The sequence below is a fragment of the Narcine bancroftii genome, chromosome 13 (assembly GCF_036971445.1).
Source record: "Narcine bancroftii isolate sNarBan1 chromosome 13, sNarBan1.hap1, whole genome shotgun sequence".
Taxonomy (NCBI): Eukaryota; Metazoa; Chordata; class Chondrichthyes; order Torpediniformes; family Narcinidae; genus Narcine; species Narcine bancroftii.
This window is the reverse complement of record NC_091481.1, coordinates 92427475-92497345: the sequence shown is the minus strand read 5'-3', so window position 1 is coordinate 92497345 and position 69871 is coordinate 92427475.

Here is a 69871-nt window from a genome sequence, read left to right as displayed (position 1 = left end):
GGGGAAAGAGGCGGGCAAAACATAGTGGTTGGAACTTGTGTGTTTAAAATGAGGTACACAAAACAGATCAAACAGTGTTGTTGAAATTGAGGGAGGGAAAGACAGGCACTGAAAGAGTGGAGGGGAAAGAGTGGAGGCGAAAGAGAGGCGTAGAGAGAGGTGGGGAATCAGAGACGCGGAATCAGAGGCGGGGAATCAGAGGCGGACAATCAGTGGCAGGCAATCAGAGGCGGGGAATCAGAGGTGGGGAATAAGAGGCCTGGAATCAGATGCGGGGAATCAGAGGCAGGGAATCTAAGGCAGGGAATCTGAGCCAGAGAATCAGAGCCAGGGAATCTGAGGCGGGGAATCAGAGGTGGGGAATCAGAGGCAGGGAATCAGAGGCAGGGAATTGATGAAGGGCATCAGATGAAGGGAATCTGAGGCAGGGAATCTGAGGCAGGGAATCTGAGGCAGGGAATCTGAGGCAGGGAATCTGAGGCGGGGAATCTGAGGCGGTAAATCTGAGTCGGGGAATCTGATGCAGGGAATCTGAGGCAGTGAATCAGAGGCATGGAATCAGAGGCGGGTTATCAGAGGGGGCAAATGAGAAGTGGGAAACTAGATGCAGTGAAAGAGGCACGGAAATAGAGGCAGGCAAAGAGAGGCAGGGTATCAGAGGCAGGGACTCAGAGGCGGGGAATCAGAGGCAGGGAATCAGAGGCAGGGAATCAGAGGCAGGGAATCAGAGGCAGGGAATCAGAGGCAGGGAATCAGAGGCAGGCAATCAGAGGCAGGGAATCTGAGGCAGGGAATCTGAGGCAGGGAATCTGAGGCAGGGAATCAGAGGCATGGAATCTGAGGCAGGGAATCTGAGGCAGGGAATCTGAGGCGGGGAATCAGAGGCGGGGAATCAGAGGCGGGGAATCAGAGGCAGGGAATCAGAGGCAGGGAATCAGATGAAGGGAATCAGATGAAGGGAATCTGAGGCAGGGAATCTGAGACAGGGAATATGAGGCAGGGAATCTGAGGCGGGGAATCTGAGGCGGGGAATCTGAGGCGGGGAATCTGAGGCGGGGAATCTGAGGCGGGGAATCTGAGACGGGGAATCTGAGGCGGGGAATCTGAGGCGGGGAATCTGAGGCGGGGAATCTGAGGCGGGGAATCTGAGGCGGGGAATCTGAGGCGGGGAATCTGACGCGGGGAATCTGAGGCGGGGAATCTGAGGCGGGGTATCTGAGGCGTGGAATCTGAGGAGGGGAATCTGAGGCGGGAAATCTGAGGTGGGGAATCTGAGGCAGGGAATCTGAGGCGGGGAATCTTAGGCAGGGAATCTGAGGCAGGGAATCAGAGCCGGGGAATCTGAGGCGGGGAATCAGAGGCGGGGAATCAGAGGTGGGGAAACAGAGGCAGGGAATCAGAGGCGGGGAATCAGAGGCGGGGAATCAGAGGTGGGGAATAAGAGGCGGGGAATCAGAGTCGGGGAATCTGAGGCAGGGAATCTGAGGCGGGGAATCTGAGGTGGTAAATCTGAGTCGGGGAATCTGATGCAGGGAATCTGAGGCAGTGAATCAGAGGCATGGAATCAGAGGCCGGTTATCAGAGGGGGCAAATGAGATGTGGGAAACTAGATGCAGTGAAAGAGGCACGGAAATAGAGGCAGGCAAAGAGAGGCAGGGTATTAGAGGCAGGGACTCAGAGGCGGGGAATCAGAGACAAGGAAAGAGAGGCGTGGAATCAGAGGCACGGAATCAGAGTCAGGGAATCAGAGGCAGGGAATCAGAGGCAGGGAATCAGAGGCAGGGAATCAGAGGTAGGGAATCAGAGGCAGGGAAACAGAGGCAGGCAATCAGAGGCAGGGAATCTGAGGCAGGAAATCTGAGGCAGGGAATCTGAGGCAGGGAATCAGAGGCAGGGAATCTGAGGCAGGGAATCTGAGGCAGGGAATCTGAGGCGGGGAATCAGAGGCGGGGAATCAGAGGCAGGGAATCAGAGGCAGGGAATCAGAGGCAGTGAATCAGAGGCAGGGAATCTGAGGCGGGGAATCTGAGGCAGGGAATCTGAGGCGGGGAATCTGAGGCGGGGAATCTCAGGCGGGGAATCTGAGGCGAGGAATCTCAGGCGGGGAATCTGAGGCAGGGAATCTGAGGCGGGGAATCTGAGGCGGGGAATCAGAGGCGGGGAATCAGAGGCGGGGAAACAGAGGCAGGGAATCAGAGGCGGGGAATCAGAGGCTGGGAATCAGAGGTGGGGAATAAGAGGCGGGGAATCAAAGGCAGTGAATCAGAGGCAGGGAATCTGAGGCAGGGAATCTGAGGCAGGGAATCTGAGGCAGGAATCAGAGGTGGGGAATCAGAGACAGGGAATCAGAGGCGGGGAATCAGAGGCACGGAATCTGAGGCAGGGAATCTAATGCTGGGAATCAGAGCCGGGGAATCTGAGGGAGGGAATCAGACGCGGGGAATCAGAGGCGGGGAATCAGAGACGGGGAATAAGAGGCGGGGAATTAGAGGCAGGGAATCTGAGGCAGGGAATCTGAGGCAGGGAATCTGAGGCAGGGAATCAGAGGCGGGGAATCAGAGGCAGGGAATCAGAGGCGGGGAATCAGAGGCGGGGAATCAGAGGCATGGAATCAGAGGCAGGTTATCAGAGGGGGCAAATGACATGTGGGAAACTAGATGCAGAGAAAGAGGCAAGGAAATAGAGGCAGGCAAATAGAGGCAGGGTATCAGAGGCAGGGAATTAGAGGCGGTGAATCAGAGATACGGAAAGAGAGGCGTGGAATCAGAGGCGCGGAATCAGAGGCAGGGAATCAGAGGCAGGGAATCAGAGGCGGGGAATCTGAGGCGGGGAATCTGAGGCGGGGAATCTGAGGTGGGGAATCTGAGGCGGGGAATCTGAGACAGGGAATCTGAGGCGGGGAATCTGAGGCGGGGAATCTGAGGCGGGGCATCTGAGGCGGGGAATCTGCGGCGGGGAATCTGAGGCTGGGAATCTGAGGCGGAAAATCTGAGGCAGGGAATCTGAGGCAGGGAATCTGAGGCGGGGTATCTGAGGCAGGGAATCTGAGGCAGGGAATCTGAGGCAGGGAATCGGAGCTGGGGAATCTGAGGCGGGTAATCAGAGGCGGGGAATCAGAGGCGGGGAAACAGAGGAAGGGAATCAAATAAAGGGAATCAGAGGCGTGGAATCAGAGGCGGGGAATAAGAGGCGGGGAATCATAGGCAGGGAATCAGAGGCAGGGAATCTGAGGCAGGGAATCTGAGGCAGGGAATCTGAGGCAGGGAATCAGAGGCGGGGAATCAGAGGCGGGGTATCAGAGGCGGGGAATCAGCGGGAGGTAAAGAGATGTGGGGAAAGAGAGGCAGAGAAAGATGCACGGAAATAGAGGCAGGGAAAGAGAGGCGGGGAATGAAAGGTGGGGAATCAGAGGCGGGGAAACAGGCGGGTAAACAGTGGCAGGTAAACATAGGTGGATAAATAGAGGCGGGGAAAGAGGCGGGCAAAACATAGTGGTTGGAACTTGTGTGTTTAAAATGAGGTACACAAAACAGATCAAACAGTGTTGTTGAAATTGAGGGAGGGAAAGACAGGCACTGAAAGAGTGGAGGCGAAAGAGTGGAGGCGAAAGAGAAGCGTAGAGACAGAGGTGGGGAATCAGAGGCGGGGAATCAGAGGCGGTGAAACAGGTGGGTAAACAGAGGCGGGTAAACATAGGCGGATAAATAGAGGTGGGGAAAGAGATGGGTAAAACATAGTGGTTGGAACTTGTGTGTTGAAAATGAGGTACACAGAACAGATCAATCAGAGTTGTTGAAATTGAGGGAGGGAAAGAGAGGCGCGGAAAGAGTGGAGGGGAAAGAGTGGAGGCGAAAGAGAGGCGTAGAGAGAGGTGGGGAATCAGAGACGCAGAATCAGAGGCGGGGAATCAGAGGCGGACAATCAGTGGCAGGCAATCAGAGGCGGGGAATCAGAGGTGGGGAATAAGAGGCCTGGAATCAGATGCGGGGAATCAGAGGCAGGGAATCTAAGGCAGGGAATCTGAGCCAGAGAATCAGAGCCAGGGAATCTGAGGCGGGGAATCAGAGGTGGGGAATCAGAGGCAGGGAATCAGAGGCAGGGAATTGATGAAGGGCATCAGATGAAGGGAATCTGAGGCAGGGAATCTGAGGCAGGGAATCTGAGGCAGGGAATCTGAGGCAGGGAATCTGAGGCGGGGAATCTGAGGCGGTAAATCTGAGTCGGGGAATCTGATGCAGGGAATCTGAGGCAGTGAATCAGAGGCATGGAATCAGAGGCGGGTTATCAGAGGGGGCAAATGAGAAGTGGGAAACTAGATGCAGTGAAAGAGGCACGGAAATAGAGGCAGGCAAAGAGAGGCAGGGTATCAGAGGCAGGGACTCAGAGGCGGGGAATCAGAGGCAGGGAATCAGAGGCAGGGAATCAGAGGCAGGGAATCAGAGGCAGGGAATCAGAGGCAGGGAATCAGAGGCAGGCAATCAGAGGCAGGGAATCTGAGGCAGGGAATCTGAGGCAGGGAATCTGAGGCGGGGAATCAGAGGCAGGGAATCTGAGGCAGGAAATCTGAGGCAGGGAATCTGAGGCGGGGAATCAGAGGCGGGGAATCAGAGGCGGGGAATCAGAGGCAGGGAATCAGAGGCAGGGAATCAGATGAAGGGAATCAGATGAAGGGAATCTGAGGCAGGGAATCTGAGACAGGGAATCTGAGGCAGGGAATCTGAGGCGGGGAATCTGAGGCGGGGAATCTGAGGCGGGGAATCTGAGGCGGGGAATCTGAGGCGGGGAATCTGAGACGGGGAATCTGAGGCGGGGAATCTGAGGCGGGGAATCTGAGGCGGGGAATCTGAGGCGGGGAATCTGAGGCGGGGAATCTTAGGCGGGGAATCTGACGCGGGGAATCTGAGGCGGGGAATCTGAGGCGGGGTATCTGAGGCGTGGAATCTGAGGAGGGGAATCTGAGGCGGGAAATCTGAGGTGGGGAATCTGAGGCAGGGAATCTGAGGCGGGGAATCTTAGGCAGGAAATCTGAGGCAGGGAATCAGAGCCGGGGAATCTGAGGCGGGGAATCAGAGGCGGGGAATCAGAGGTGGGGAAACAGAGGCAGGGAATCAGAGGCGGGGAATCAGAGGCGGGGAATCAGAGGTGGGGAATAAGAGGCGGGGAATCAGAGTCGGGGAATCTGAGGCAGGGAATCTGAGGCGGGGAATCTGAGGTGGTAAATCAGAGGCGGGGAATCAGAGGTGGGGAAACAGAGGCAGGGAATCAGAGGCGGGGAATGAGAGGCGGGGAATCAGAGGTGGGGAATAAGAGGCGGGGAATCAGAGTCGGGGAATCAGAGGCAGCGAATCTGAGGCGGGGAATCTGAGGCAGGGAATCTGAGGCGGGGAATCTGAGGCAGGGAATCTGAGGCAGGGAATCAGAGCTGGGGAATCTGAGGCGGGGAATCAGAGGCGGGGAATCAGAGGCGGGGAAACAGAGGAAGGGAATCAAAGGCGGGGAATCAGCGGGAGGTAAAGAGATGTGGGGAAAGAGAGGCAGAGAAAGAGGCACGGAAATAGAGGCAGGGAAAGAGAGGCGGGGAATGAAAGGTGGGGAATCAGAGGCGGGGAAACAGGTGGGTAAACAGAGGCGGGTAAACATAGGCGGATAAACAGAGGCGGGGAAAGAGATGGGTAAAACATAGTGGTTGGAACTTGTGTGTTGAAAATGAGGTACACAGAACAGATCAATCAGAGTTGTTGAAATTGAGGGAGGGAAAGAGAGGCACGGAAAGAGTGGAGGGGAAAGAGTGGAGGCGAAAGAGAGGCGTAGAGAGAGTTGGGGAATCAGAGACGCGGAATCAGAGGCGGGGAATCAGAGGCGGACAATCAGTGGCAGGCAATCAGAGGCGGGGAATCAGAGGTGGGGAATAAGAGGCCTGGAATCAGATGCGGGGAATCAGAGGCAGGGAATCTAAGGCAGGGAATCTGAGCCAGAGAATCAGAGCCAGGGAATCTGAGGCGGGGAATCAGAGGTGGGGAATCAGAGGCAGGGAATCAGAGGCAGGGAATTGATGAAGGGCATCAGATGAAGGGAATCTGAGGCAGGGAATCTGAGGCAGGGAATCTGAGGCAGGGAATCTGAGGCAGGGAATCTGAGGCGGGGAATCTGAGGCGCTAAATCTGAGTCGGGGAATCTGATGCAGGGAATCTGAGGCAGTGAATCAGAGGCATGGAATCAGAGGCGGGTTATCAGAGGGGGCAAATGAGAAGTGGGAAACTAGATGCAGTGAAAGAGGCACGGAAATAGAGGCAGGCAAAGAGAGGCAGGGTATCAGAGGCAGGGACTCAGAGGCGGGGAATCAGAGACAAAGAAAGAGAGGCGTGGAATCAGAGGCGCGGAATCAGAGGCAGGGAATCAGAGGCAGGGAATCAGAGGCAGGGAATCAGAGGCAGGGAATCAGAGGCAGGGAATCATAGGCAGGCAATCAGAGGCAGGGAATCTGAGGCAGGGAATCTGAGGCAGGGAATCTGAGGCAGGGAATCAGAGGCAGGGAATCTGAGGCAGGGAATCTGAGGCAGGGAATCTGAGGCGGGGAATCAGAGGCGGGGAATCAGAGGCGGGGAATCAGAGGCAGTGAATCAGAGGCAGGGAATCAGATGAAGGGAATCAGATGAAGGGAATCTGAGGCAGGGAATCTGAGACAGGGAATCTGAGGCAGGGAATCTGAGGCAGGGAATCTGAGGCGGGGAATCTGAGGCGGGGAATCTGAGGCGGGGAATCTGAGGCGGGGAATCTGAGACGGGGAATCTGAGGCGGGGAATCTGAGGCGGGGAATCTGAGGCGGGGAATCTGAGGCGGGGAATCTGAGGCGGGGAATCTGAGGCGGGGAATCTGAGGCGGGGAATCTGAGGCGGGGAATCTGAGGCGGGGTATCTGAGGCGGGGAATCTGAGGAGGGGAATCTGAGGCGGGAAATCTGAGGTGGGGAATCTGAGGCAGGGAATCTGAGGCGGGGAATCTTAGGCAGGGAATCTGAGGCAGGGAATCAGAGCTGGGGAATCTGAGGCGGGGAATCAGAGGCGGGGAATCAGAGGTGGGGAAACAGAGGCAGGGAATCAGAGGCGGGGAATCAGAGGCGGGGAATCAGAGGTGGGGAATAAGAGGCGGGGTATCAGAGTCGGGGAATCTGAGGCAGGGAATCTGAGGCGGGGAATCTGAGGCGGTAAATCTGAGTCAGGGAATCTGATGCAGGGAATCTGAGGCAGTGAATCAGAGGCATGGAATCAGAGGCCGGTTATCAGAGGGGGCAAATGAGATGTGGGAAACTAGATGCAGTGAAAGAGGCAAGGAAATAGAGGCAGGCAAAGAGAGGCAGGGTATTAGAGGCAGGGACTCAGAGGCGGGGAATCAGAGACAAGGAAAGAGAGGCGTGGAATCAGAGGCACGGAATCAGAGGCAGGGAACCAGAGGCAGGGAATCAGAGGCAGGGAATCAGAGGCAGGGAATCAGAGGCAGGGAATCAGAGGCATGGAAACAGAGGCAGGCAATCAGAGGCAGGGAATCTGAGGCAGGGAATCTGAGGCAGGGAATCTGAGGCAGGGAATCAGAGGCAGGGAATCTGAGGCAGGGAATCTGAGGCAGGGAATCTGAGGCGGGGAATCAGAGGCGGGGAATCAGAGGCAGGGAATCAGAGGCAGGGAATCAGAGGCAGGCAATCAGAGGCAGGGAATCTGAGGCGGGGAATCTGAGGCAGGGAATCTGAGGCGGGGAATCTGAGGCGGGGAATCTCAGGCGGGGAATCTGAGGCGGGGAATCTCAGGCGGGGAATCTGAGGCAGGGAATCTGAGGCGGGGAATCTGAGGCGGGGAATCGGAGGTGGGGAATCAGAGGCGGGGAAACAGAGGCAGGGAATCAGAGGCGGGGAATCAGAGGCTGGGAATCAGAGGTGGGGAATAAGAGGCGGGGAATCAAAGGCAGTGAATCAGAGGCAGGGAATCTGAGGCAGGGAATCTGAGGCAGGGAATCTGAGGCAGGAATCAGAGGTGGGGAATCAGAGACAGGGAATCAGAGGCGGGGAATCAGAGGCAGGGAATCTGAGGCAGGGAATCTAATGCAGGGAATCAGAGCCGGGGAATCTGAGGGAGGGAATCAGACGCGGGGAATCAGAGGTGGGGAATCAGAGACGGGGAATAAGAGGCGGGGAATTAGAGGCAGGGAATCTGAGGCAGGGAATCTGAGGCAGGGAATCTGAGGCAGGGAATCAGAGGCGGGGAATCAGAGGCAGGGAATCAGAGGCGGGGAATCAGAGGCGGGGAATCAGAGGCATGGAATCAGAGGCAGGTTATCAGAGGGGGCAAATGACATGTGGGAAACTAGATGCAGAGAAAGAGGCAAGGAAATAGAGGCAGGCAAATAGAGGCAGGGTATCAGAGGCAGGGAATTAGAGGCGGGGAATCAGAGATACGGAAAGAGAGGCGTGGAATCAGAGGCGCGGAATCAGAGGCAGGGAATCAGAGGCAGGGAATCAGAGGCAGGGAATCAGAGGCAGGGAATCAGAGGCAGGGAATCAGAGGCGGGGAATCAGAGGCGGGGAATCTGAGGCGGGGAATCTGAGGCGGGGAATCTGAGGTGGGGAATCTGAGGCGGGGAATCTGAGGCGGGGTATCTGAGGCGGGGAATCTGAGGCGGGGAATCTGAGGCGGGGCATCTGAGGCGGGGAATCTGCGGCGGGGAATCTGAGGCGGGGAATCTGAGGCGGGAAATCTGAGGCAGGGAATCTGAGGCAGGGAATTTGAGGCGGGGTATCTGAGGCAGGGAATCTGAGGTAGGGAATCAGAGCCAGGGAATCTGAGGCGGGGAATCAGAGGCGGGGAATCAGAGGTGGGGAAACAGAGGCAGGGAATCAGAGGCGGGGAATCAGAGGCGGGGAATCAGAGGTGGGGAATAAGAGGCGGGGAATCAGAGTCGGGGAATCAGAGGCAGCGAATCTGAGGCGGGGAATCTGAGGCAGGGAATCTGAGGCGGGGAATCTGAGGCAGGGAATCTGAGGCAGGGAATCAGAGCTGGGGAATCTGAGGCGGGGAATCAGAGGCGGGGAATCAGAGGCGGGGAAACAGAGGAAGGGAATCAAAGGCGGGGAATCAGAGGCGTGGAATCAGAGGCGGGGAATAAGAGGCGGGGAATCAGAGGTGGGGAATCAGAGGCAGGGAATCTGAGGCAGGGAATCTGAGTCAGGGAATCTGAGGCAGGGAATCAGAGGCGGGGAATCAGAGGCGGGGTATCAGAGGCGGGGAATCAGCGGGAGGTAAAGAGATGTGGGGAAAGAGAGGCAGAGAAAGAGGCACGGAAATAGAGGCAGGGAAAGAGAGGCGGGGAATGAAAGGTGCGGAATCAGAGGCGGGGAAACAGGTGGGTAAACAGAGGCGGGTAAACATAGGCGGATAAATAGAGGCGGGGAAAGAGATGGGTAAAACATAGTGGTTGGAACTTGTGTGTTGAAAATGAGGTACACAGAACAGATCAATCAGAGTTGTTGAAATTGAGGGAGGGAAAGAGAGGCGCGGAAAGAGTGGAGGGGAAAGAGTGGAGGCGAAAGAGAGGCGTAGAGAGAGGTGGGGAATCAGAGACGGGGAATCAGAGGCGGGGAATCAGAGGCGGGCAATCAGTGGCAGGCAATCAGAGGCGGGGAATCAGAGGTGGGGAATAAGAGGCCTGGAATCAGATGCGGGGAATCAGAGGCAGGGAATCTAAGGCAGGGAATCTGAGCCAGAGAATCAGAGCCAGGGAATCTGAGGCGGGGAATCAGAGGTGGGGAATCAGAGGCAGGGAATCAGAGGCAGGGAATTGATGAAGGGCATCAGATGAAGGGAATCTGAGGCAGGGAATCTGAGGCAGGGAATCTGAGGCAGGGAATCTGAGGCAGGGAATCTGAGGCGGGGAATCTGAGGCGGTAAATCTGAGTCGGGGAATCTGATGCAGGGAATCCGAGGCAGTGAATCAGAGGCATGGAATCAGAGGCGGGTTATCAGAGGGGGCAAATGAGAAGTGGGAAACTAGATGCAGTGAAAGAGGCACGGAAATAGAGGCAGGCAAAGAGAGGTAGGGTATCAGAGGCAGGGACTCAGAGGCGGGGAATCAGAGCCGGGGAATGTGAGGCGGGGAATCAGACGTGGGGAATCAGAGGCGGCGAAACAGAGGCAGGGAATCAGAGGCGGGGAATCAGAGGCGGGGAATCAGAGGTGGGGAATAAGAGGCGGGGAATCAGAGTCGGGGAATCTGAGGCAGAGAATCTGAGGCGGGGAATCTGAGGCGGTCAATCTGAGTCGGGGAATCTGATGCAGGGAATCTGAGGCAGTGAATCAGAGGCGCGGAATCAGAGGCAGGGAATCAGAGGCAGGGAATCAGAGGCAGGGAATCAGAGGCAGGGAATCAGAGGCAGGGAATCATAGGCAGGCAATCAGAGGCAGGGAATCTGAGGCAGGGAATCTGAGGCAGGGAATCTGAGGCAGGGAATCAGAGGCAGGGAATCTGAGGCAGGGAATCTGAGGCAGGGAATCTGAGGCGGGGAATCAGAGGCGGGGAATCAGAGGCGGGGAATCAGAGGCAGTGAATCAGAGGCAGGGAATCAGATGAAGGGAATCAGATGAAGGGAATCTGAGGCAGGGAATCTGAGACAGGGAATCTGAGGCAGGGAATCTGAGGCAGGGAATCTGAGGCGGGGAATCTGAGGCGGGGAATCTGAGGCGGGGAATCTGAGGCGGGGAATCTGAGACGGGGAATCTGAGGCGGGGAATCTGAGGCGGGGAATCTGAGGCGGGGAATCTGAGGCGGGGAATCTGAGGCGGGGAATCTGAGGCGGGGAATCTGAGGCGGGGAATCTGAGGCGGGGAATCTGAGGCGGGGTATCTGAGGCGGGGAATCTGAGGAGGGGAATCTGAGGCGGGAAATCTGAGGTGGGGAATCTGAGGCAGGGAATCTGAGGCGGGGAATCTTAGGCAGGGAATCTGAGGCAGGGAATCAGAGCCGGGGAATCTGAGGCGGGGAATCAGAGGCGGGGAATCAGAGGTGGGGAAACAGAGGCAGGGAATCAGAGGCGGGGAATCAGAGGCGGGGAATCAGAGGTGGGGAATAAGAGGCGGGGTATCAGAGTCGGGGAATCTGAGGCAGGGAATCTGAGGCGGGGAATCTGAGGCGGTAAATCTGAGTCAGGGAATCTGATGCAGGGAATCTGAGGCAGTGAATCAGAGGCATGGAATCAGAGGCCGGTTATCAGAGGGGGCAAATGAGATGTGGGAAACTAGATGCAGTGAAAGAGGCAAGGAAATAGAGGCAGGCAAAGAGAGGCAGGGTATTAGAGGCAGGGACTCAGAGGCGGGGAATCAGAGACAAGGAAAGAGAGGCGTGGAATCAGAGGCACGGAATCAGAGGCAGGGAACCAGAGGCAGGGAATCAGAGGCAGGGAATCAGAGGCAGGGAATCAGAGGCAGGGAAACAGAGGCAGGCAATCAGAGGCAGGGAATCTGAGGCAGGGAATCTGAGGCAGGGAATCTGAGGCAGGGAATCAGAGGCAGGGAATCTGAGGCAGGGAATCTGAGGCAGGGAATCTGAGGCGGGGAATCAGAGGCGGGGAATCAGAGGCAGGGAATCAGAGGCAGGGAATCAGAGGCAGGCAATCAGAGGCAGGGAATCTGAGGCGGGGAATCTGAGGCAGGGAATCTGAGGCGGGGAATCTGAGGCGGGGAATCTCAGGCGGGGAATCTGAGGCGGGGAATCTCAGGCGGGGAATCTGAGGCAGGGAATCTGAGGCGGGGAATCTGAGGCGGGGAATCAGAGGTGGGGAATCAGAGGCGGGGAAACAGAGGCAGGGAATCAGAGGCGGGGAATCAGAGGCTGGGAATCAGAGGTGGGGAATAAGAGGCGGGGAATCAAAGGCAGTGAATCAGAGGCAGGGAATCTGAGGCAGGGAATCTGAGGCAGGGAATCTGAGGCAGGAATCAGAGGTGGGGAATCAGAGACAGGGAATCAGAGGCGGGGAATCAGAGGCAGGGAATCTGAGGCAGGGAATCTAATGCAGGGAATCAGAGCCGGGGAATCTGAGGGAGGGAATCAGACGCGGGGAATCAGAGGTGGGGAATCAGAGACGGGGAATAAGAGGCGGGGAATTAGAGGCAGGGAATCTGAGGCAGGGAATCTGAGGCAGGGAATCTGAGGCAGGGAATCAGAGGCGGGGAATCAGAGGCAGGGAATCAGAGGCGGGGAATCAGAGGCGGGGAATCAGAGGCATGGAATCAGAGGCAGGTTATCAGAGGGGGCAAATGACATGTGGGAAACTAGATGCAGAGAAAGAGGCAAGGAAATAGAGGCAGGCAAATAGAGGCAGGGTATCAGAGGCAGGGAATTAGAGGCGGGGAATCAGAGATACGGAAAGAGAGGCGTGGAATCAGAGGCGCGGAATCAGAGGCAGGGAATCAGAGGCAGGGAATCAGAGGCAGGGAATCAGAGGCAGGGAATCAGAGGCAGGGAATCAGAGGCGGGGAATCAGAGGCGGGGAATCTGAGGCGGGGAATCTGAGGCGGGGAATCTGAGGTGGGGAATCTGAGGCGGGGAATCTGAGGCGGGGTATCTGAGGCGGGGAATCTGAGGCGGGGAATCTGAGGCGGGGCATCTGAGGCGGGGAATCTGCGGCGGGGAATCTGAGGCGGGGAATCTGAGGCGGGAAATCTGAGGCAGGGAATCTGAGGCAGGGAATTTGAGGCGGGGTATCTGAGGCAGGGAATCTGAGGTAGGGAATCAGAGCCGGGGAATCTGAGGCGGGGAATCAGAGGCGGGGAATCAGAGGTGGGGAAACAGAGGCAGGGAATCAGAGGCGGGGAATCAGAGGCGGGGAATCAGAGGTGGGGAATAAGAGGCGGGGAATCAGAGTCGGGGAATCAGAGGCAGCGAATCTGAGGCGGGGAATCTGAGGCAGGGAATCTGAGGCGGGGAATCTGAGGCAGGGAATCTGAGGCAGGGAATCAGAGCTGGGGAATCTGAGGCGGGGAATCAGAGGCGGGGAATCAGAGGCGGGGAAACAGAGGAAGGGAATCAAAGGCGGGGAATCAGAGGCGTGGAATCAGAGGCGGGGAATAAGAGGCGGGGAATCAGAGGTGGGGAATCAGAGGCAGGGAATCTGAGGCAGGGAATCTGAGTCAGGGAATCTGAGGCAGGGAATCAGAGGCGGGGAATCAGAGGCGGGGTATCAGAGGCGGGGAATCAGCGGGAGGTAAAGAGATGTGGGGAAAGAGAGGCAGAGAAAGAGGCACGGAAATAGAGGCAGGGAAAGAGAGGCGGGGAATGAAAGGTGCGGAATCAGAGGCGGGGAAACAGGTGGGTAAACAGAGGCGGGTAAACATAGGCGGATAAATAGAGGCGGGGAAAGAGATGGGTAAAACATAGTGGTTGGAACTTGTGTGTTGAAAATGAGGTACACAGAACAGATCAATCAGAGTTGTTGAAATTGAGGGAGGGAAAGAGAGGCGCGGAAAGAGTGGAGGGGAAAGAGTGGAGGCGAAAGAGAGGCGTAGAGAGAGGTGGGGAATCAGAGACGGGGAATCAGAGGCGGGGAATCAGAGGCGGGCAATCAGTGGCAGGCAATCAGAGGCGGGGAATCAGAGGTGGGGAATAAGAGGCCTGGAATCAGATGCGGGGAATCAGAGGCAGGGAATCTAAGGCAGGGAATCTGAGCCAGAGAATCAGAGCCAGGGAATCTGAGGCGGGGAATCAGAGGTGGGGAATCAGAGGCAGGGAATCAGAGGCAGGGAATTGATGAAGGGCATCAGATGAAGGGAATCTGAGGCAGGGAATCTGAGGCAGGGAATCTGAGGCAGGGAATCTGAGGCAGGGAATCTGAGGCGGGGAATCTGAGGCGGTAAATCTGAGTCGGGGAATCTGATGCAGGGAATCCGAGGCAGTGAATCAGAGGCATGGAATCAGAGGCGGGTTATCAGAGGGGGCAAATGAGAAGTGGGAAACTAGATGCAGTGAAAGAGGCACGGAAATAGAGGCAGGCAAAGAGAGGTAGGGTATCAGAGGCAGGGACTCAGAGGCGGGGAATCAGAGACAAGGAAAGAGAGGCGTGGAATCAGAGGCGCGGAATCAGAGGCAGGGAATCAGAGTCAGGGAATCAGAGGCAGGGAATCAGAGGCAGGGAATCAGAGGCAGGGAATCAGAGGCAGGCAAACAGAGGCAGGGAATCTGAGGTGGGGAATCTAAGGCGGGGAATCTGAGGCGGGGAATCTGAGGCGGGGAATGTGAGGCGGGAAATCTGAGGCGGGGAATCTGAGGCGGGGAATCTGAGGCGGGGAATCTGAGGCGGGGAATCTGAGGCGGGGAATCTGAGGCGGGGAATCTGAGGCGGGGAATCTGAGGCGGTAAATCTGAGTCGGGGAATCTGATGCAGGGAATCTGAGCCAGTGAATCAGAGGCATGGAATCAGAGGCGGGTTATCAGAGGGGGCAAATGAGAAGTGGGAAACTAGATGCAGTGAAAGAGGCACGGAAATAGAGGCAGGCAAAGAGAGGTAGGGTATCAGAGGCAGGGACTCAGAGGCGGGGAATCAGAGACACGGAAAGAGAGGCGTGGAATCAGAGGCGCGGAATCAGAGGCAGGGAATCAGAGTCAGGGAATCAGAGGCAGGGAATCAGAGGCGGGGAATCAGAGGCAGGGAATCAGAGGCAGGCAAACAGAGGCAGGGAATCTGAGGTGGGGAATCTGAGGCGGGGAATCTGAGGCGGGGAATCTGAGGCGGGGAATCTGAGGCGGGAAATCTGAGGCGGGGAATCTGAGGCGGGGAATCTGAGGCGGGGAATCTGAGGCGGGGAATCTGAGGCGGGGAATCTGAGGCGGGGAATCTGAGGCGGGGAATCTGAGGCAGGGAATCTGAGGCGGGGAATCAGAGCCGGGTAATCTGAGGCGGGGAATCAGAGGCGGGGAATCAGAGGCGGGGAAACAGAGGCAGGGAATGAGAGGCGGGGAATCAGAGGCGGGGAATCAGAGGTGGGGAATAAGAGGTGGGGAATCAGAGGCAGGGATTCAGAGGCAGGGAATCTGAGGCAGGGAATCTGAGGCAGGGAATCAGAGTCTGGGAATCTGAGGCGGGGAATCTGAGGCGGGGAATCTGAGGCATGGAATCTGTGGCGGGGAATCTGTGGCATGGAATCTCAGGCAGGGAATCAGAGCCGGGGAATGTGAGGCGGGGAATCAGACGTGGGGAATCAGAGGCGGCGAAACAGAGGCAGGGAATCAGAGGCGGGGAATCAGAGGCGGGGAATCAGAGGTGGGGAATAAGAGGCGGGGAATCAGAGTCGGGGAATCTGAGGCAGAGAATCTGAGGCGGGGAATCTGAGGCGGTCAATCTGAGTCGGGGAATCTGATGCAGGGAATCTGAGGCAGTGAATCAGAGGCATGGAATCAGAGGCCGGTTATCAGAGGGGGCAAATGAGATGTGGGAAACTAGATGCAGTGAAAGAGGCACGGAAATAGAGGCAGGCAAAGAGAGGCAGGGTATTAGAGGCAGGGACTCAGAGGCGGGGAATCAGAGACAAGGAAAGAGAGGCGTGGAATCAGAGGCACGGAATCAGAGGCAGGGAATAAGAGGCAGGGAATCAGAGGCAGGGAATCAGAGGCAGGGAATCAGAGGCAGGGAATCAGAGGCAGGGAAACAGAGGCAGGCAATCAGAGGCAGGGAATCTGAGGCAGGGAATCTGAGGCAGGGAATCTGAGGCAGGGAATCAGAGGCAGGGAATCTGAGGCAGGGAATCTGAGGCAGGGAATCTGAGGCGGGGAATCAGAGGCGGGGAATCAGAGGCAGGGAATCAGAGGCAGGGAATCAGAGGCAGGCAATCAAAGGCAGGGAATCTGAGGCGGGGAATCTGAGGCAGGGAATCTGAGGTGGGGAATCTGAGGCGGGGAATCTCAGGCGGGGAATCTGAGGCGGGGAATCTCAGGCGGGGAATCTGAGGCAGGGAATCTGAGGCGGGGAATCTGAGGCGGGGAATCAGAGGCGGGGAATCAGAGGTGGGGAAACAGAGGCAGGGAATCAGAGGCGGGGAATCAGAGGCTGGGAATCAGAGGTGGGGAATAAGAGGCGGGGAATCAAAGGCAGTGAATCAGAGGCAGGGAATCTGAGGCAGGGAATCTGAGGCAGGGAATCTGAGGCAGGAATCAGAGGTGGGGAATCAGAGACAGGGAATCGGAGGCGGGGAATCAGAGGCAGGGAATCTAATGCAGGGAATCAGAGCCGGGGAATCTGAGGGAGGGAATCAGACGCGGGGAATCAGAGGCGTGGAATCAGAGATGGGGAATAAGAGGCGGGAAATTAGAGGCAGGGAATCAGAGGCGCGGAATCAGAGGCAGGGAATGAGAGGCGGGGAATAAGAGGCGGGGAATCAGAGGTGGGGAATAAGAGGTGGGGAATCAGAGGCAGGGAATCAGAGGCAGGGAATCTGAGGCAGGGAATCTGAGGCAGGGAATCTGAGGCAGGGAATCAGAGTCTGGGAATCTGAGGCGGGGAATCAGAGACACGGAAAGAGAGGCGTGGAATCAGAGGCGCGGAATCAGTGGGCTGGAATCAGAGGCTGGGAATTAGAGGCAGGGAATTAGAGGCGGGGAATCAGAGGCAGGGAATCAGAGGCAGGCAAACAGAGGCAGGGAATCTGAGGTGGGGAATCTGAGGCGAGGAATCTGAGGCGGGGAATCTGAGGCGGGAAATCTGAGGCGGGGAATCTGAGGCGGGGAATCTGAGGCGGGGAATCTGAGGCGGGGAATCTGAGGAGGGGAATCTGAGGCGGGGAATCTGAGGTGGGGAATCTGAGGCAGGGAATCTGAGGCGGGGAATCAGAGCCGGGTAATCTGAGGCGGGGAATCAGAGGCGGGGAATCAGAGGCGGGGAAACAGAGGCAGGGAATGAGAGGCGGGGAATCAGAGGCGGGGAATCAGAGGTGGGGAATAAGAGGTGGGGAATCAGAGGCAGGGATTCAGAGGCAGGGAATCTGAGGCAGGGAATCTGAGGCAGGGAATCAGAGTCTGGGAATCTGAGGCGGGGAATCTGAGGCGGGGAATCTGAGGCATGGAATCTGTGGCGGGGAATCTGTGGCATGGAATCTCAGGCAGGGAATCAGAGCCGGGGAATGTGAGGCGGGGAATCAGACGTGGGGAATCAGAGGCGGCGAAACAGAGGCAGGGAATCAGAGGCGGGGAATCAGAGGCGGGGAATCAGAGGTGGGGAATAAGAGGCGGGGAATTAGAGTCGGGGAATCTGAGGCAGGGAATCTGAGGCGGGGAATCTGAGGCGGTCAATCTGAGTCGGGGAATCTGATGCAGGGAATCTGAGGCAGTGAATCAGAGGCATGGAATCAGAGGCCGGTTATCAGAGGGGGCAAATGAGATGTGGGAAACTAGATGCAGTGAAAGAGGCACGGAAATAGAGGCAGGCAAAGAGAGGCAGGGTATTAGAGGCAGGGACTCAGAGGCGGGGAATCAGAGACAAGGAAAGAGAGGCGTGGAATCAGAGGCACGGAATCAGAGGCAGGGAATAAGAGGCAGGGAATCAGAGGCAGGGAATCAGAGGCAGGGAATCAGAGGCAGGGAATCAGAGGCAGGGAAACAGAGGCAGGCAATCAGAGGCAGGGAATCTGAGGCAGGGAATCTGAGGCAGGGAATCTGAGGCAGGGAATCAGAGGCAGGGAATCTGAGGCAGGGAATCTGAGGCAGGGAATCTGAGGCGGGGAATCAGAGGCGGGGAATCAGAGGCAGGGAATCAGAGGCAGGGAATCAGAGGCAGGCAATCAGAGGCAGGGAATCTGAGGCGGGGAATCTGAGGCAGGGAATCTGAGGCGGGGAATCTGAGGCGGGGAATCTCAGGCGGGGAATCTGAGGCGGGGAATCTCAGGCGGGGAATCTGAGGCAGGGAATCTGAGGCGGGGAATCTGAGGCGGGGAATCAGAGGCGGGGAATCAGAGGCGGGGAAACAGAGGCAGGGAATCAGAGGCGGGGAATCAGAGGCTGGGAATCAGAGGTGGGGAATAAGAGGCGGGGAATCAAAGGCAGTGAATCAGAGGCAGGGAATCTGAGGCAGGGAATCTGAGGCAGGGAATCTGAGGCAGGAATCAGAGGTGGGGAATCAGAGACAGGGAATCAGAGGCGGGGAATCAGAGGCAGGGAATCTGAGGCAGGGAATCTAATGCAGGAAATCAGAGCCGGGGAATCTGAGGGAGGGAATCAGACGCGGGGAATCAGAGGCGGGGAATCAGAGATGGGGAATAAGAGGCGGGGAATTAGAGGCAGGGAATCTGAGGCAGGGAATCTGAGGCAGGGAATCTGAGGCAGGGAATCAGAGGCGGGGAATCAGAGGCAGGGAATCAGAGGCGTGGGAATCAGAGGCGGGGAATCAGAGGCATGGAATCAGAGGCAGGTTATCAGAGGGGGCAAATGACATGTGGGAAACTAGATGCAGAGAAAGAGGCAAGGAAATAGAGGCAGGCAAATAGAGGCAGGGTATCAGAGGCAGGGAATTGGAGGCGGGGAATCAGAGATACGGAAAGAGAGGCGTGGAATCAGAGGCGCGGAATCAGAGGCAGGGAATCAGAGGCAGGGAATCAGAGGCAGGGAATCAGAGGCAGGGAATCAGAGGCGGGGAATCTGAGGTGGGGAATCTGAGGCGGGGAATCTGAGGCGGGGAATCTGAGGCGGGGAATCTGAGGCGGTGAATCTGAGGCGGGGAATCTGAGGCGGGGAATCTGAGGCGGGGCATCTGAGGCGGGGAATCTGCGGCGGGGAATCTGAGGCGGGGAATCTGAGGCGGGAAATCTGAGGCAGGGAATCTGAGGCAGGGAATCTGAGGCGGGGTATCTGAGGCAGGGAATCTGAGGTAGGGAATCAGAGCCGGGGAATCTGAGGCGGGGAATCAGAGGCGGGGAATCAGAGGTGGGGAAACAGAGGCAGGGAATCAGAGGCGGGGAATCAGAGGCGGGGAATCAGAGGTGGGGAATAAGAGGCGGGGAATCAGAGTCGGGGAATCAGAGGCAGTGAATCTGAGGCGGGGAATCTGAGGCAGGGAATCTGAGGCGGGGAATCTGAGGCAGGGAATCTGAGGCAGGGAATCAGAGCTGGGGAATCTGAGGCGGGGAATCAGAGGCGGGGAATCAGAGGCGGGGAAACAGAGGAAGGGAATCAAAGGCGGGGAATCAGAGGCGTGGAATCAGAGGCGGGGAATAAGAGGCGGGGAATCAGAGGCGGGGAATCAGAGGCAGGGAATCTGAGGCAGGGAATCTGAGGCAGGGAATCTGAGGCAGGGAATCAGAGGCGGGGAATCAGAGGCGGGGTATCAGAGGCGGGGAATCAGCGGGAGGTAAAGAGATGTGGGGAAAGAGAGGCAGAGAAAGAGGCACGGAAATAGAGGCAGGGAAAGAGAGGCGGGGAATGAAAGGTGGGGAATCAGAGGCGGGGAAACAGGTGGGTAAACAGAGGCGGGTAAACATAGGCGGATAAATAGAGGCGGGGAAAGAGATGGGTAAAACATAGTGGTTGGAACTTGTGTGTTGAAAATGAGGTACACAGAACAGATCAATCAGAGTTGTTGAAATTGAGGGAGGGAAAGAGAGGCGCGGAAAGAGTGGAGGGGAAAGAGTGGAGGCGAAAGAGAGGCGTAGAGAGAGGTGGGGAATCAGAGACGGGGAATCAGAGGCGGGGAATCAGAGGCGGGCAATCAGTGGCAGGCAATCAGAGGCGGGGAATCAGAGGTGGGGAATAAGAGGCCTGGAATCAGATGCGGGGAATCAGAGGCAGGGAATCTAAGGCAGGGAATCTGAGCCAGAGAATCAGAGCCAGGGAATCTGAGGCGGGGAATCAGAGGTGGGGAATCAGAGGCAGGGAATCAGAGGCAGGGAATTGATGAAGGGCATCAGATGAAGGGAATCTGAGGCAGGGAATCTGAGGCAGGGAATCTGAGGCAGGGAATCTGAGGCAGGGAATCCGAGGCGGGGAATCTGAGGCGGTAAATCTGAGTCGGGGAATCTGATGCAGGGAATCTGAGGCAGTGAATCAGAGGCATGGAATCAGAGGCTGGTTATCAGAGGGGGCAAATGAGAAGTGGGAAACTAGATGCAGTGAAAGAGGCACGGAAATAGAGGCAGGCAAAGAGAGGTAGGGTATCAGAGGCAGGGACTCAGAGGCGGGGAATCAGAGACAAGGAAAGAGAGGCGTGGAATCAGAGGCGCGGAATCAGAGGAAGGGAATCAGAGTCAGGGAATCAGAGGCAGGGAATCAGAGGCAGGGAATCAGAGGCAGGCAATCAGAGGCAGGCAATCAGAGGCAGGGAATCTGAGGCAGGGAATCTGAGGCAGGGAATCTGAGGCAGGGAATCAGAGGCAGGGAATCTGAGGCAGGGAATCTGAGGCAGGGAATCTGAGGCAGGGAATCAGAGGCGGGGAATCACAGGCGGGGAATCAGAGGCAGGGAATCAGAGGCAGGGAATCAGATGAAGGGAATCAGATGAAGGGAATCTGAGGCAGGGAATCTGAGACAGGGAATCTGAGGCAGGGAATCTGAGGCGGGGATTCTGAGGCGGGGAATCTGAGGCGGGGAATCTGAGGCGGGGAATCTGAGGCGGGGAATCTGAGGCGGGGTATCTGAGGCAGGGAATCTGAGGAGGGGAATCTGAGGCGGGAAATCTGAGGTGGGGAATCTGAGGCAGGGAATCTGAGGCGGGGAATCTTAGGCAGGGAATCTGAGGCAGGTAATCAGAGCCGGGGAATCTGAGGCGGGGAATCAGAGGCGGGGAATCAGAGGTGGGGAAACAGAGGCAGGGAATCAGAGGCAGGGAATCAGAGGCGGGGAATCAGAGGTGGGGAATAAGAGGCGGGGAATCAGAGTCGGGGAATCAGAGGCAGGGAATCTGAGGCAGGGAATCTGAGGCAGGGAATCTGAGGCAGGGAATCAGAGGTGGGGAATCAGAGGCAGGGAATCAGAGGCGGGGAATCAGAGGCGGGGAATCAGAGGCGGGGAATAAGAGGCGGGGAATCAGAGTCGGGGAATCAGAGGCAGGGAATCTGAGGCGGGGAATCTGAGGCAGGGAATCTGAGGCGGGGAAACTGAGGCAGTGAATCTGAGTCAGGGAATCAGAGGCAGGGAATCAGAGGCAGGGAATCAGAGGCGGGGTATCAGAGGCGGGGAATCAGAGGCATGGAATCAGAGGCGGGTTATCAGAGGGGGCAAATGAGATGTGGGAAACTGGATGCAGAGAAAGAGGCACCGAAATAGAGGCAGGCAAAGAGAGGCAGGGTATCAGAGGCAGGGAATCAGAGGCGGGGAATCAGAGGCGGGGAATAAGAGGCGGGGAATCAGAGTCGGGGAATCAGAGGCAGGGAATCTGAGGCGGGGAATCTGAGGCAGGGAATCTGAGGCGGGGAATCTGAGGCGGGGAATCTGAGGCAGGGAATCTGAGGCGGGGAATCAGAGCCGGGGAATCTGAGGCGGGGAATCAGAGGCGGGGAATCAGAGGCGGGGAAACAGAGGCAGGGAATGAGAGGCGGGGAATAAGAGGCGGGGAATCAGAGGTGGGGAATAAGAGGTGGGGAATCAGAGGCAGGGAATCAGAGGCAGGGAATCTGAGGCAGGGAATCTGAGGCAGGGAATCTGAGGCAGGGAATCAGAGTCTGGGAATCTGAGGCGGGGAATCAGAGACACGGAAAGAGAGGCGTGGAATCAGAGGCGCGGAATCAGTGGGCTGGAATCAGAGGCTGGGAATTAGAGGCAGGGAATTAGAGGCGGGGAATCAGAGGCAGCGAATCTGAGGTGGGGAATCTGAGGCGGGGAATCTGAGGCGGGGAATCTGAGGCGGGGAATCTGAGGCGGGAAATCTGAGGCGGGGAATCTGAGGCGGGGAATCTGAGGCGGGGAATCTGAGGCGGGGAATCTGAGGCGGGGAATCTGAGGCGGGGAATCTGAGGCGGGGAATCAGAGGAAGGGAATCAGACGCAGGGAATCTGAGGCAGGGAGTCTGAGGCAGGGAATCTGAGGCAGGGAATCTGGGGCAGGGTATCTGATGTAGGGAATCTGAGGCGGGGAATCTGAGGCGGGGAATCTGAGGTTGGGAATCAGAGGCGCGGATTCAGTGGTGGGGAATCAGAGGGGGGTAAAGAGAAGTGGGGAAAGAGAGGAAGAGAATGAGGGGCACAAATAAAGGCAGGGAAAGAGAGGAGGGGAATAAGAGGCGGGGAATCTGAGGTGGGGAATCAGAGGCGCGGATTCAGATGCGGGGATTCAGAGGGGGGAATAGAGATGTGGGGAATGAGAGGCAGAGAAAGAGGCGCGGAAATAGAGGCAGGGAAAGAGAGGCGGGTAATCAAAGGTGGAGAATCAGAGGCGGGGAAACAGGCGGGTAAACAGAGGCAGGTAAACATAAGCAGATAAATAGAGGCGGGGAAAGAGGTGGGCAAAACATAGTGATTGGAACTTGTGTTCAAAATGAGGTACACAAAACAGATCATACAGAGTTGTTGAAATTGAGGGAGGGAAAGAGAGGCGCGGTAAGAGTGGAGGGGAAAGATTGGAGGTGAAAGAGAGGCGCAGAGACAGAGGCGGGGAATCAGAAGCGGGGAATCAGAGGCGTGGAATCAGAGGCGGGGAAAGAGATGTGGGGACACGGAGGCCGGGAAAGTTGCGCGGAAAGGGATGCGGGGAATCAGAGTTGGGGAATCAGAGGCGGTGAATCAGAGGCGGGGAATCAGAGGCGGGGAATCTGAGGCAGGGAATCAGAGCCGGGGAATCAGAGGCGGGGATTCAGAGGCGGGGAATCAGAGGCGGGGAATCAGAGGCGGGGAATCAGAGGTGGGGAATAAGAGGCGGGGAATCAGAGTCGGGGAATCAGAGGCAGCGAATCTGAGGCGGGGAATCTGAGGCAGGGAATCTGAGGCGGGGAATCTGAGGCAGGGAATCTGAGGCAGGGAATCAGAGCTGGGGAATCTGAGGCGGGGAATCAGAGGCGGGGAATCAGAGGCGGGGAAACAGAGGAAGGGAATCATAGGCGGAGAATCAGAGGCGTGGAATCAGAGGCAGGGAATAAGAGGCGGGGAATCAGATGCGGGGAATCAGAGGCAGGGAATCTGAGGCAGGGAATCTGAGGCAGGGAATCTGAGGCAGGGAATCAGAGGCGGGGAATCAGAGGCGGGGTATCAGAGGCGGGGAATCAGCGGGAGGTAAAGAGATGTGGGGAAAGAGAGGCAGAGAAAGAGGCACGGAAATAGAGGCAGGGAAAGAGAGGCGGGGAATGAAAGGTGGGGAATCAGAGGCGGGGAAACAGGCGGGTAAACAGTGGCAGGTAAACATAGGTGGATAAATAGAGGCGGGGAAAGAGGCGGGCAAAACATAGTGGTTGGAACTTGTGTGTTTAAAATGAGGTACACAAAACAGATCAAACAGTGTTGTTGAAATTGAGGGAGGGAAAGACAGGCACTGAAAGAGTGGAGGGGAAAGAGTGGAGGCGAAAGAGAGGCGTAGAGACAGAGGTGGGGAATCAGAGGCGGGGAATCAGAGGCGGTGAAACAGGTGGGTAAACAGAGGCGGGTAAACATAGGCGGATAAATAGAGGCGGGGAAAGAGATGGGTAAAACATAGTGGTTGGAACTTGTGTGTTGAAAATGAGGTACACAGAACAGATCAATCAGAGTTGTTGAAATTGAGGGAGGGAAAGAGAGGCGCGGAAAGAGTGGAGGGGAAAGAGTGGAGGCGAAAGAGAGGCGTTGAGAGAGGTGGGGAATCAGAGACGGGGAATCAGAGGCAGGGAATCAGAGGCGGGGAATCAGAGACAAGGAAAGAGAGGCGTGGAATCAGAGGCGCGGAATCAGAGGCAGGGAATCAGAGTCAGGGAATCAGAGGCAGGGAATCAGAGGCAGGGAATCAGAGGCAGGGAATCAGAGGCAGGCAATCAGAGGCAGGCAATCAGAGGCAGGGAATCTGAGGCAGGGAATCTGAGGCAGGGAATCTGAGGCAGGGAATCAGAGGCAGGGAATCTGAGGCAGGGAATCTGAGGCAGGGAATCTGAGGCGGGGAATCAGAGGCGGGGAATCAGAGGCGGGGAATCAGAGGCAGGGAATCAGAGGCAGGGAATCAGATGAAGGGAATCAGATGAAGGGAATCTGAGGCAGGGAATCTGAGACAGGGAATCTGAGGCAGGGAATCTGAGGCGGGGAATCTGAGGCGGGGAATCTGAGGCGGGGAATCTGAGGCGGGGAATCTGAGGCGGGGAATCTGAGACGGGGAATCTGAGGCGGGGAATCCGAGGCGGGGAATCTGAGGCGGGGAATCTGAGGTGGGGAATCTGAGGCGGGGAATCTGAGGCGGGGAATCTGAGGCGGGGAATCTGAGGCGGGGAATCTGAGGCGGGGTATCTGAGGCGGGGAATCTGAGGAGGGGAATCTGAGGCGGGAAATCTGAGGTGGGGAATCTGAGGCAGGGAATCTGAGGCGGGGAATCTTAGGCAGGGAATCTGAGGCAGGGAATCAGAGCCGGGAAATCTGAGGCGGGGAATCAGAGGCGGGGAATCAGAGGTGGGGAAACAGAGGCGGGGAATCAGAGGCGGGGAATAAGAGGCGGGGAATCAGAGTCGGGGAATCAGAGGCAGGGAATCAGAGGCAGGGATTTAGAGGCAGGGAATCAGAGGAAGGGAATCAGAGGCAGGCAATAAGAGGCAGGGAATCTAACGCGGGGAATCTGAGGCGGGGAATCTGAGGCGGGGAATCTCAGGCGGGGAATCTGAGGCGGGGAATCTGAGGCGGGGAATCAGAGACACGGAAAGAGAGGCGGGGAATCAGAGGCGCGGAATCAGAGGCAGGGAATCAGAGGCAGGGAATCAGAGGCAGGGATTTAGAGGCAGGGAATCAGAGGAAGGGAATCAGAGGAAGGGAATCAGAGGCAGGCAATAAGAGGCAGGGAATCTAACGCGGGGAATCTGAGGCGGGGAATCTGAGGCGGGGAATCTGAGGCGGGGAATCTGAGGCGGGGAATCTGAGGCGGGGAATCTGAGGCGGGGAATCAGAGGCAGGAAATCATAGGCAGGGAATCTGAGGCAGGGAGTCTGAGGCAGGGAATCTGAGGCAGGGAATCTGGGGCAGGGTATCTGATGTAGGGAATCTGAGGCGGGGAATCTGAGGTGGGGAATCTGAGGTTGGGAATCAGAGGCGCGGATTCAGTGGTGGGGAATCAGAGGGGGGTAAAGAGAAGTGGGGAAAGAGAGGAAGAGAAAGAGGGGCACAAATAAAGGCAGGGAAAGAGAGGAGGGGAATAAGAGGCGGGGAATCTGAGGTGGGGAATCAGAGGCGCGGATTCAGATGCGGGGAATCAGAGGGGGGAATAGAGATGTGGGGAATGAGAGGCAGAGAAAGAGGCGCGGAAATAGAGGCAGGGAAAGAGAGGCGGGTAATCAAAGGTGGAGAATCAGAGGCGGGGAAACAGGCGGGTAAACAGAGGCAGGTAAACATAAGCAGATAAATAGAGGCGGGGAAAGAGTAGGGCAAAACATAGTGGTTGGAACTTGTGTTCAAAATGAGGTACACAAAACAGATCATACAGAGTTGTTGAAATTGAGGGAGGGAAAGAGAGGCGCGGTAAGAGTGGAGGGGAAAGATTGGAGGTGAAAGAGAGGCGCAGAGACAGAGGCGGGGAATCAGAAGCGGGGAATCAGAGGCGTGGAATCAGAGGCGGGGAAAGAGATGTGGGGATACGGAGGCCGGGAAAGTTGCGCGGAAAGGGATGCGGGGAATCATAGTCGGGGAATCAGAGGCGGTGAATCAGAGGCGGGGAATCAGAGGTGGGGAATCTGAGGCAGGGAATCAGAGCCGGGGAATCAGAGGCGGGGATTCAGAGGCGGGGAATCAGAGGCGGGGAATCAGAGGCGGGGAATCAGAGGTGGGGTATAAGAGGCGGGGAATCAGAGGCAGGGAATCAGAGGCGGGGAATCAGAGACAAGGAAAGAGAGGCGTGGAATCAGAGGCGCGGAATCAGAGGCAGGGAATCAGAGTCAGGGAATCAGAGGCAGGGAATCAGAGGCAGGGAATCAGAGGCAGGGAATCACAGGCAGGCAATCAGAGGCAGGCAATCAGAGGCAGGGAATCTGAGGCAGGGAATCTGAGGCAGGGAATCTGAGGCAGGGAATCAGAGGCAGGGAATCTGAGGCAGGGAATCTGAGGCAGGGAATCTGAGGCGGGGAATCAGAGGCGGGGAATCAGAGGCGGGGAATCAGAGGCAGGGAATCAGAGGCAGGGAATCAGATGAAGGGAATCAGATGAAGGGAATCTGAGGCAGGGAATCTGAGACAGGGAATCTGAGAGAGGGAATCTGAGGCGGGGAATCTGAGGCGGGGAATCTGAGGCGGGGAATCCGAGGCGGGGAATCTGAGGCGGGGAATCTGAGGTGGGGAATCTGAGGCGGGGAATCTGATGCGGGGAATCTGAGGCGGGGAATCTGAGGCGGGGAATCTGAGGCGGGGTATCTGAGGCGGGGAATCTGAGGAGGGGAATCTGAGGCGGGAAATCTGAGGTGGGGAATCTGAGGCAGGGAATCTGAGGCGGGGAATCTTAGGCAGGGAATCTGAGGCAGGGAATCAGAGCCGGGAAATCTGAGGCGGGGAATCAGAGGTGGGGAATCAGATGCAGGGAATCAGAGTCAGGGAATCAGAGGCAGGGAATCAGAGGCAGGGAATCAGAGGCAGGGAATCACAGGCAGGCAATCAGAGGCAGGCAATCAGAGGCAGGGAATCTGAGGCAGGGAATCTGAGGCAGGGAATCTGAGGCAGGGAATCAGAGGCAGGGAATCTGAGGCAGGGAATCTGAGGCAGGGAATCTGAGGCGGGGAATCAGAGGCGGGGAATCAGAGGCGGGGAATCAGAGGCAGGGAATCAGAGGCAGGGAATCAGATGAAGGGAATCAGATGAAGGGAATCTGAGGCAGGGAATCTGAGACAGGGAATCTGAGAGAGGGAATCTGAGGCGGGGAATCTGAGGCGGGGAATCTGAGGCGGGGAATCCGAGGCGGGGAATCTGAGGCGGGGAATCTGAGGTGGGGAATCTGAGGCGGGGAATCTGATGCGGGGAATCTGAGGCGGGGAATCTGAGGCGGGGAATCTGAGGCGGGGTATCTGAGGCGGGGAATCTGAGGAGGGGAATCTGAGGCGGGAAATCTGAGGTGGGGAATCTGAGGCAGGGAATCTGAGGCGGGGAATCTTAGGCAGGGAATCTGAGGCAGGGAATCAGAGCCGGGAAATCTGAGGCGGGGAATCAGAGGTGGGGAATCAGAGGTGGGGAAACAGAGGCAGGGAATCAGAGGCGGGGAATCAGAGGCGGGGAATCAGAGGTGGGGAATAAGAGGCGGGGAATCAGAGTCGGGGAATCAGAGGCAGGGAATCTGAGGCAGGGAATCTGAGGCAGGGAATCTGAGGCAGGGAATCAGAGGTGGGGAATCAGAGGCAGGGAATCAGAGGCGGGGAATCAGAGGCGGGGAATCAGAGGCGGGGAATAAGAGGCGGGGAATCAGAGTCGGGGAATCAGAGGCAGGGAATCAGAGGCAGGGATTTAGAGGCAGGGAATCAGAGGAAGGGAATCAGAGGCAGGCAATAAGAGGCAGGGAATCTAACGCGGGGAATCTGAGGCGGGGAATCTGAGGCGGGGAATCTGAGGCGGGGAATCTGAGGCGGGGAATCTGAGGCGGGGAATCAGAGACACGGAAAGAGAGGCGGGGAATCAGAGGCGCGGAATCAGAGGCAGGGAATCAGAGGCAGGGAATCAGAGGCAGGGATTTAGAGGCAGGGAATCAGAGGAAGGGAATCAGAGGAAGGGAATCAGAGGCAGGCAATAAGAGGCAGGGAATCTAACGCGGGGAATCTGAGGCGGGGAATCTGAGGCGGGGAATCTGAGGCGGGAAATCTGAGGCGGGGAATCTGAGGCGGGGAATCTGAGGCGGGGAATCAGAGGCAGGAAATCATAGGCAGGGAATCTGAGGCAGGGAGTCTGAGGCAGGGAATCTGAGGCAGGGAATCTGGGGCAGGGTATCTGATGTAGGGAATCTGAGGCGGGGAATCTGAGGTGGGGAATCTGAGGTTGGGAATCAGAGGCGCGGATTCAGTGGTGGGGAATCAGAGGGGGGTAAAGAGAAGTGGGGAAAGAGAGGAAGAGAAAGAGGGGCACAAATAAAGGCAGGGAAAGAGAGGAGGGGAATAAGAGGCGGGGAATCTGAGGTGGGGAATCAGAGGCGCGGATTCAGATGCGGGGAATCAGAGGGGGGAATAGAGATGTGGGGAATGAGAGGCAGAGAAAGAGGCGCGGAAATAGAGGCAGGGAAAGAGAGGTGGGTAATCAAAGGTGGAGAATCAGAGGCGGGGAAACAGGCGGGTAAACAGAGGCAGGTAAACATAAGCAGATAAATAGAGGCGGGGAAAGAGGAGGGCAAAACATAGTGGTTGGAACTTGTGTTCAAAATGAGGTACACAAAACAGATCATACAGAGTTGTTGAAATTGAGGGAGGGAAAGAGAGGCGCGGTAAGAGTGGAGGGGAAATATTGGAGGTGAAAGAGAGGCGCAGAGACAGAGGCGGGGAATCAGAAGCGGGGAATCAGAGGCGTGGAATCAGAGGCGGGGAAAGAGATCTGGGGACACGGAGGCCGGGAAAGTTGCGCGGAAAGGGATGCGGGGAATCATAGTCGGGGAATCAGAGGCGGTGAATCAGAGGCGGGGAATCAGAGGCGGGGAATCTGAGGCAGGGAATCAGAGCCGGGGAATCAGAGGCGGGGATTCAGAGGCGGGGAATCAGAGGCGGGGAATCAGAGGCGGGGAATCAGAGGTGGGGAATAAGAGGCGGGGAATCAGAGGCAGGGAATCAGAGGCGGGGAATCAGAGACAAGGAAAGAGAGGCGTGGAATCAGAGGCGCGGAATCAGAGGCAGGGAATCAGAGTCAGGGAATCAGAGGCAGGGAATCAGAGGCAGGGAATCAGAGGCAGGGAATCAGAGGCAGGCAATCAGAGGCAGGCAATCAGAGGCAGGGAATCTGAGGCAGGGAATCTGAGGCAGGGAATCTGAGGCAGAGAATCAGAGGCAGGGAATCTGAGGCAGGGAATCTGAGGCAGGGAATCTGAGGCGGGGAATCAGAGGCTGGGAATCAGAGGCGGGGAATCAGAGGCAGGGAATCAGAGGCAGGGAATCAGATGAAGGGAATCAGATGAAGGGAATCTGAGGCAGGGAATCTGAGACAGGGAATCTGAGGCAGGGAATCTGAGGCGGGGAATCTGAGGCGGGGAATCTGAGGCGGGGAATCTGAGGCGGGGAATCTGAGGCGGGGAATCTGAGACGGGGAATCTGAGGCGGGGAATCCGAGGCGGGGAATCTGAGGCGGGGTATCTGAGGTGGGGAATCTGAGGCGGGGAATCTGAGGCGGGGAATCTGAGGCGGGGAATCTGAGGCGGGGAATCTGAGGCGGGGTATCTGAGGCGGGGAATCTGAGGAGGGGAATCTGAGGCGGGAAATCTGAGGTGGGGAATCTGAGGCAGGGAATCTGAGGCGGGGAATCTTAGGCAGGGAATCTGAGGCAGGGAATCAGAGCCGGGAAATCTGAGGCGGGGAATCAGAGGCGGGGAATCAGAGGTGGGGAAACAGAGGCAGCGAATCAGAGGCGGGGAATCAGAGGCGGGGAATCAGAGGTGGGGAATAAGAGGAGGGGAATCAGAGTCGGGGAATCAGAGGCAGGGAATCTGTGGCAGGGAATCTGAGGCAGGGAATCTGAGGCAGGGAATCAGAGGTGGGGAATCAGAGGCAGGGAATCAGAGGCGGGGAATCAGAGGCGGGGAATCAGAGGCGGGGAATAAGAGGCGGGGAATCAGAGTCGGGGAATCAGAGGCAGGGAATCAGAGGCAGGGATTTAGAGGCAGGGAATCAGAGGAAGGGAATCAGAGGCAGGCAATAAGAGGCAGGGAATCTAACGCGGGGAATCTGAGGCGGGGAATCTGAGGCGGGGAATCTGAGGCGGGGAATCTGAGGCGGGGAATCTGAGGCGGGGAATCAGAGACACGGAAAGAGAGTCGGGGAATCAGAGGCGCGGAATCAGAGGCAGGGAATCAGAGGCAGGGAATCAGAGGCAGGGATTTAGAGGCAGGGAATCAGAGGAAGGGAATCAGAGGAAGGGAATCAGAGGCAGGCAATAAGAGGCAGGGAATCTAACGCGGGGAATCTGAGGCGGGGAATCTGAGGCGGGGAATCTGAGGCGGGGAATCTGAGGCGGGGAATCTGAGGCGGGGAATCTGAGGCGGGGAATCAGAGGCAGGAAATCATAGGCAGGGAATCTGAGGCAGGGAGTCTGAGGCAGGGAATCTGAGGCAGGGAATCTGGGGCAGGGTATCTGATGTAGGGAATCTGAGGCGGGGAATCTGAGGTGGGGAATCTGAGGTTGGGAATCAGAGGCGCGGATTCAGTGGTGGGGAATCAGAGGGGGGTAAAGAGAAGTGGGGAAAGAGAGGAAGAGAAAGAGGGGCACAAATAAAGGCAGGGAAAGAGAGGAGGGGAATAAGAGGCGGGGAATCTGAGGTGGGGAATCAGAGGCGCGGATTCAGATGCGGGGAATCAGAGGGGGGAATAGAGATGTGGGGAATGAGAGGCAGAGAAAGAGGCGCGGAAATAGAGGCAGGGAAAGAGAGGCGGGTAATCAAAGGTGGAGAATCAGAGGCGGGGAAACAGGCGGGTAAACAGAGGCAGGTAAACATAAGCAGATAAATAGAGGCGGGGAAAGAGGTGGGCAAAACATAGTGGTTGGAACTTGTGTTCAAAATGAGGTACACAAAACAGATCATACAGAGTTGTTGAAATTGAGGGAGGGAAAGAGAGGCGCGGTAAGAGTGGAGGGGAAAGATTGGAGGTGAAAGAGAGGCGCAGAGACAGAGGCGGGGAATCAGAAGCGGGGAATCAGAGGCGTGGAATCAGAGGCGGGGAAAGAGATGTGGGGATACGGAGGCCGGGAAAGTTGCGCGGAAAGGGATGCGGGGAATCATAGTCGGGGAATCAGAGGCGGTGAATCAGAGGCGGGGAATCAGAGGCGGGGAATCTGAGGCAGGGAATCAGAGCCGGGGAATCAGAGGCGGGGATTCAGAGGCGGGGAATCAGAGGTGGGGAATCAGAGGCGGGGATTCAGAGGTGGGGTATAAGAGGCGGGGAATCAGAGGCAGGGAATCAGAGGCGGGGAATCAGAGACAAGGAAAGAGAGGCGTGGAATCAGAGGCGCGGAATCAGAGGCAGGGAATCAGAGTCAGGGAATCAGAGGCAGGGAAGCAGAGGCAGGGAATCAGAGGCAGGGAATCACAGGCAGGCAATCAGAGGCAGGCAATCAGAGGGAGGGAATCTGAGGCAGGGAATCTGAGGCAGGGAATCTGAGGCAGGGAATCAGAGGCAGGGAATCTGAGGCAGGGAATCTGAGGCAGGGAATCTGAGGCGGGGAATCAGAGGCGGGGAATCAGAGGCGGGGAATCAGAGGCAGGGAATCAGAGGCAGGGAATCAGATGAAGGGAATCAGATTAAGGGAATCTGAGGCAGGGAATCTGAGACAGGGAATCTGAGAGAGGGAATCTGAGGCGGGGAATCTGAGGCGGCGAATCTGAGGCGGGGAATCTGAGGCGGGGAATCTGAGGCGGGGAATCTGAGGCGGGGAATCTGAGGCGGGGAATCTGAGGCGGGGAATCAGAGGCAGGAAATCATAGGCAGGGAATCTGAGGCAGGGAGTCTGAGGCAGGGAATCTGAGGCAGGGAATCTGGGGCAGGGTATCTGATGTAGGGAATCTGAGGCGGGGAATCTGAGGTGGGGAATCTGAGGTTGGGAATCAGAGGCGCGGATTCAGTGGTGGGGAATCAGAGGGGGGTAAAGAGAAGTGGGGAAAGAGAGGAAGAGAAAGAGGGGCACAAATAAAGGCAGGGAAAGAGAGGAGGGGAATAAGAGGCGGGGAATCTGAGGTGGGGAATCAGAGGCGCGGATTCAGATGCGGGGAATCAGAGGGGGGAATAGAGATGTGGGGAATGAGAGGCAGAGAAAGAGGCGCGGAAATAGAGGCAGGGAAAGAGAGGCGGGTAATCAAAGGTGGAGAATCAGAGGCGGGGAAACAGGCGGGTAAACAGAGGCAGGTAAACATAAGCAGATAAATAGAGGCGGGGAAAGAGGTGGGCAAAACATAGTGGTTGGAACTTGTGTTCAAAATGAGGTACACAAAACAGATCATACAGAGTTGTTGAAATTGAGGGAGGGAAAGAGAGGCGCGGTAAGAGTGGAGGGGAAAGATTGGAGGTGAAAGAGAGGCGCAGAGACAGAGGCAGGGAATCAGAAGCGGGGAATCAGAGGCGTGGAATCAGAGGCGGGGAAAGAGATGTGGGGACACGGAGGCCGGGAAAGTTGCGCGGAAAGGGATGCGGGGAATCATAGTCGGGGAATCAGAGGCGGTGAATCAGAGGCGGGGAATCAGAGGCGGGGAATCTGAGGCAGGGAATCAGAGCCGGGGAATCAGAGGCGGGGATTCAGAGGCGGGGAATCAGAGGCGGGGAATCAGAGGCGGGGAATCAGAGGTGGGGAATAAGAGGCGGGGAATCAGAGGCAGGGAATCAGAGGCGGGGAATCAGAGACAAGGAAAGAGAGGCGTGGAATCAGAGGCGCGGAATCAGAGGCAGGGAATCAGAGTCAGGGAATCAGAGGCAGGGAATCAGAGGCAGGGAATCAGAGGCAGGGAATCAGAGGCAGGCAATCAGAGGCAGGCAATCAGAGGCAGGGAATCTGAGGCAGGGAATCTGAGGCAGGGAATCTGAGGCAGGGAATCAGAGGCAGGGAATCTGAGGCAGGGAATCTGAGGCAGGGAATCTGAGGCGGGGAATCAGAGGCGGGGAATCAGAGGCGGGGAATCAGAGGCAGGGAATCAGAGGCAGGGAATCAGATGAAGGGAATCAGATGAAGGGAATCTGAGGCAGGGAATCTGAGACAGGGAATCTGAGGCAGGGAATCTGAGGCGGGGAATCTGAGGCGGGGAATATGAGGCGGGGAATCTGAGGCGGGGAATCTGAGGCGGGGAATCTGAGGCGGGGAATCAGAGACACGGAAAGAGAGGCGGGGAATCAGAGGCGCGGAATCAGAGGCAGGGAATCAGAGGCAGGGAATCAGAGGCAGGGATTTAGAGGCAGGGAATCAGAGGAAGGGAATCAGAGGAAGGGAATCAGAGGCAGGCAATAAGAGGCAGGGAATCTATCGCGGGGAATCTGAGGCGGGGAATCTGAGGCGGGGAATCTGAGGCGGGGAATCTGAGGCGGGGAATCTGAGGCGGGGAATCTGAGGCGGGGAATCAGAGGCAGGAAATCATAGGCAGGGAATCTGAGGCAGGGAGTCTGAGGCAGGGAATCTGAGGCAGGGAATCTGGGGCAGGGTATCTGATGTAGGGAATCTGAGGCGGGGAATCTGAGGTGGGAAATCTGAGGTTGGGAATCAGAGGCGCGGATTCAGTGGTGGGGAATCAGAGGGGGGTAAAGAGAAGTGGGGAAAGAGAGGAAGAGAAAGAGGGGCACAAATAAAGGCAGGGAAAGAGAGGAGGGGAATAAGAGGCGGGGAATCTGAGGTGGGGAATCAGAGGCGCGGATTCAGATGCGGGGAATCAGAGGGGGGAATAGAGATGTGGGGAATGAGAGGCAGAGAAAGAGGCGCGGAAATAGAGGCAGGGAAAGAGAGGCGGGTAATCAAAGGTGGAGAATCAGAGGCGGGGAAACAGGCGGGTAAACAGAGGCAGGTAAACATAAGCAGATAAATAGAGGCGGGGAAAGAGGTGGGCAAAACATAGTGGTTGGAACTTGTGTTCAAAATGAGGTACACAAAACAGATCATACAGAGTTGTTGACATTGAGGGAGGGAAAGAGAGGCGCGGTAAGAGTGGAGGGGAAAGATTGGAGGTGAAAGAGAGGCGCAGAGACAGAGGCGGGGAATCAGAAGCGGGGAATCAGAGGCGTGGAATCAGAGGCGGGGAAAGAGATGTGGGGATACGGAGGCCGGGAAAGTTGCGCGGAAAGGGATGCGGGGAATCATAGTCGGGGAATCAGAGGCGGTGAATCAGAGGCGGGGAATCATAGGCGGGGAATCTGAGGCAGGGAATCAGAGCCGGGGAATCAGAGGCGGGGATTCAGAGGCGGGGAATCAGAGGCGGGGAATCAGAGGCGGGGAATCAGAGGTGGGGTATAAGAGGCGGGGAATCAGAGGCAGGGAATCAGAGGCCGGGAATCAGAGACAAGGAAAGAGAGGCGTGGAATCAGAGGCGCGGAATCAGAGGCAGGGAATCAGAGTCAGGGAATCAGAGGCAGGGAATCAGAGGCAGGGAATCAGAGGCAGGGAATCACAGGCAGGCAATCAGAGGCAGGCAATCAGAGGCAGGGAATCTGAGGCAGGGAATCTGAGGCAGGGAATCTGAGGCACGGAATCAGAGGCAGGGAATCTGAGGCAGGGAATCTGAGGCAGGGAATCTGAGGCGGGGAATCAGAGGCGGGGAATCAGAGGCGGGGAATCAGAGGCAGGGAATCAGAGGCAGGGAATCAGATGAAGGGAATCAGATGAAGGGAATCTGAGGCAGGGAATCTGAGACAGGGAATCTGAGAGAGGGAATCTGAGGCGGGGAATCTGAGGCGGGGAATCTGAGGCGGGGAATCTGAGGCGGGGAATCTGAGGCGGGGAATCTGAGACGGGGAATCTGAGGCGGGGAATCCGAGGCGGGGAATCTGAGGCGGGGAATCTGAGGTGGGGAATCTGAGGCGGGGAATCTGAGGCGGGGAATCTGAGGCGGGGAATCTGAGGCGGGGAATCTGAGGCGGGGTATCTGAGGCGGGGAATCTGAGGAGGGGAATCTGAGGCGGGAAATCTGAGGTGGGGAATCTGAGGCAGGGAATCTGAGGCGGGGAATCTTAGGCAGGGAATCTGAGGCAGGGAATCAGAGCCGGGAAATCTGAGGCGGGGAATCAGAGGCGGGGAATCAGAGGTGGGGAAACAGAGGCAGGGAATCAGAGGCGGGGAATCAGAGGCGGGGAATCAGAGGTGGGGAATAAGAGGCGGGGAATCAGAGTCTGGGAATCAGAGGCAGGGAATCTGAGGCAGGGAATCTGAGGCAGGGAATCTGAGGCAGGGAATCAGAGGTGGGGAATCAGAGGCAGGGAATCAGAGGCGGGGAATCAGAGGCGGGGAATCAGAGGCGGGGAATAAGAGGCGGGGAATCAGAGTCGGGGAATCAGAGGCAGGGAATCAGAGGCAGGGATTTAGAGGCAGGGAATCAGAGCAAGGGAATCAGAGGCAGGCAATAAGAGGCAGGGAATCTAACGCGGGGAATCTGAGGCGGGGAATCTGAGGCGGGGAATCTGAGGCGGGGAATCTGAGGCGGGGAATCTGAGGCGGGGAATCAGAGACACGGAAAGAGAGGCGGGGAATCAGAGGCGCGGAATCAGAGGCAGGGAATCAGAGGCAGGGAATCAGAGGCAGGGATTTAGAGGCAGGGAATCAGAGGAAGGGAATCAGAGGAAGGGAATCAGAGGCAGGCAATAAGAGGCAGGGAATCTAACGCGGGGAATCTGAGGCGGGGAATCTGAGGCGGGGAATCTGAGGCGGGGAATCTGAGGCGGGGAATCTGAGGCGGGGAATCTGAGGCGGGGAATCAGAGGCAGGAAATCATAGGCAGGGAATCTGAGGCAGGGAGTCTGAGGCAGGGAATCTGAGGCAGGGAATCTGGTGCAGGGTATCTGATGTAGGGAATCTGAGGCGGGGAATCTGAGGTGGGGAATCTGAGGTTGGGAATCAGAGGCGCGGATTCAGTGGTGGGGAATCAGAGGGGGGTAAAGAGAAGTGGGGAAAGAGAGGAAGAGAAAGAGGGGCACAAATAAAGGCAGGGAAAGAGAGGAGGGGAATAAGAGGCGGGGAATCTGAGGTGGGGAATCAGAGGCGCGGATTCAGATGCGGGGAATCAGAGGGGGGAATAGAGATGTGGGGAATGAGAGGCAGAGAAAGAGGCGCGGAAATAGAGGCAGGGAAAGAGAGGCGGGTAATCAAAGGTGGAGAATCAGAGGCGGGGAAACAGGCGGGTAAACAGAGGCAGGTAAACATAAGCAGATAAATAGAGGCGGGGAAAGAGGTGGGCAAAACATAGTGGTTGGAACTTGTGTTCAAAATGAGGTACACAAAACAGATCATACAGAGTTGTTGAAATTGAGGGAGGGAAAGAGAGGCGCGGTAAGAGTGGAGGGGAAAGATTGGAGGTGAAAGAGAGGCGCAGAGACAGAGGCGGGGAATCAGAAGCGGGGAATCAGAGGCGTGGAATCAGAGGCGGGGAAAGAGATGTGGGGACACGGAGGCCGGGAAAGTTGCGCGGAAAGGGATGCGGGGAATCATAGTCGGGGAATCAGAGGCGGTGAATCAGAGGCGAGGAATCAGAGGCGGGGAATCTGAGGCAGGGAATCAGAGCCGGGGAATCAGAGGCGGGGATTCAGAGGCGGGGAATCAGAGGCGGGGAATCAGAGGCGGGGAATCAGAGGTGGGGAATAAGAGGCGGGGAATCAGAGGCAGGGAATCAGAGGCGGGGAATCAGAGACAAGGAAAGAGAGGCGTGGAATCAGAGGCGCGGAATCAGAGGCAGGGAATCAGAGTCAGGGAATCAGAGGCAGGGAATCAGAGGCAGGGAATCAGAGGCAGGGAATCAGAGGCAGGCAATCAGAGGCAGGCAATCAGAGGCAGGGAATCTGAGGCAGGGAATCTGAGGCAGGGAATCTGAGGCAGGGAATCAGAGGCAGGGAATCTGAGGCAGGGAATCTGAGGCAGGGAATCTGAGGCGGGGAATCAGAGGCGGGGAATCAGAGGCGGGGAATCAGAGGCAGGGAATCAGAGGCAGGGAATCAGATGAAGGGAATCAGATGAAGGGAATCTGAGGCAGGGAATCTGAGACAGGGAATATGAGGCAGGGAATCTGAGGCGGGGAATCTGAGGCGGGGAATCTGAGACGGGGAATCTGAGGCGGGGAATCTGAGGCGGGGAATCTGAGACGGGGAATCTGAGGCGGGGAATCCGAGGCGGGGAATCTGAGGCGGGGAATCTGAGGTGGGGAATCTGAGGCGGGGAATCTGAGGCGGGGAATCTGAGGCGGGGAATCTGAGGCGGGGAATCTGAGGCGGGGTATCTGAGGCCGGGAATCTGAGGAGGGGAATCTGAGGCGGGAAATCTGAGGTGGGGAATCTGAGGCAGGGAATCTGAGGCGGGGAATCTTAGGCAGGGAATCTGAGGCAGGGAATCAGAGCCGGGAAATCTGAAGCGGGGAATCAGAGGCGGGGAATCAGAGGTGGGGAAACAGAGGCAGGGAATCAGAGGCGGGGAATCAGAGGCGGGGAATCAGAGGTGGGGAATAAGAGGCGGGGAATCAGAGTCGGGGAATCAGAGGCAGGGAATCTGAGGCAGGGAATCTGAGGCAGGGAATCTGAGGCAGTGAATCAGAGGTGGGGAATCAGAGGCAGGGAATCAGAGGCGGGGAATCAGAGGCGGGGAATCAGAGGCGGGGAATAAGAGGCGGGGAATCAGAGTCGGGGAATCTGAGGCGGGGAATCTGAGGCGGGGAATCTGAGGCGGGGAATCAGAGACACGGAAAGAGAGGCGGGGAATCAGAGGCGCGGAATCAGAGGCAGGGAATCAGAGGCAGGGAATCATAGGCAGGGATTTAGAGGCAGGGAATCAGAGGAAGGGAATCAGAGGAAGGGAATCAGAGGCAGGCAATAAGAGGCAGGGAATCTAACGCGGGGAATCTGAGGCGGGGAATCTGAGGCGGGGAATCTGAGGCGGGGAATCTGAGGCGGGGAATCTGAGGCGGGGAATCAGAGGCAGGAAATCATAGGCAGGGAATCTGAGGCAGGGAGTCTGAGGCAGGGAATCTGAGGCAGGGAATCTGGGGCAGGGTATCTGATGTAGGGAATCTGAGGCGGGGAATCTGAGGTGGGGAATCTGAGGTTGGGAATCAGAGGCGCGGATTCAGTGGTGGGGAATCAGAGGGGGGTAAAGAGAAGTGGGGAAAGAGAGGAAGAGAAAGAGGGGCACAAATAAAGGCAGGGAAAGAGAGGAGGGGAATAAGAGGCGGGGAATCTGAGGTGGGGAATCAGAGTCGTGGATTCAGATGCGGGGAATCAGAGGGGGGAATAGAGATGTGGGGAATGAGAGGCAGAGAAAGAGGCGCGGAAATAGAGGCAGGGAAAGAGAGGCGGGTAATCAAAGGTGGAGAATCAGAGGCGGGGAAACAGGCGGGTAAACAGAGGCAGGTAAACATAAGCAGATAAATAGAGGCGGGGAAAGAGGTGGGCAAAACATAGTGGTTGGAACTTGTGTTCAAAATGAGGTACACAAAACAGATCATACAGAGTTGTTGAAATTGAGGGAGGGAAAGAGAGGCGCGGTAAGAGTGGAGGGGAAAGATTGGAGGTGAAAGAGAGGCGCAGAGACAGAGGCGGGGAATCAGAAGCGGGGAATCAGAGGCGTGGAATCAGAGGCGGGGAATCAGAGGCGGGGAATCAGAGGCGGGGAATCTGAGGCAGGGAATCAGAGCCGGGGAATCAGAGGCGGGGATTCAGAGGCGGGGAATCAGAGGCGGGGAATCAGAGGCGGGGAATCAGAGGTGGGGAATAAGAGGCGGGGAATCAGAGTCGGGGAATCAGAGGCAGCGAATCTGAGGCGGGGAATCTGAGGCAGGGAATCTGAGGCGGGGAATCTGAGGCAGGGAATCTGAGGCAGGGAATCAGAGCTGGGGAATCAGAGGCGGGGAATCAGAGGCAGGGAATAAGAGGCGGGGAATCAGAGACAAGGAAAGAGAGGCGTGGAATCAGAGGCGCGGAATCAGAGGCAGGGAATCAGAGTCAGGGAATCAGAGGCAGGGAATCAGAGGCAGGGAATCAGAGGCAGGGAATCAGAGGCAGGCAATCAGAGGCAGGCAATCAGAGGCAGGGAATCTGAGGCAGGGAATCTGAGGCAGGGAATCTGAGGCAGGGAATCAGAGGCAGGGAATCTGAGGCAGGGAATCTGAGGCAGGGAATCTGAGGCGGGGAATCAGAGGCGGGGAATCAGAGGCAGGGAATCAGAGGCAGGGAATCAGAGGCAGGGAATCAGATGAAGGGAATCAGATGAAGGGAATCTGAGGCAGGGAATCTGAGACAGGGAATATGAGGCAGGGAATCTGAGGCGGGGAATCTGAGGCGGGGAATCTGAGGCGGGGAATCTGAGGCGGGGAATCTGAGGCGGGGAATCTGAGACGGGGAATCTGAGGCGGGGAATCCGAGGCGGGGAATCTGAGGCGGGGAATCTGAGGTGGGGAATCTGAGGCGGGGAATCTGAGGCGGGGAATCTGAGGCGGGGAATCTGAGGCGGGGAATCTGAGGCGGGGTATCTGAGGCCGGGAATCTGAGGAGGGGAATCTGAGGCGGGAAATCTGAGGTGGGGAATCTGAGGCAGGGAATCTGAGGCGGGGAATCTTAGGCAGGGAATCTGAGGCAGGGAATCAGAGCCGGGAAATCTGAAGCGGGGAATCAGAGGCGGGGAATCAGAGGTGGGGAAACAGAGGCAGGGAATCAGAGGCGGGGAATCAGAGGCGGGGAATCAGAGGTGGGGAATAAGAGGCGGGGAATCAGAGTCGGGGAATCAGAGGCAGGGAATCTGAGGCAGGGAATCTGAGGCAGGGAATCTGAGGCAGTGAATCAGAGGTGGGGAATCAGAGGCAGGGAATCAGAGGCGGGGAATCAGAGGCGGGGAATCAGAGGCGGGGAATAAGAGGCGGGGAATCAGAGTCGGGGAATCAGAGGCAGGGAATCAGAGGCAGGGATTTAGAGGCAGGGAATCAGAGGAAGGGAATCAGAGGCAGGCAATAAGAGGCAGGGATTCTAACGCGGGGAATCTGAGGCGGGGAATCTGAGGCGGGGAATCTGAGGCGGGGAATCTGAGGCGGGGAATCTGAGGCGGGGAATCAGAGACACGGAAAGAGAGGCGGGGAATCAGAGGCGCGGAATCAGAGGCAGGGAATCAGAGGCAGGGAATCATAGGCAGGGATTTAGAGGCAGGGAATCAGAGGAAGGGAATCAGAGGAAGGGAATCAGAGGCAGGCAATAAGAGGCAGGGAATCTAACGCGGGGAATCTGAGGCGGGGAATCTGAGGCGGGGAATCTGAGGCGGGGAATCTGAGGCGGGGAATCTGAGGCGGGGAATCAGAGGCAGGAAATCATAGGCAGGGAATCTGAGGCAGGGAGTCTGAGGCAGGGAATCTGAGGCAGGGAATCTGGGGCAGGGTATCTGATGTAGGGAATCTGAGGCGGGGAATCTGAGGTGGGGAATCTGAGGTTGGGAATCAAAGGCGCGGATTCAGTGGTGGGGAATCAGAGGGGGGTAAAGAGAAGTGGGGAAAGAGAGGAAGAGAAAGAGGGGCACAAATAAAGGCAGGGAAAGAGAGGAGGGGAATAAGAGGCGGGGAATCTGAGGTGGGGAATCAGAGTCGTGGATTCAGATGCGGGGAATCAGAGGGGGGAATAGAGATGTGGGGAATGAGAGGCAGAGAAAGAGGCGCGGAAATAGAGGCAGGGAAAGAGAGGCGGGTAATCAAAGGTGGAGAATCAGAGGCGGGGAAACAGGCGGGTAAACAGAGGCAGGTAAACATAAGCAGATAAATAGAGGCGGGGAAAGAGGTGGGCAAAACATAGTGGTTGGAACTTGTGTTCAAAATGAGGTACACAAAACAGATCATACAGAGTTGTTGAAATTGAGGGAGGGAAAGAGAGGCGCGGTAAGAGTGGAGGGGAAAGATTGGAGGTGAAAGAGAGGCGCAGAGACAGAGGCGGGGAATCAGAAGCGGGGAATCAGAGGCGTGGAATCAGAGGCGGGGAATCAGAGGCGGGGAATCAGAGGCGGGGAATCTGAGGCAGGGAATCAGAGCCGGGGAATCAGAGGCGGGGATTCAGAGGCGGGGAATCAGAGGCGGGGAATCAGAGGCGGGGAATCAGAGGTGGGGAATAAGAGGCGGGGAATCAGAGTCGGGGAATCAGAGGCAGCGAATCTGAGGCGGGGAATCTGAGGCAGGGAATCTGAGGCGGGGAATCTGAGGCAGGGAATCTGAGGCAGGGAATCAGAGCTGGGGAATCAGAGGCGGGGTATCAGAGGCGGGGAATCAGCGGGAGGTAAAGAGATGTGGGGAAAGAGAGGCAGAGAAAGAGGCACGGAAATAGAGGCAGGGAAAGAGAGGCGGGGAATGAAAGGTGGGGAATCAGAGGCGGGGAAACAGGCGGGTAAACAGTGGCAGGTAAACATAGGTGGATAAATAGAGGCGGAGAAAGAGGCGGGCAAAACATAGTGGTTGGAACTTGTGTGTTGAAAATGAGGTACACAGAACAGATCAATCAGAGTTGTTGAAATTGAGGGAGGGAAAGAGAGGCGCGGAAAGAGTGGAGGGGAAAGAGTGGAGGCGAAAGAGAGGCGTTGAGAGAGGTGGGGAATCAGAGACGGGGAATCAGAGGCGGGGAATCAGAGGCGGGCAATCAGTGGCAGGCAATCTGAGGCGGGGAATCAGAGGTGGGGAATAAGAGGCCTGGAATCAGATGCGGGGAATCAGAGGCAGGGAATCTAAGGCAGGGAATCTGAGCCAGAGAATCAGAGCCAGGGAATCTGAGGCGGGGAATCAGAGGTTGGGAATCAGAGGCAGGGAATCAGAGGCAGGGAATTGATGAAGGGCATCAGATGAAGGGAATCTGAGGCAGGGAATCTGAGGCAGGGAATCTGAGGCAGGGAATCTGAGGCAGGGAATCTGAGGCGGGGAATCTGAGGCGGTAAATCTGAATCGGGGAATCTGATGCAGGGAATCTGAGGCAGTGAATCAGAGGCATGGAATCAGAGGCGGGTTATCAGAGGGGGCAAATGAGAAGTGGGAAACTAGATGCAGTGAAAGAGGCACGGAAATAGAGGCAGGCAAAGAGAGGCAGGGTATCAGAGGCAGGGACTCAGAGGCGGGGAATCAGAGACAAGGAAAGAGAGGCGTGGAATCAGAGGCGCGGAATCAGAGGCAGGGAATCAGAGTCAGGGAATCAGAGGCAGGGAATCAGAGGCAGGGAATCAGAGGCAGGGAATCAGAGGCAGGCAATCAGAGGCAGGCAATCAGAGGCAGGGAATCTGAGGCAGGGAATCTGAGGCAGGGAATCTGAGGCAGGGAATCAGAGGCAGGGAATCTGAGGCAGGGAATCTGAGGCAGGGAATCTGAGGCGGGGAATCAGAGGTGGGGAATCAGAGGCGGGGAATCAGAGGCAGGGAATCAGAGGCAGGGAATCAGATGAAGGGAATCAGATGAAGGGAATCTGAGGCAGGGAATCTGAGACAGGGAATCTGAGGCAGGGAATCTGAGGCGGGGAATCTGAGGCGGGGAATCTGAGGCGGGGAGTCTGAGGCGGGGAATCTGAGGCGGGGAATCTGAGACGGGGAATCTGAGGCGGGGAATCCGAGGTGGGGAATCTGAGGCGGGGAATCTGAGGCGGGGAATCTGAGGTGGGGAATCTGAGGCGGGGAATCTGAGGCGGGGAATCTGAGGCGGGGTATCTGAGGCGGGGAATCTGAGGAGGGGAATCTGAGGCGGGAAATCTGAGGTGGGGAATCTGAGGCAGGGAATCTCAGGCGGGGAATCTTAGGCAGGGAATCTGAGGCAGGGAATCAGAGCCGGGGAATCTGAGGCGGGGAATCAGAGGCGGGGAATCAGAGGTGGGGAAACAGAGGCAGGGAATCAGAGGCGGGGAATCAGAGGCGGGGAATCAGAGGTGGGGAATAAGAGGCGGGGAATCAGAGTCGGGGAATCAGAGGCAGGGAATCTGAGGCAGGGAATCTGAGGCAGGGAATCTGAGGCAGGGAATCAGAGGTGGGGAATCAGAGGCAGGGAATCAGAGGCGGGGAATCAGAGGCGGGGAATCAGAGGCGGGGAATAAGAGGCGGGGAATCAGAGTCGGGGAATCAGAGGCAGGGAATCTGAGGCGGGGAATCTGAGGCAGGGAATCTGAGGCGGGGAAACTGAGGCAGGGAATCTGAGTCAGGGAAACAGAGGCGGGGAATCAGAGGCAGGGAATCAGAGGCGGGGTATCAGAGGCGGGGAATCAGAGGCATGGAATCAGAGGCGGGTTATCAGAGGGGGCAAATGAGATGTGGGAAACTGGATGCAGAGAAAGAGGCACCGAAATAGAGGCAGGCAAAGAGAGGCAGGGTATCAGAGGCAGGGAATCAGAGGCGGGGAATCAGAGGCGGGGAATAAGAGGCGGGGAATCAGAGTCGGGGAATCAGAGGCAGGGAATCTGAGGCGGGGAATCTGAGGCAGGGAATCTGAGGCGGGGAATCTGAGGCGGGGAATCTGAGGCAGGGAATCTGAGGCGGGGAATCAGAGCCGGGGAATCTGAGGCGGGGAATCAGAGGCGGGGAATCAGAGGCGGGGAAACAGAGGCAGGGAATGAGAGGCGGGGAATCAGAGGCGGGGAATCAGAGGTGGGGAATAAGAGGTGGGGAATCAGAGGCAGGGAATCAGAGGCAGGGAATCTGAGGCAGGGAATCTGAGGCAGGGAATCTGAGGCAGGGAATCAGAGTCTGGGAATCTGAGGCGGGGAATCAGAGACACGGAAAGAGAAACGTGGAATCAGAGGCGCGGAATCAGTGGGCTGGAATCAGAGGCTGGGAATTAGAGGCAGGGAATTAGAGGCGGGGAATCAGAGGCAGGGAATCAGAGGCAGGCAAACAGAGGCAGGGAATCTGAGGTGGGGAATCTGAGGCGGGGAATCTGAGGCGGTGAATCTGAGGCGGGGAATCTGAGGCGGGAAATCTGAGGCGGGGAATCAGAGCCGGGGAATCTGAGGCGGGGAATCAGAGGCGGGGAATCAGAGGCGGGGAAACAGAGGCAGGGAATGAGAGGCGGGGAATCAGAGGCGGGGAATCAGAGGTGGGGAATAAGAGGTGGGGAATCAGAGGCAGGGAATCAGAGGCAGGGAATCTGAGGCAGGGAATCTGAGGCAGGGAATCTGAGGCGGGGAATCTGAGGCGGGGAATCTGAGGCGGGGTATCTGAGGCGGGGAATCTGAGGAGGGGAATCTGAGGCGGGAAATCTGAGGTGGGGAATCTGAGGCAGGGAATCTGAGGCGGGGAATCTTAGGCAGGGAATCTGAGGCAGGGAATCAGAGCCGGGGAATCTGAGGCGGGGAATCAGAGGCGGGGAATCAGAGGTGGGGAAACAGAGGCAGGGAATCAGAGGCGGGGAATCAGAGGCGGGGAATCAGAGGTGGGGAATAAGAGGCGGGGAATCAGTGTCGGGGAATCAGAGGCAGGGAATCTGAGGCAGGGAATCTGAGGCAGGGAATCTGAGGCAGGGAATCAGAGGTGGGGAATCAGAGGCAGGGAATCAGAGGCGGGGAATCAGAGGCGGGGAATCAGAGGCGGGGAATAAGAGGCGGGGAATCAGAGTCGGGGAATCAGAGGCAGGGAATCTGAGGCGGGGAATCTGAGGCAGGGAATCTGAGGCGGGGAAACTGAGGCAGGGAATCTGAGTCAGGGAATCAGAGGCGGGGAATCAGAGGCAGGGAATCAGATGCGGGGTATCAGAGGCGGGGAATCAGAGGCATGGAATCAGAGGCGGGTTATCAGAGGGGGCAAATGAGATGTGGGAAACTGGATGCAGAGAAAGAGGCACCGAAATAGAGGCAGGCAAAGAGAGGCAGGGTATCAGAGGCAGGGAATCAGAGGCGGGGAATCAGAGGCGGGGAATAAGAGGCGGGGAATCAGAGTCGGGGAATCAGAGGCAGGGAATCTGAGGCGGGGAATCTGAGGCAGGGAATCTGAGGCGGGGAATCTGAGGCGGGGAATCTGAGGCAGGGAATCTGAGGCGGGGAATCAGAGCCGGGGAATCTGAGGCGGGGAATCAGAGGCGGGGAATCAGAGGCGGGGAAACAGAGGCAGGGAATGAGAGGCGGGGAATCAGAGGCGGGGAATCAGAGGTGGGGAATAAGAGGTGGGGAATCAGAGGCAGGGAATCAGAGGCAGGGAATCTGAGGCAGGGAATCTGAGGCAGGGAATCTGAGGCAGGGAATCAGAGTCTGGGAATCTGAGGCGGGGAATCAGAGACACGGAAAGAGAGGCGTGGAATCAGAGGCGCGGAATCAGTGGGCTGGAATCAGAGGCTGGGAATTAGAGGCAGGGAATTAGAGGCGGGGAATCAGAGGCAGGGAATCAGAGGCAGGCAAACAGAGGCAGGGAATCTGAGGTGGGGAATCTGAGGCGGGGAATCTGAGGCGGGGAATCTGAGGCGGGGAATCTGAGGCGGGAAATCTGAGGCGGGGAATCAGAGCCGGGGAATCTGAGGCGGGGAATCAGAGGCCGGGAATCAGAGGCGGGGAAACAGAGGCAGGGAATGAGAGGCGGGGAATCAGAGGCGGGGAATCAGAGGTGGGGAATAAGAGGTGGGGAATCAGAGGCAGGGAATCAGAGGCAGGGAATCTGAGGCAGGGAATCTGAGGCAGGGAATCAGAGTCTGGGAATCTGAGGCGGGGAATCTGAGGCGGGGAATCTGAGGCATGGAATCTGTGGCGGGGAATCTGTGGCATGGAAACTCAGGCAGGGAATCAGAGCCGGGGAATGTGAGGCAGGGAATCAGACGTGGGGAATCAGAGGCGGCGAAACAGAGGCAGGGAATCAGAGGCGGGGAATCAGAGGCGGGGAATGAGAGGCGGGGAATAAGAGGCGGGGAATCAGAGGCGGGGAATGAGAGGCAGGGAATCTGAGGCAAGGAATCTGAGGCAAGGAATCTGAGGCAGGGAATCAGAGGCGGGGAATCAGAGGCGGGGAATCAGAGGCCAGTTATCAGAGGGGGCAAATGAGATGTGGGAAACTAGATGCAGAGAAAGAGGCACGGAAATAGACGATGGCAAAGAGAGGCAGGGTATCTGAGGCAGGGAATCTGAGGCGGGGAATCAGAGACACGGAAAGAGAGGCGGGGAATCAGAGGCGCGGAATCAGAGGCAGGGAATCAGAGGCAGGGAATCAGAGGCAGGGATTTAGAGGCAGGGAATCAGAGGAAGGGAATCAGAGGCAGGCAATAAGAGGCAGGGAATCTAACGCGGGGAATCTGAGGCGGGGAATCTGAGGCGGGGAATCTGAGGCGGGGAATCTGAGGCGGGGAATCTGAGGCGGGGAATCAGAGGCAGGAAATCATAGGCAGGGAATCTGAGGCAGGGAGTCTGAGGCAGGGAATCTGAGGCAGGGAATCTGGGGCAGGGTATCTGATGTAGGGAATCTGAGGCGGGGAATCTGAGGCGGGGAATCTGAGGTTGGGAATCAGAGGCGCGGATTCAGTGGTGGGGAATCAGTGGGGGGTAAAGAGAAGTGGGGAAAGAGAGGAAGAGAAAGAGGGGCACAAATAAAGGCAGGGAAAGAGAGGAGGGGAATAAGAGGCGGGGAATCTGAGGTGGGGAATCAGAGGCGCGGATTCAGATGCGGGGAATCAGAGGGGGGAATAGAGATGTGGGGAATGAGAGGCAGAGAAAGAGGCGCGGAAATAGAGGCAGGGAAAGAGAGGCGGGTAATCAAAGGTGGAGAATCAGAGGCGGGGAAACAGGCGGGTAAACAGAGGCAGGTAAACATAAGCAGATAAATAGAGGCGGGGAAAGAGGTGGGCAAAACATAGTGGTTGGAACTTGTGTTCAAAATGAGGTACACAAAACAGATCATACAGAGTTGTTGAAATTGATGGAGGGAAAGAGAGGCGCGGTAAGAGTGGAGGGGAAAGATTGGAGGTGAAAGAGAGGCGCAGAGACAGAGGCAGGGAATCAGAAGCGGGGAATCAGAGGCGTGGAATCAGAGGCGGGGAAAGAGATGTGGGGACACGGAGGCCGGGAAAGTTGCGCGGAAAGGGATGCGGGGAATCAGAGTCGGGGAATCAGAGGCGGTGAATCAGAGGCGGGGAATCAGAGGCGGGGAATCTGAGGCAGGGAATCAGAGCCGGGGAATCAGAGGCGGGGATTCAGAGGCGGGGAATCAGAGGCGGTGAAACAGAGGAAGGGAATCAGAGGCAGGTAATCAGAGTCGGGGAATCAGAGGTTGGGAATAAGAGGAGGGGAATCAGAGGCAGGGAATCAGAGGCAGGGAATCTGAGGCAGGGAGTCTGAGGCAGGGAATCTAAGGCAGGGAATCAGAGGCTGGGAATCTGAGGTGGGGAATCTGATGCAGGGAATCTGAGGCGGGGAATCTGAGGCATGGAATCTCAGGCAGGGAATCAGAGCCGGCGAATCTGAGTCGGGGAATCAGACGCGGGGAATCAGAGGCAGGGAAACAGAGGCTGGGAATCAGAGGCTGGGAATCAGAGGCGGGGAATCAGAGGGCTGGAATCAGAGGCAGGGAATTAGAGGCAGGGAATTAGAGGCGGGGAATCAGAGGCAGGGAATCAGAGGCAGGCAAACAGAGGCAGGGAATCTGAGGCGGGGAATCTGAGGCGGGGAATCTGAGGCGGGGAATCTGAGGCGGGGAATCTGAGGCGGGGAATCTGAGGCGGGGAATCTGAGGTGGGGAATCTGAGGTGGGGAATCTGAGGTGGGGAATCTGAGGCGGGGAATCTGAGGCGGGGAATCTAAGGCAGGGAATCAGAGACAGGGAATCTGAGGCGGGGAATCAGAGGCGGGGAATCAGAGGCGGGGAATCAGAGGCGGGGAATCAGAGGCAGGGAATCAGAGGCAGGGAATCAGATGAAGGGAATCAGATGAAGGGAATCTGAGGCAGGGAATCTGAGACAGGGAATCTGAGGCAGGGAATCTGAGGCGGGGAATCTGAGGCGGGGAATCTGAGGCGGGGAATCTGAGGCGGGGAATCTGAGGCGGGGAATCTGAGACGGGGAATCTGAGGCGGGGAATCCGAGGCGGGGAATCTGAGGCGGGGAATCTGAGGCGGGGAATCTGAGGCGGGGAATCTGAGGCGGGGAATCTGAGGCGGGGAATCTGAGGCGGGGAATCTGAGGCGGGGTATCTGAGGCGGGGAATCTGAGGAGGGGAATCTGAGGCGGGAAATCTGAGGTGGGGAATCTGAGGCAGGGAATCTGAGGTGGGGAATCTTAGGCAGGGAATCTGAGGCAGGGAATCTGAGGCAGGGAATCTGAGGCGGGGAATCTTAGGCAGGGAATCTGAGGCGGGGAATCAGAGGCGGGGAATAAGAGGCGGGGAATCAGTGTCGGGGAATCAGAGGCAGGGATTCTGAGGCGGGGAATCAGAGGCTGGGAATCAGAGGCGGGGAATCAGAGGGCTGGAATCAGAGGCAGGGAATTAGAGGCAGGGAATTAGAGGCGGGGAATCAGAGGCAGGGAATCAGAGGCAGGCAAACAGAGGCAGGGAATCTGAGGCGGGGAATCTGAGGCGGGGAATCTGAGGCGGGGAATCTGAGGCGGGGAATCTGAGGCGGGGAATCTGAGGCGGGGAATCTGAGGCGGGGAATCTGAGGTGGGGAATCTGAGGTGGGGAATCTGAGGCGGGGAATCTGAGGCGGGGAATCTAAGGCAGGGAATCAGAGACAGGGAATCTGAGGCGGGGAATCAGAGGCGGGGAATCTGAGGCGGGGAATCTGAGGCGGGGAATCTGAGGCAGGGAATCTGAGGCGGGGAATCAGAGCCGGGGAATCTGAGGCGGGGAATCAGAGGCGGGGAATCAGAGGCGGGGAAACAGAGGCAGGGAATGAGAGGCGGGGAATCAGAGGCGGGGAATCAGAGGTGGGGAATAAGAGGTGGGGATTCAGAGGCAGGGAATCAGAGGCAGGGAATCTGAGGCAGGGAATCTGAGGCAGGGAATCTGAGGCAGGGAATCAGAGTCTGGGAATCTGAGGCGGGGAATCTGAGGCGGGGAATCTGAGGCATGGAATCTGTGGCGGGGAATCTGTGGCATGGAAACTCAGGCAGGGAATCAGAGCCGGGGAATGTGAGGCGGGGAATCAGACGTGGGGAATCAGAGGCGGCGAAACAGAGGCAGGGAATCAGAGGCGGGGAATCAGAGGCGGGGAATGAGAGGCGGGGAATCATAGGCGGGGAATGAGAGGCAGGGAATCTGAGGCAAGGAATCTGAGGCAGGGAATCTGAGGCAGGGAATCAGAGGCGGGGAATCAGAGGCGGGGAATCAGAGGCCAGTTATCAGAGGGGGCAAATGAGATGTGGGAAACTAGATGCAGAGAAAGAGGCACGGAAATAGACGATGGCAAAGAGAGGCAGGGTATCTGAGGCAGGGAATCTGAGGCGGGGAATCAGAGACACGGAAAGAGAGGCGGGGAATCAGAGGCGCGGAATCAGAGGCAGGGAATCAGAGGCAGGGAATCAGAGGCAGGGATTTAGAGGCAGGGAATCAGAGGAAGGGAATCAGAGGCAGGCAATAAGAGGCAGGGAATCTAACGCGGGGAATCTGAGGCGGGGAATCTGAGGCGGGGATTCAGAGGCGGGGAATCAGAGGCGGTGAAACAGAGGAAGGGAATCAGAGGCAGGTAATCAGAGTCGGGGAATCAGAGGTTGGGAATAAGAGGAGGGGAATCAGAGGCAGGGAATCAGAGGCAGGGAATCTGAGGCAGGGAGTCTGAGGCAGGGAATCTGAGGCAGGGAATCAGAGGCTGGGAATCTGAGGTGGGGAATCTGATGCAGGGAATCTGAGGCGGGTAATCTGAGGCATGGAATCTCAGGCAGGGAATCAGAGCCGGCGAATCTGAGTCGGGGAATCAGACGCGGGGAATCAGAGGCAGGGAAACAGAGGCAGGGAATCAGAGGCTGGGAATCAGAGGCGGGGAATCAGAGGGCTGGAATCAGAGGCAGGGAATTAGAGGCAGGGAATTAGAGGCGGGGAATCAGAGGCAGGGAATCAGAGGCAGGCAAACAGAGGCAGGGAATCTGAGGCGGGGAATCTGAGGCGGGGAATCTGAGGCGGGGAATCTGAGGCGGGGAATCTGAGGCGGGGAATCTGAGGCGGGGAATCTGAGGCGGGGAATCTGAGGTGGGGAATCTGAGGTGGGGAATCTGAGGCGGGGAATCTGAGGCGGGGAATCTAAGGCAGGGAATCAGAGACAGGGAATCTGAGGCGGGGAATCAGAGGCGGGGAATCAGAGGCGGGGAATCAGAGGCGGGGAATCAGAGGCAGGGAATCAGAGGCAGGGAATCAGATGAAGGGAATCAGATGAAGGGAATCTGAGGCAGGGAATCTGAGACAGGGAATCTGAGGCAGGGAATCTGAGGCGGGGAATCTGAGGCGGGGAATCTGAGGCGGGGAATCTGAGACGGGGAATCTGAGGCGGGGAATCCGAGGCGGGGAATCCGAGGCGGGGAATCTGAGGCGGGGAATCTGAGGCGGGGAATCTGAGGCGGGGAATCTGAGGCGGGGAATCTGAGGCGGGGAATCTGAGGCGGGGTATCTGAGGCGGGGAATCTGAGGAGGGGAATCTGAGGCGGGAAATCTGAGGTGGGGAATCTGAGGCAGGGAATCTGAGGCGGGGAATCTTAGGCAGGGAATCTGAGGCAGGGAATCAGAGCCGGGGAATCTGAGGCGGGCAATCAGAGGCGGGGAATCAGAGGTGGGGAAACAGAGGCAGGGAATCAGAGGCGGGGAATCAGAGGCGGGGAATCAGAGGTGGGGAATAAGAGGCGGGGAATCAGAGTCGGGGAATCAGAGGCAGGGAATCTGAGGCAGGGATTCAGAGGTGGGGAATCAGAGGCAGGGAATCAGAGGTGGGGAATCAGAGGCGGGGAATCAGAGGCGGGGAATAAGAGGCGGGGAATCAGAGTCGGGGAATCAGAGGCAGGGAATCTGAGGCGGGGAATCTGAGGCAGGGAATCTGAGGCGGGGAAACTGAGGCAGGGAATCTGAGTCAGGGAATCAGAGGCGGGGAATCAGAGGCAGGGAATCAGAGGCGGGGTATCAGAGGCGGGGAATCAGAGGCATGGAATCAGAGGCGGGTTATCAGAGGGGGCAAATGAGATGTGGGAAACTGGATGCAGAGAAAGAGGCACCGAAATAGAGGCAGGCAAAGAGAGGCAGGGTATCAGAGGCAGGGAATCAGAGGCGGGGAATCAGAGGCGGGGAATAAGAGGCGGGGAATCAGAGTCGGGGAATCAGAGGCAGGGAATCTGAGGCGGGGAATCTGAGGCAGGGAATCTGAGGCGGGGAATCTGAGGCGGGGAATCTGAGGCAGGGAATCTGAGGCGGGGAATCAGAGCCGGGGAATCTGAGGCGGGGAATCAGAGGCGGGGAATCAGAGGCGGGGAAACAGAGGCAGGGAATGAGAGGCGGGGAATCAGAGGCGGGGAATCAGAGGTGGGGAATAAGAGGTGGGGAATCAGAGGCAGGGAATCAGAGGCAGGGAATCTGAGGCAGGGAATCTGAGGCAGGGAATCTGAGGCAGGGAATCAGAGTCTGGGAATCTGAGGCGGGGAATCAGAGACACGGAAAGAGAGGCGTGGAATCAGAGGCGCGGAATCAGTGGGCTGGAATCAGAGGCTGGGAATTAGAGGCAGGGAATTAGAGGCGGGGAATCAGAGGCAGGGAATCAGAGGCAGGCAAACAGAGGCAGGGAATCTGAGGTGGGGAATCTGAGGCGGGGAATCTGAGGCGGGGAATCTGAGGCGGGGAATCTGAGGCGGGAAATCTGAGGCGGGGAATCTGAGGCGGGGAATCTGAGGCGGGGAATCTGAGGCGGGGAATCTGAGGCGGGGAATCTGAGGCGGGGAATCTGAGGCAGGGAATCTGAGGCGGGGAATCAGAGCCGGGGAATCTGAGGCGGGGAATCAGAGGCGGGGAATCAGAGGCGGGGAAACAGAGGCAGGGAATGAGAGGCAGGGAATCAGAGGCGGGGAATCAGAGGTGGGGAATAAGAGGTGGGGAATCAGAGGCAGGGAATCAGAGGCAGGGAATCTGAGGCAGGGAATCTGAGGCAGGGAATCAGAGTCTGGGAATCTGAGGCGGGGAATCTGAGGCGGGGAATCTGAGGCATGGAATCTGTGGCGGGGAATCTGTGGCATGGAAACTCAGGCAGGGAATCAGAGCCGGGGAATGTGAGGCGGGGAATCAGACGTGGGGAATCAGAGGCGGCGAAACAGAGGCAGGGAATCAGAGGCAGGGAATCAGAGGCGGGGAATGAGAGGCGGGGAATAAGAGGCGAGGAATCAGAGGCGGGGATCAGAGGCAGGGAATCTGAGGCAAGGAATCTGAGGCAGGGAATCTGAGGCAGGGAATCAGAGGCGGGGAATCAGAGGCGGGGAATCAGAGGCGGGGAATCAGAGGCATGGAATCAGAGGCCGGTTATCAGAGGGGGCAAATGAGATGTGGGAAACTAGATGCAGAGAAAGAGGCACGGAAATAGACGATGGCAAAGAGAGGCAGGGTATCTGAGGCAGGGAATCTGAGGCGGGGAATCAGAGACACGGAAAGAGAGGCGGGGAATCAGAGGCGCGGAATCAGAGGCAGGGAATCAGAGGCAGGGAATCAGAGGCAGGGATTTAGAGGCAGGGAATCAGAGGAAGGGAATCAGAGGCAGGCAATAAGAGGCAGGGAATCTAACGCGGGGAATCTGAGGCGGGGAATCTGAGGCGGGGAATCTGAGGCGGGGAATCTGAGGTGGGGAATCTGAGGCGGGGAATTTGAGGCGGGGAATCAGAGGCAGGAAATCATAGGCAGGGAATCTGAGGCAGGGAGTCTGAGGCAGGGAATCTGAGGCAGGGAATCTGGGGTAGGGTATCTGATGTAGGGAATCTGAGGCGGGGAATCTGAGGCGGGGAATCTGAGGTTGGGAATCAGAAGCGCGGATTCAGTGGTGGGGAATCAGAGGGGGGTAAACAGAAGTGGGGAAAGAGAGGAAGAGAAAGAGGGGCACAAATAAAGGCAGGGAAAGAGAGGAGGGGAATAAGAGGCGGGGAATCTGAGGTGGGGAATCAGAGGCGCGGATTCAGATGCGGGGAATCAGAGGGGGGAATAGAGATGTGGGGAATGAGAAGCAGAGAAAGAGGCGCGGAAATAGAGGCAGGGAAAGAGAGGCGGGTAATCAAAGGTGGAGAATCAGAGGCGGGGAAACAGGCGGGTAAACAGAGGCAGGTAAACATAAGCAGATAAATAGAGGCGGGGAAAGAGGTGGGCAAAACATAGTGGTTGGAACTTGTGTTCAAAATGAGGTACACAAAACAGATCATACAGAGTTGTTGAAATTGAGGGAGGGAAAGAGAGGCGCGGTAAGAGTGGAGGGGAAAGATTGGAGGTGAAAGAGAGGCGCAGAGACAGAGGCGGGGAATCAGAAGCGGGGAATCAGAGGCGTGGAATCAGAGGCGGGGAAAGAGATGTGGGGACACGGAGGCCGGGAAAGTTGCGCGGAAAGGGATGCGGGGAATCAGAGTCGGGGAATCAGAGGCGGTGAATCAGAGGCGGGGAATCAGAGGCGGGGAATCTGAGGCAGGGAATCAGAGCCGGGGAATCAGAGGCGGGGATTCAGAGGCGGGGAATCAGAGGCGGGGAAACAGAGGAAGGGAATCAGAGGCAGGTAATCAGAGTCGGGGAATCAGAGGTTGGGAATAAGAGGAGGGGAATCAGAGGCAGGGAATCAGAGGCAGGGAATCTGAGGCAGGGAGTCTGAGGCAGGGAATCTGAGGCAGGGAATCAGAGACTGGGAATCTGAGGTGGGGAATCTGATGCAGGGAATCTGAGGCGGGGAATCTGAGGCATGGAATCTCAGGCAGGGAATCAGAGCCGGCGAATCTGAGTCGGGGAATCAGACGCGGGGAATCAGAGGCGGGGAAACAGAGGCAGGGAATCAGAGGCTGGGAATCAGAGGCGGGGAATCAGAGGGCTGGAATCAGAGGCAGGGAATTAGAGGCAGGGAATTAGAGGCGGGGAATCAGAGGCAGGGAATCAGAGGCAGGCAAACAGAGGCAGGGAATCTGAGGCGGGGAATCTGAGGCGGGGAATCTGAGGCGGGGAATCTGAGGCGGGGAATCTGAGGCGGGGAATCTGAGGCGGGGAATCTGAGGCGGGGAATCTGAGGCGGGGAATCTGAGGCGGGGAATCTGAGGTGGGGAATCTGAGGTGGGGAATCTGAGGCGGGGAATCTGAGGCGGGGAATCTAAGGCAGGGAATCAGAGACAGGGAATCTGAGGCGGGGAATCAGAGGCGGGGAATCGGAGGCAGGGAATCAGAGGCAGGGAATCTGAGGCAGGGAATCTGAGGCAGGGAATCTGAGGCAGGGAATCAGAGGCTGGGTATCTGAGGTGGGGAATCTGAGGCAGGGAATCTGAGGCGGGGAATCTGAGGCATGGAATCTCAGGCATGGAATCAGAGCCGGGGAATCTGAGGCAGGGAATCAGACGCGGGGAATCAAAGGCGGGGAAACAGAGGCAGGGAATCAGAGGCGGGGAATCAGAGGCGGGGAATCAGAGGCGGGGAATAAGAGGCGGGGAATCAGAGGCGGGTAATCAGAGGCAGGGAATCTGAGGCAAGGAATCTGAGGCAGGAAATCTGAGGCAGGGAATCAGAGGTGGGGAATCAGAGGTGGGGAATCAGAGGCGGGGAATCAGAGGCATGGAATCAGAGGCGGGTTATCAGAGGGGGCAAATGAGATGTGGGAAACTAGATGCAGAGAAAGAGGCACGGAATTAGAGACAGGCAAAGAGAGGCAGGGTATCTGAGGCAGGGAATCAGAGGCGGGGAATCTGAGGCGGGGAATCTGAGGCGGGGAATCTGAGGCGGGGAATCTGAGGCGGGGAATCTGAGGTGGGGAATCTGAGGTGGGGAATCTGAGGCGGGGAATCTGAGGCGGGGAATCTAAGGCAGGGAATCAGAGACAGGGAATCTGAGGCGGGGAATCAGAGGCGGGGAATCTGAGGCGGGGAATCTGAGGCGGGGAATCTGAGGCAGGGAATCTGAGGCGGGGAATCAGAGCCGGGGAATCTGAGGCGGGGAATCAGAGGCGGGGAATCAGAGGCGGGGAAACAGAGGCAGGGAATGAGAGGCGGGGAATCAGAGGCGGGGAATCAGAGGTGGGGAATAAGAGGTGGGGATTCAGAGGCAGGGAATCAGAGGCAGGGAATCTGAGGCAGGGAATCTGAGGCAGGGAATCTGAGGCAGGGAATCAGAGTCTGGGAATCTGAGGCGGGGAATCTGAGGCGGGGAATCTGAGGCATGGAATCTGTGGCGGGGAATCTGTGGCATGGAAACTCAGGCAGGGAATCAGAGCCGGGGAATGTGAGGCGGGGAATCAGACGTGGGGAATCAGAGGCGGCGAAACAGAGGCAGGGAATCAGAGGCGGGGAATCAGAGGCGGGGAATGAGAGGCGGGGAATCATAGGCGGGGAATGAGAGGCAGGGAATCTGAGGCAAGGAATCTGAGGCAGGGAATCTGAGGCAGGGAATCAGAGGCGGGGAATCAGAGGCGGGGAATCAGAGGCCAGTTATCAGAGGGGGCAAATGAGATGTGGGAAACTAGATGCAGAGAAAGAGGCACGGAAATAGACGATGGCAAAGAGAGGCAGGGTATCTGAGGCAGGGAATCTGAGGCGGGGAATCAGAGACACGGAAAGAGAGGCGGGGAATCAGAGGCGCGGAATCAGAGGCAGGGAATCAGAGGCAGGGAATCAGAGGCAGGGATTTAGAGGCAGGGAATCAGAGGAAGGGAATCAGAGGCAGGCAATAAGAGGCAGGGAATCTAACGCGGGGAATCTGAGGCGGGGAATCTGAGGCGGGGATTCAGAGGCGGGGAATCAGAGGCGGTGAAACAGAGGAAGGGAATCAGAGGCAGGTAATCAGAGTCGGGGAATCAGAGGTTGGGAATAAGAGGAGGGGAATCAGAGGCAGGGAATCAGAGGCAGGGAATCTGAGGCAGGGAGTCTGAGGCAGGGAATCTGAGGCAGGGAATCAGAGGCTGGGAATCTGAGGTGGGGAATCTGATGCAGGGAATCTGAGGCGGGTAATCTGAGGCATGGAATCTCAGGCAGGGAATCAGAGCCGGCGAATCTGAGTCGGGGAATCAGACGCGGGGAATCAGAGGCAGGGAAACAGAGGCAGGGAATCAGAGGCTGGGAATCAGAGGCGGGGAATCAGAGGGCTGGAATCAGAGGCAGGGAATTAGAGGCAGGGAATTAGAGGCGGGGAATCAGAGGCAGGGAATCAGAGGCAGGCAAACAGAGGCAGGGAATCTGAGGCGGGGAATCTGAGGCGGGGAATCTGAGGCGGGGAATCTGAGGCGGGGAATCTGAGGCGGGGAATCTGAGGCGGGGAATCTGAGGCGGGGAATCTGAGGTGGGGAATCTGAGGTGGGGAATCTGAGGCGGGGAATCTGAGGCGGGGAATCTAAGGCAGGGAATCAGAGACAGGGAATCTGAGGCGGGGAATCAGAGGCGGGGAATCAGAGGCGGGGAATCAGAGGCGGGGAATCAGAGGCAGGGAATCAGAGGCAGGGAATCAGATGAAGGGAATCAGATGAAGGGAATCTGAGGCAGGGAATCTGAGACAGGGAATCTGAGGCAGGGAATCTGAGGCGGGGAATCTGAGGCGGGGAATCTGAGGCGGGGAATCTGAGGCGGGGAATCTGAGGCGGGGAATCTGAGACGGGGAATCTGAGGCGGGGAATCCGAGGCGGGGAATCCGAGGCGGGGAATCTGAGGCGGGGAATCTGAGGCGGGGAATCTGAGGCGGGGAATCTGAGGCGGGGAATCTGAGGCGGGGAATCTGAGGCGGGGTATCTGAGGCGGGGAATCTGAGGAGGGGAATCTGAGGCGGGAAATCTGAGGTGGGGAATCTGAGGCAGGGAATCTGAGGCGGGGAATCTTAGGCAGGGAATCTGAGGCAGGGAATCAGAGCCGGGGAATCTGAGGCGGGCAATCAGAGGCGGGGAATCAGAGGTGGGGAAACAGAGGCAGGGAATCAGAGGCGGGGAATCAGAGGCGGGGAATCAGAGGTGGGGAATAAGAGGCGGGGAATCAGAGTCGGGGAATCAGAGGCAGGGAATCTGAGGCAGGGATTCAGAGGTGGGGAATCAGAGGCAGGGAATCAGAGGTGGGGAATCAGAGGCGGGGAATCAGAGGCGGGGAATAAGAGGCGGGGAATCAGAGTCGGGGAATCAGAGGCAGGGAATCTGAGGCGGGGAATCTGAGGCAGGGAATCTGAGGCGGGGAAACTGAGGCAGGGAATCTGAGTCAGGGAATCAGAGGCGGGGAATCAGAGGCAGGGAATCAGAGGCGGGGTATCAGAGGCGGGGAATCAGAGGCATGGAATCAGAGGCGGGTTATCAGAGGGGGCAAATGAGATGTGGGAAACTGGATGCAGAGAAAGAGGCACCGAAATAGAGGCAGGCAAAGAGAGGCAGGGTATCAGAGGCAGGGAATCAGAGGCGGGGAATCAGAGGCGGGGAATAAGAGGCGGGGAATCAGAGTCGGGGAATCAGAGGCAGGGAATCTGAGGCGGGGAATCTGAGGCAGGGAATCTGAGGCGGGGAATCTGAGGCGGGGAATCTGAGGCAGGGAATCTGAGGCGGGGAATCAGAGCCGGGGAATCTGAGGCGGGGAATCAGAGGCGGGGAATCAGAGGCGGGGAAACAGAGGCAGGGAATGAGAGGCGGGGAATCAGAGGCGGGGAATCAGAGGTGGGGAATAAGAGGTGGGGAATCAGAGGCAGGGAATCAGAGGCAGGGAATCTGAGGCAGGGAATCTGAGGCAGGGAATCTGAGGCAGGGAATCAGAGTCTGGGAATCTGAGGCGGGGAATCAGAGACACGGAAAGAGAGGCGTGGAATCAGAGGCGCGGAATCAGTGGGCTGGAATCAGAGGCTGGGAATTAGAGGCAGGGAATTAGAGGCGGGGAATCAGAGGCAGGGAATCAGAGGCAGGCAAACAGAGGCAGGGAATCTGAGGTGGGGAATCTGAGGCGGGGAATCTGAGGCGGGGAATCTGAGGCGGGGAATCTGAGGCGGGAAATCTGAGGCGGGGAATCTGAGGCGGGGAATCTGAGGCGGGGAATCTGAGGCGGGGAATCTGAGGCGGGGAATCTGAGGCGGGGAATCTGAGGCAGGGAATCTGAGGCGGGGAATCAGAGCCGGGGAATCTGAGGCGGGGAATCAGAGGCGGGGAATCAGAGGCGGGGAAACAGAGGCAGGGAATGAGAGGCAGGGAATCAGAGGCGGGGAATCAGAGGTGGGGAATAAGAGGTGGGGAATCAGAGGCAGGGAATCAGAGGCAGGGAATCTGAGGCAGGGAATCTGAGGCAGGGAATCAGAGTCTGGGAATCTGAGGCGGGGAATCTGAGGCGGGGAATCTGAGGCATGGAATCTGTGGCGGGGAATCTGTGGCATGGAAACTCAGGCAGGGAATCAGAGCCGGGGAATGTGAGGCGGGGAATCAGACGTGGGGAATCAGAGGCGGCGAAACAGAGGCAGGGAATCAGAGGCAGGGAATCAGAGGCGGGGAATGAGAGGCGGGGAATAAGAGGCGAGGAATCAGAGGCGGGGATCAGAGGCAGGGAATCTGAGGCAAGGAATCTGAGGCAGGGAATCTGAGGCAGGGAATCAGAGGCGGGGAATCAGAGGCGGGGAATCAGAGGCGGGGAATCAGAGGCATGGAATCAGAGGCCGGTTATCAGAGGGGGCAAATGAGATGTGGGAAACTAGATGCAGAGAAAGAGGCACGGAAATAGACGATGGCAAAGAGAGGCAGGGTATCTGAGGCAGGGAATCTGAGGCGGGGAATCAGAGACACGGAAAGAGAGGCGGGGAATCAGAGGCGCGGAATCAGAGGCAGGGAATCAGAGGCAGGGAATCAGAGGCAGGGATTTAGAGGCAGGGAATCAGAGGAAGGGAATCAGAGGCAGGCAATAAGAGGCAGGGAATCTAACGCGGGGAATCTGAGGCGGGGAATCTGAGGCGGGGAATCTGAGGCGGGGAATCTGAGGTGGGGAATCTGAGGCGGGGAATTTGAGGCGGGGAATCAGAGGCAGGAAATCATAGGCAGGGAATCTGAGGCAGGGAGTCTGAGGCAGGGAATCTGAGGCAGGGAATCTGGGGTAGGGTATCTGATGTAGGGAATCTGAGGCGGGGAATCTGAGGCGGGGAATCTGAGGTTGGGAATCAGAAGCGCGGATTCAGTGGTGGGGAATCAGAGGGGGGTAAACAGAAGTGGGGAAAGAGAGGAAGAGAAAGAGGGGCACAAATAAAGGCAGGGAAAGAGAGGAGGGGAATAAGAGGCGGGGAATCTGAGGTGGGGAATCAGAGGCGCGGATTCAGATGCGGGGAATCAGAGGGGGGAATAGAGATGTGGGGAATGAGAAGCAGAGAAAGAGGCGCGGAAATAGAGGCAGGGAAAGAGAGGCGGGTAATCAAAGGTGGAGAATCAGAGGCGGGGAAACAGGCGGGTAAACAGAGGCAGGTAAACATAAGCAGATAAATAGAGGCGGGGAAAGAGGTGGGCAAAACATAGTGGTTGGAACTTGTGTTCAAAATGAGGTACACAAAACAGATCATACAGAGTTGTTGAAATTGAGGGAGGGAAAGAGAGGCGCGGTAAGAGTGGAGGGGAAAGATTGGAGGTGAAAGAGAGGCGCAGAGACAGAGGCGGGGAATCAGAAGCGGGGAATCAGAGGCGTGGAATCAGAGGCGGGGAAAGAGATGTGGGGACACGGAGGCCGGGAAAGTTGCGCGGAAAGGGATGCGGGGAATCAGAGTCGGGGAATCAGAGGCGGTGAATCAGAGGCGGGGAATCAGAGGCGGGGAATCTGAGGCAGGGAATCAGAGCCGGGGAATCAGAGGCGGGGATTCAGAGGCGGGGAATCAGAGGCGGGGAAACAGAGGAAGGGAATCAGAGGCAGGTAATCAGAGTCGGGGAATCAGAGGTTGGGAATAAGAGGAGGGGAATCAGAGGCAGGGAATCAGAGGCAGGGAATCTGAGGCAGGGAGTCTGAGGCAGGGAATCTGAGGCAGGGAATCAGAGACTGGGAATCTGAGGTGGGGAATCTGATGCAGGGAATCTGAGGCGGGGAATCTGAGGCATGGAATCTCAGGCAGGGAATCAGAGCCGGCGAATCTGAGTCGGGGAATCAGACGCGGGGAATCAGAGGCGGGGAAACAGAGGCAGGGAATCAGAGGCTGGGAATCAGAGGCGGGGAATCAGAGGGCTGGAATCAGAGGCAGGGAATTAGAGGCAGGGAATTAGAGGCGGGGAATCAGAGGCAGGGAATCAGAGGCAGGCAAACAGAGGCAGGGAATCTGAGGCGGGGAATCTGAGGCGGGGAATCTGAGGCGGGGAATCTGAGGCGGGGAATCTGAGGCGGGGAATCTGAGGCGGGGAATCTGAGGCGGGGAATCTGAGGCGGGGAATCTGAGGCGGGGAATCTGAGGTGGGGAATCTGAGGTGGGGAATCTGAGGCGGGGAATCTGAGGCGGGGAATCTAAGGCAGGGAATCAGAGACAGGGAATCTGAGGCGGGGAATCAGAGGCGGGGAATCGGAGGCAGGGAATCAGAGGCAGGGAATCTGAGGCAGGGAATCTGAGGCAGGGAATCTGAGGCAGGGAATCAGAGGCTGGGTATCTGAGGTGGGGAATCTGAGGCAGGGAATCTGAGGCGGGGAATCTGAGGCATGGAATCTCAGGCATGGAATCAGAGCCGGGGAATCTGAGGCAGGGAATCAGACGCGGGGAATCAAAGGCGGGGAAACAGAGGCAGGGAATCAGAGGCGGGGAATCAGAGGCGGGGAATCAGAGGCGGGGAATAAGAGGCGGGGAATCAGAGGCGGGTAATCAGAGGCAGGGAATCTGAGGCAAGGAATCTGAGGCAGGAAATCTGAGGCAGGGAATCAGAGGTGGGGAATCAGAGGTGGGGAATCAGAGGCGGGGAATCAGAGGCATGGAATCAGAGGCGGGTTATCAGAGGGGGCAAATGAGATGTGGGAAACTAGATGCAGAGAAAGAGGCACGGAAATAGACGCAGGCAAAGAGAGGCAGGGTATCTGAGGCAGGGAATCTGAGGTGGGGAATCAGAGAAACGGAAAGAGAGGCGGGGAATCAGAGGCGCGGAATCAGAGGCAGGGAATCAGAGGCAGGGAATCAGAGGCAGGGATTTAGAGGCAGGGAATCAGAGGCAGGGAATCAGAGGCAGGCAATCAGAGGCAGGGAATGTGAGGCGGGGAATCTGAGGCGGGGAATCTGAGGCGGGGAATCTGAGGCGGGGAATCTGAGGCGGGGAATCTGAGGCGGGGAATCTGAGGCGGGGAATCTGAGGCGGGGAATCTGACGCAGGGAATCTGAGGAGGGGAATCTGAGGCAGGGAATCTCAGGCAGGGAATCAGAGCCAGGGAATCTGAGGCAGGAAATCAGAGGCAGGAAATCATAGGCAGGGAATCTGAGGCAGGGAGTCTGAGGCAGGGAATCTGAGGCAGGGAATCTGAGGCATGGTATCTGAGGTAGGGAATCTGAGGCGGGAAATCTGAGGCGGGGAATCTGAGGTTGAGAATCAGAGGCACGGATTCAGTGGTGGGGAATCAGAGGGGGGTAAAGAGAAGTGGGAAAGAGAGGCAGAGAAAGAGGGGCACAAAGAAAGGCAGTGAAAGAGAGGAGGGGAATCAGAGGCGGGGAATCTGAGGTGGGGAATCAGAGGCGCGGATTCAGATGCGGGGAATCAGAGGGGGGAATAGAGATGTGGGGAATGAGAGGCAGAGAAAGAGGCGCGGAAATAGAGGCATGGAAAGAGAGGCGGGGAATCAAAGGTGGAGAATCAGAGGCGGGGAAACAGGTGGGTAAACAGAGGCAGGTAAACATAAGCAGATAAATAGAGGAGGGGAAAGAGGTGGGCAAAACATAGTGGTTAGAACTTGTGTTCAAAATGAGGTACACAAAACAGATCAAACAGAGTTGTTGAAATTGAGGGAGGGAAAGAGAGGCGCAGAAAGAGTGGAGGGGAAAGATTGGAGGTGAAAGAGAGGCGCCGAGCCAGAGGCGGGGAATCAGAGGCGGGGAATCAGAGGTGTGGAATCAGAGGCGGGGAAACAGATGTGGGGAAACGGAGGCCGGGAAAGTTGCACGGAAAGGGATGCGGGGAATCAGAGGCGGGGAAACAGAGGTGGCGAATCAGAGGCGGGGAATCAGAGGCGGGGAATCTGAGGCATGGAATCTGAGGCGGGGAATCTGAGGCGGGGAATCTGAGGCGGGGAATCTGAGGCGGGGAATCTGAGGCGGGGAATCTGAGGCAGGGAATCTGAGGTGGGGAATCTGAGGCAGGGAATCTCAGGCAGGGAATCAGAGCCGGGGAATCTGAGGCGGGGAATCAGAGGCGGGGAATCAGAGGCGGGGAAACAGAGTCAGGGAATCAGAGGTGGGGAATCAGAGGCGGGGAATCAGAGGCGGGGAATAAGAGGCGGGGAATCAGAGGCGGGGAATCAGAGGCAGGGAATCTGAGGCAAGGAATCTGAGGCAGGGAATCTGAGGCAGGTAATCAGAGGCGGGGAATCAGAGGCGGGAAACAGAGGCGGGGATTCAGAGGCATGGAATCAGAGGCGGGTTATCAGAGGGGGCAAATGAGATGTGGGAAACTAGATGCAGGGAAAGAGGCACGGAAATAGAGGCAGGCAAAGAGAGGCAGGGTATCTGAGGCAGGGAATCTGAGGCGGGGAATCAGAGACACGGAAAGAGAGGCGGGGAATCAGAGGCGCGGAATCAGAGGCAGGGAATCAGAGGCTGGGAATCAGAGGCAGGGATTTAGAGGCAGGGAATCAGAGGCAGGGAATCAGAGGCAGGCAATCAGAGGCAGGGAATCTGAGGCGGGGAATCTGAGGCGGGGAATCTGAGGCGGGGAATCTGAGGCGGGGAATCTGAGGCGGGGAATCCGAGGCAGGGAATCTGAGGCAGGGAATCTCAGGCAGGGAATCAGAGCCGGGGAATCTGAGGCAGCGAATCAGGCAGGAAATCATAGGCAGGGAATCTGAGGCAGGGAGTCTGAGGCAGGGAATCTGAGGCAGGTAATTTGAGGCAGGGTATCTTAGGTATGGAATCTGAGGCGGGGAATCTGAGGTGGGGAATCTGAGGTTGGGAATCAGAGGCGCGGATTCAGTGGTGGGGAATCAGAGGGGGTTAAAGAGAAGTGGGGAAAGAGAGGCAGAGAAAGAGGTGCACAAAGAAAGGCAGGGAAAGAGAGGAGGGGAATCAGAGGCGGGGAATCTGAGGTGGGGAATCAGAGGCGCGGATTCAGATGCGGGGAATCAGAGGGGGGAATAGAGATGTGGGGAATGAGAGGCAGAGAAAGAGGCGAGGAAATTGAGGCAGGGAAAGAGAGGCGGGGAATCAAAGGTGGAGAATCAGAGGCGGGGAAACAGGCGGGTGAACAGAGGCAGGTAAACATAAGCAGATAAATAGAGGCGGGGAAAGAGGTGGGCAAAACATAGTGGTTGGAACTTGTGTTCAAAATGAGGTACACAAAACAGATCAAACAGAGTTGTTGAAATTGAGGGAGGTAAAGAGAGGCACGGAAAGAGTGGAGTGGAAAGATTGGAGGTGAAAGAGAGGCGCAGAGACAGAGGCGGGGAATCAGAGGCGGGGAATCAGAGGCGTGGAATCAGAGGCGGGGTAAGAGATGTGGGGAAACGGAGGCCGGGAAAGTTGCACGGAAAGGGATGCGGGGAATCAGATGCGGGGAATCAGAGGCGGCGAATCAGAGGCGGGGAATCAGAGGCGGGGAATCTGAGGCAGGGAATCAGAGCCGGGGAATCAGAGCCTGGGAATCAGAGGAGGGGAATCAGAGGCGGGGATTCAGAGGCGGGGAAACAGATGTGGGGAAACGGAGGCCGGGAAAGTTGCACGGAAAGGGATGCGGTGAATCAGAGGCGGGGAAACAGAGGTGGCGAATCAGAGGCGGGGAATCAGAGGCGGGGAATCTGAGGCATGGAATCTGAGGCGGGGAATCTGAGGCGGGGAATCTGAGGCGGGGAATCTGAGGCGGGGAATCTGAGGCGGGGAATCTGAGGCAGGGAATCTGAGGTGGGGAATCTGAGGCAGGGAATCTCAGGCAGGGAATCAGAGCCGGGGAATCTGAGGCGGGGAATCAGAGGCGGGGAATCAGAGGCGGGGAGACAGAGGCAGGGAATCAGAGGCGGGTAATCAGAGGCGGGGAATCAGAGGTGGGGAATAAGAGGCGGGGAATCAGAGGCAGGGAATCAGAGGCAGGGAATCTGAGGCAGGGAGTCTGAGGCAGGGAATCTGAGGCAGGGAATCAGAGGCTGGGAATCTGAGGCGGGGAATCTGAGGCAGGGAATCTGAGGCAGGGAATCTGAGGCATGGAATCTCAGGCAGGGAATCAGAGCCGGGGAATCTGAGGCGGGGAATCAGGCGTGGGGAATCAGAGGCGGGGAAACAGAGTCAGGGAATCAGAGGTGGGGAATCAGAGGCGGGGAATCAGAGGCGGGGAATAAGAGGCGGGGAATCAGAGGCGGGGAATCAGAGGCAGGGAATCTGAGGCAAGGAATCTGAGGCAGGGAATCTGAGGCAGGTAATCAGAGGCGGGGAATCAGAGGCGGGAAACAGAGGCGGGGATTCAGAGGCATGGAATCAGAGGCGGGTTATCAGAGGGGGCAAATGAGATGTGGGAAACTAGATGCAGAGAAAGAGGCACGGAAATAGAGGCAGGCAAAGAGAGGCAGGGTATCTGAGGCAGGGAATCTGAGGCGGGGAATCAGAGACACGGAAAGAGAGGCGGGGAATCAGAGGCGCGGAATCAGAGGCAGGGAATCAGAGGCTGGGAATCAGAGGCAGGGATTTAGAGGCAGGGAATCAGAGGCAGGGAATCAGAGGCAGGCAATCAGAGGCAGGGAATCTGAGGCGGGGAATCTGAGGCGGGGAATCTGAGGCGGGGAATCTGAGGCGGGGAATCTGAGGCGGGGAATCTGAGGCGGGGAATCCGAGGCAGGGAATCTGAGGCAGGGAATCTCAGGCAGGGAATCAGAGCCGGGGAATCTGAGGGAGGGAATCAGGCAGGAAATCATAGGCAGGGAATCTGAGGCAGGGAGTCTGAGGCAGGGAATCTGAGGCAGGGAATCTGAGGCAGGGTATCTGAGGTATGGAATCTGAGGCGGGGAATCTGAGGTGGGGAATCTGAGGTTGGGAATCAGAGGCGCGGATTCAGTGGTGGGGAATCAGAGGGGGGTAAAGAGAAGTGGGGAAAGAGAGGCAGAGAAAGAGGTGCACAAAGAAAGGCAGGGAAAGAGAGGAGGGGAATCAGAGGCGGGGAATCTGAGGTGGGGAATCAGAGGCGCGGATTCAGATGCGGGGAATCAGAGGGGGGAATAGAGATGTGGGGAATGAGAGGCAGAGAAAGAGGCGAGGAAATTGAGGCAGGGAAAGAGAGGCGGGGAATCAAAGGTGGAGAATCAGAGGCGGGGAAACAGGCGGGTGAACAGAGGCAGGTAAACATAAGCAGATAAATAGAGGCGGGGAAAGAGGTGGGCAAAACATAGTGGTTGGAACTTGTGTTCAAAATGAGGTACACAAAACAGATCAAACAGAGTTGTTGAAATTGAGGGAGGTAAAGAGAGGCACGGAAAGAGTGGAGTGGAAAGATTGGAGGTGAAAGAGAGGCGCAGAGACAGAGGCGGGGAATCAGAGGCGGGGAATCAGAGGCGTGGAATCAGAGGCGGGGTAAGAGATGTGGGGAAACGGAGGCCGGGAAAGTTGCACGGAAAGGGATGCGGGGAATCAGAGGCGGGGAATCAGAGGCGGCGAATCAGAGGCGGGGAATCAGATGCGGGGAATCTGAGGCAGGGAATCAGAGCCGGGGAATCAGAGCCTGGGAATCAGAGGAGGGGAATCAGAGGCGGGGATTCAGAGGCGGGGAATCAGAGCTGGGGAATCAGAGGCGGGGAATCAGAGGCGGGGAATCAGAGGCAGGGAATCAGAGGCGGGGAATCAGAGGCGGGGAATCAGAGGCCGGGAATCGGTGGCAGGGAATCTGAGGCAGGGTATCAGAGGCAGGGAATCAGAGGCGGGGAATCAGAGACACGGAAAGAGAGGCATGGAATCAGAGGCGCGGAATCAGAGGCAGGGAATCTGAGGCAGGGAATCAGAGGCAGGGAATCTGAGGCAGGGTGTCTGAGGCAGGGAATCTGAGGCAGGGAATCAGAGGCTGGGAATCTGAGGCGGGGAATGTGAGGCAGGGAATCTGAGGCGGGGAATCTGAGGCATGGAATCTCAGGCAGGGAATCAGAGCCGGGGAATCTGAGGCGGGGAATCAGACGCGGGGAGTCAGAGGCGGGGAAACAGAGGCAGGGAATCAGAGGCGGGGAATCAGAGGCGGGGAATCAGTGGCGGGGAATAAGAGGCGGGGAATCAGAGGCGGGGAATCAGAGGCAGGGAATCTGAGGCAAGGAATCTGAGGCAGGGAATCTGAGGCAGGGAATCAGAGGCGGGGAATCAGAGGCGGGGAATCAGAGGCGGGGAATCAGAGGCATGGAATCAGAGGCGGGTTATCGGAGGGGGCAAATGAGATGTGGGAAACTAGATGCAGAGAAAGAGGCACGGAAATAGAGGCAGGCAAAGAGAGGCAGGGAATCAGAGGCAGGGAATTAGAGGCGGGGAGTCAGAGGCAGGGAATCAGAGGCAGGCAAACAGAGGCAGGGAATCTGAGGCGGGGAATCTGAGGCGGGGAATCTGAGGCGGGGAATCTGCGGCAGGGAATCTGAGGCGGGGAATCTGAGGCGGGGAATCTGAGGCGGGGAATCTGAGGCGGGGAATCTGAGGCGGGGAATCTGAGGTGGGGAATCTGAGGTGGGGAATCTGAGGCGGGGAATCTGAGGCGGGGAATCTAAGGCAGGGAATCAGAGACAGGGAATCTGAGGCGGGGAATCAGAGGCGGGGAATCAGAGGCAGGGAATCAGAGGCAGGGAATCTGAGGCAGGGAATCTGAGGCAGGGAATCTGAGGCAGGGAATCAGAGGCTGGGTATCTGAGGTGGGGAATCTGAGGCAGGGAATCTGAGGCGGGGAATCTGAGGCATGGAATCTCAGGCATGGAATCAGAGCCGGGGAATCTGAGGCAGGGAATCAGACGCGGGGAATCAAAGGCGGGGAAACAGAGGCAGGGAATCAGAGGCGGGGAATCAGAGGCGGGGAATCAGAGGCGGGGAATAAGAGGCGGGGAATCAGAGGCGGGTAATCAGAGGCAGGGAATCTGAGGCAAGGAATCTGAGGCAGGGAATCTGAGGCAGGGAATCAGAGGTGGGGAATCAGAGGTGGGGAATCAGAGGCGGGGAATCAGAGGCATGGAATCAGAGGCGGGTTATCAGAGGGGGCAAATGAGATGTGGGAAACTAGATGCAGAGAAAGAGGCACGGAAATAGACGCAGGCAAAGAGAGGCAGGGTATCTGAGGCAGGGAATCTGAGGTGGGGAATCAGAGGCTGGGAATCAGAGGCGGGGAATCAGATGCGGGGAATCAGAGGCGGGGAATCGGAGACAGGGAATCTGAGGCAGGGAATCTGTGGCAGGGAATCTGACGCAGGGAATCTGAGGCAGGGAATCTGAGGCGGGGAATCTGAGGTGGTAAATCTGAATCGGGGAATCTGAGGCACGGAATCTGAGGCAGTGAATCAGAGGCATGGAATCAGAGGCGGGTTATCAGAGGGGGCAAATGAGATGTGGGAAACTAGATGCAGAGAAAGAGGCACGGAAATAGAGGTAGGCAAAGAGAGGCAGGGTATCAGAGGCAGGGAATCAGAGGCATGGAATCAGAGGCAGGGAATCAGAGGCAGGGAATCAGAGGCAGGGAATCTGAGGCAGGGAATCTGAGGCAGGGAATCTGAGGCAGGGAATCAGAGGCAGGGAATCTGAGGCAGGGAATCAGAGGCGGGGAATCAGAGGCAGGGAATCAGAGGCAGGGATTCAGAGGCAGGGAATCTGAGGCAGGCAATCAGAGGCGGGGAATCTGAGGCGGGGAATCTGAGGCGGGGAATCTGAGGCGGGGAATCTGAGGCGGGAAATCTGAGGTGGGGAATCTGAGGCGGGGAATCTGAGGCGGGGAATCTGAGGCGGGAAATCTCAGGCGGGGAATCTGAGGCGGGGAATCTGAGGCGGGGAATCTGAGGCGGGGAATCTGAGGCGGGGAATCTGAGGCGGGGAATCTGAGGCGGGGAATCTGAGGCGGGGAATCTGAGGCGGGCAATCTGAGGCAGGGAATCTGAGGAGGGGAATCTGAGGCGGGGAATCAGAGGCGGGTTATCAGAGGCGGGGAAACAGAGGCAGGGAATCATAGGCGGGGAATCAGATGCTGGGAATCACAGGCGGGGAATAAGAGGCGGGGAATGAAAGGCAGGGAATAAGAGGCAGGGAATCTGAGGCAGGGATTCTGAGGCAGGAATCAGAGGCGGGGAATCAGAGTCAGGGAATCAGATGCGGGGAATCAGAGGCAGGGAATTTGAGGCAGGGAATCTAATGCAGGGAATCAGAGTCGGGGAATCTGAGGCAGGGAATCAGATGCGGGGAATCAGAGGCGGGGAATCAGAGGCGGGGAATCAGAGGCGGGGAATAAGAGGCGGGGAATCAGAGGTGGGGAATCAGAGGCAGGGAATCTGAGGCAGGGAATCTGAGGCAGGCAATCGGAGGCAGGGAATCAGAGGCGGGGAATCAGAGGCAGGGAATAAGAGGCGGGGAATCAGAGGCGGGGAATCAGAGGCATGGAATCAGAGGCGGGTTATCAGAGGGGGCAAATGAGATATGGGAAACTAGATGCAGAGAAAGAGGCACCGAAATAGAGGCAGGCAAAGAGAGGCAGGGTATCATAGGCAGGGAATTAGAGGCGCGGAATCAGAGATACGGAAAGAGAGGCGTGGAATCAGAGGCGCGGAATCAGAGGCAGGGAATCAGAGGCAGGGAATCAGAGGCGGGGAATCAGAGGCGGGGAATCTGAGGCGGGGAATCTGAGGCGGGGAATCTGAGGCGGGGAATCTGAGGCGGGGAATCTGAGGCGGGGAATCTGAGGCGGGGAATCTGAGGCGGGGAATAAGAGGCGGGCAATCAGTGGCAGGCAATCAGAGGCGGGGAATCAGAGGTGGGGAATAAGAGGCCTGGAATCAGATGCGGGGAATCAGAGGCAGGGAATCTAAGGCAGGGAATCTGAGCCAGAGAACCAGAGCCAGGGAATCTGAGGCGGGGAATCAGAGGTGGGGAATTAGAGGCAGGGAATCAGAGGCAGGGAATTGATGAAGGGCATCAGATGAAGGGAATCTGAGGCAGGGAATCTGAGGCAGGGAATCTGAGGCAGGGAATCTGAGGCGGGGAATCAGAGGCGGGGAATCAGAGGCAGGGAATCAGAGGCAGGGAATCAGAGGCAGGGAATCAGATGAAGGGAATCAGATGAAGGGAATCTGAGGCAGGGAATCTGAGGCAGGGAATCTGAGGCGGGGAATCTGAGGCGGGGAAGTTGAGGCGGGGAATCTGAGGCGGGGAATCTGAGGCGGGGAATCAGACGTGGGGAATCAGAGGTGGGGAAACAGAGGCAGGGAATCTGAGGCAAGGAATCTGATGCAGGGAATCTGAGGCAGGGAATCAGAGGCGGGGAATCAGAGGCGGGGAATCAGAGGCAGGGAATCAGAGGCAGGGAATCAGAGGCAGGGAATCAGAGGCAGGCAATCAGAGGCAGGGAATCTGAGGCAGGGAATCTGAGGCAGGGAATCTGAGGCAGGGAATCAGAGGCAGGGAATCTGAGGCAGGGAATCAGAGGCGGGGAATCAGAGGCGGGGAATCAGAGGTGGGGACTCAGAGGCAGGGATTCAGAGGCAGGGAATCAGAGGCAGGCAATCAGAGGCGGGGAATCTGAGGCGGGG